The sequence below is a fragment of the Mus musculus genome, chromosome 12 (assembly GCF_000001635.26).
Source record: "Mus musculus strain C57BL/6J chromosome 12, GRCm38.p6 C57BL/6J".
In the NCBI taxonomy this organism is placed as follows: domain Eukaryota; kingdom Metazoa; phylum Chordata; class Mammalia; order Rodentia; family Muridae; genus Mus; species Mus musculus.
In genome coordinates, this window is record NC_000078.6 from 22224827 (window position 1) to 22296915 (window position 72089).

The window sequence follows — 72089 nt, forward strand, 5'->3', positions numbered from 1 at the left end:
TGCCCTGCAGCACACAACAGCTGCCCAATGAGGAAGTGATAGTATCCCCACAGGGACAGAGGTCGGCCAGCTAACAAGATGACCAACCCAAGCACACTAGGAACTGGCAATGGGGATAGCTGGAAAAACATGAAAGGCAGGGCAGATCCAGGCCTTCATGTTCCTCACATAATGTCCAGCTTCATGGAAACCTTAGGGAATTAGCAAGTCAAAAATCTCAGGACACAATCGATACTTGACTACACAGTAGAAGCTCAAAACAGATCCAGAGGGACAGACACCTGTATTATACAGTCTTCTTCCTGTGGGCTGAGTCCACACCCGGTGGTTTTGAGACAGGGTCTCATGTATCCCAGGCTGGACACTGAACTCATTATGTAAAGGACGATGACCTTGAACTCCTGATCCTCCTGCCTCGATTTCCCAAGGGCTGGGGTTAGAGCCATGCACCACCGCATGCATTTTGTGGTGCACTTAGGGATAGACTTTAGACTTGAGTGAATCTTAGGCAAGCATTCTTTTTTTTTTTCCATTTTTTATTAGGTATTTCGCTCATTTACATTTGCAATGCTATACCAAAAGTCCCCCATAGCCACCCACCCCCTCTCCCCTACCCACCCACTCCCCTTTTATGGCCCTGGCGTTCCCCTGTACTGGGGCATATAAAGTTTGCGTGTCCAATGGGCCTCTCTTTCCAGTGATGGCCGACTAGGCCATCTTTTGATGCATATGCAGCTAGAGTCAAGAGCTCCGGGGTACTGGTTAGTTCATAATGTTGTTCCACCTATAGGGTTGCAGATCCCTTTAGCTTCTTTGGTACTTTCTCTAGCTCCTTCATTGGGGGCCATGTGATCCATCCAATAGCCGACTGTGAGCATCCACTTCTATGTTTGCTAGGCCCAGGCATACTCTGACAAGAGACAGCTATATCAGGGTCCTTTCAGCATAATCTTGCTAGTGTATGCAATGGTGTCAGCATTTGGAAGCTGATTATGGGATGGATCCCCGGATATGGTAGTGTCTACATGGTCCATCCTTTTATCTCATCTCCAAACTTTGTCTCTGTAACTCCTTCCAAGGGTGTTTTGCTCCCACTTCTAAGGAGGGGCATAGTGTTCACACTTCAGTCTTCATTTTTCTTGAGTTTCATGTGTTTAGGAAATTGTATCTTATATCTTGGGTATCTTAGGTTTTGGGCTAATATCCACTTATCAGTGAGTACATATTGTGTGAGTTCCTTTGTGAATGTGTTACCTCACTCAGGATGATGCCCTCCAGGTCCATCCATTTGGCCAGGAATTTCATAAATTCATTCTTTTTAATAGCTGAGTAGTACTCCATTGTGTAGATGTACCACATCTTCTGTATCCATTCCTCTGTTGAGGGGCATCTGGGTTCCTTCCAGCTTCTGGCTATTATAAATAAGGCTGCTATGAACATAGTGGAGCATGTGTCCTTCTTACCAGTTGGGGCATCTTCTGGATATATGCCCAGGAGAGGTATTGCTGGATCCTCCGGTAGTACTATATCCAGTTTTCTGAGGAACCGCCAGACTGATCTCCAGAGTGGTTGTACAAGCCTGCAATCCCACCAACAATGGAGGAGTGTTCCTCTTTCTCCACATCCTCGCCAGCATCTGCTGTCACCTGAATTTTTGATCTTAGCCATTCTGACTGGTGTGAGGTGGAATCTCAGGGTTGTTTTGATTTGCATTTCCCTGATGATTAAGGATGTTGAGCATTTTTTCAGGTGCTTCTCTGCCATTCGGTATTCCTCAGGTGAGAATTCTTTGTTCAGTTCTGAGCCCCATTTTTTAATGGGGTTATTTGATTTTCTGAAGTCCACCTTCTTGAGTTCTTTATATATGTTGGATATTAGTCCCCTATCTGATTTAGGATAGGTAAAGATCCTTTCCCAATCTGTTGGTGGTCTTTTTGTCCTGTTGACGGTGTCTTTTGCCTTGCAGAAACTTTGGAGTTTCATTAGGTCCCATTTGTCAATTCTCGATCTTACAGAGCAAGCCATTGCTGTTCTGTTCAGGAATCTTTCCCCTGTACCCATATCTTCAAGGCTTTTCCCCACTTTCTCCTCTATAAGTTTCAGTGTCTCTGGTTTTATGTGAAGTTCCTTGATCCACTTAGATTTGACCTTAGTACAAGGAGATAAGTATGGATCGATTCGCATTCTTCTACATGATAACAACCAGTTGTGCCAGCACCAATTGTTGAAAATGCTGTCTTTCTTCCACTGGATGGTTTTAGCTCCCTTGTCGAAGATCAAGTGACCATAGGTGTGTGGGTTCATTTCTGGGTCTTCAATTCTATTCCATTGGTCTACTTGTCTGTCTCTATACCAGTACCATGCTGTTTTTATCACAATTGCCCTGTAGTAAAGCTTTAGGTCAGGCATGGTGATTCCACCAGAGGTTCTTTTATCCTTGAGAAGAGTTTTTGCTATCCTAGGTTTTTTGTTATTCCAGATGAATTTGCAAATTGCTCCTTCTAATTCGTTGAAGAATTGAGTTGGAATTTTGATGGGGATTGCATTGAATCTGTAGATTGCTTTTGGCAAGATAGCCATTTTTACAATGTTGATCCTGCCAATCCATGAGCATGGGAGATCTTTCCATCTTCTGAGATCTTCTTTAATTTCTTTCTTCAGAGACTTGAAGTTTTTATCATACAGATCTTTTACTTCCTTAGTTAGAGTCACTCCGAGATATTTTATATTATTTGTGACTATTGAGAACGGTGTTGTTTCCCTAATTTCTTTCTCAGCCTGTTTATTCTTTGTGTAGAGAAAGGCCATTGACTTGTTTGAGTTAATTTTATAACCAGCTACTTCACCAAAGCTGTTTATCAGGTTTAGGAGTTCTCTGGTGGAATTTTTAGGGTCACTTATATATACTATCATATCATCTGCAAAAAGTGATATTTTGACTTCCTCTTTTCCAATTTGTATCCCCTTGATCTCCTTTTGTTGTCGAATTGCTCTGGCTAATACTTCAAGTACTATGTTGAAAAGGTAGGGAGAAAGTGGGCAGCCTTGTCTAGTCCCTGATTTTAGTGGGATTGCTTCCAGCTTCTCTCCATTTACTTTGATGTTGGCTACTGGTTTGCTGTAGATTGCTTTTATTATGTTTAGGTATGGGCCTTGAATTCCTGATCTTTCCAAAACTTTTATCATGAATGGGTGTTGGATCTTGTCAAATGCTTTTTCTGCATCTAACGAGATGATCATGTGGTTTTTGTCTTTGAGTTTGTTTATATAATGGATTACATTGATGGATTTTCGTATATTAAACCATCCCTGCATCCCTGGAATAAAACCTACTTGGTCAGGATGGATGATTTCTTTAATGTGTTCTTGGATTCGGTTAGCGAGAATTTTATTAAGGATTTTTGCATCGATATTCATAAGAGAAATTGGTCTGAAGTTCTCTATCTTTGTTGGATCTTTCTGTGGTTTAGGTATCAGAGTAATAGTGGCTTCATAAAATGAGTTGGGTAGAGTACCTTCTACTTCTATCTTGTGAAATAGTTTGTGCAGAACTGGAATTAGATCTTCTTTGAAGGTCTGATAGAACTCTGCACTAAACCCATCTGGTCCTGGGCTTTTTTTGGTTGGGAGACTATTAATAACTGCTTCTATTTCTTTAGGGGATATGGGACTGTTTAGAAGGTCAACTTGATCCTGATTCAACTTTGGTACCTGGTATCTGTCCAGAAATTTGTCCATTTCGTCCAGGTTTTCCAGTTTTGTTGAGTATAAGCTTTTGTAGAAGGATCTGATGGTGTTTAGGATTTCTTCAGGATCTGTTGTTATGTCTCCCTTTTCATTTCTGATTTTGTTGATTAGGATTTTGTCCCTTTGCCCTCTAGTGAGTCTAGCTAAGGGTTTATCTATCTTGTTGATTTTCTCAAAGAACCAACTCCTCGTTTGGTTAATTCTTTGAATAGTTCTTCTTGTTTCCACTTGGTTAATTTCACCCCTGAGTTTGATTATTTCCTGCCGTCTACTCCTCTTGGGTGAATTTGCTTCCTTTTTTTCTAGAGCTTTTAGATGTGTTGTCAAGCTGCTAGTATGTGCTCTCTCCCGTTTCTTCTTGGAGGTACTCAGAGCTATGAGTTTCCCTCTTAGAAATGCTTTCATTGTGTCCCAAAGGTTTGGGTACGTTGTGGCTTCATTTTCATTAAACTCTAAAAAGTCTTTAATTTCTTTCTTTATTCCTTCCTTGACCAAGGTATCATTGAGAAGAGTGTTGTTCAGTTTCCACGTGAATGTTGGCTTTCCATTCTTAATGTTGTTATTGAAGATCAGTCTTAGGCCATGGTGGTCTGATAGGATACATGGGACAATTTCAATATTTTTGTATCTGTTGAGGCTTATTTTGTGACCAATTATATGGTCAATTTTGGAGCAGGTCCCGTGAGGTGCTGAGAAGAAGGTATATCCTTTTGTTTTAGGATTAAATATTCTGTAGATATCTGTCAGGTCCATTTGTTTCATAACTTCTGTTAGTTTCACTGTGTCCCTGCTTAGTTTCTGTTTCCACGATCTGTCCATTGATGAAAGTGGTGTGTTGAGGTCTCCCACTATTATTGTGTGAGGTGCAATGTGTGCTTTGAGCTTTACTAAAGTGTCTTTAATGAATGTGGCTGCCCTTGCATTTGGAGCGTAGATATTCAGAATTGAGAGTTCCTCTTGGAGGATTTTACCTTTGATGAGTATGAAGTGTCCCTCCTTGTCTTTTTTGATAACTTTGGGTTGGAAGTCGATTTTATCCGATATTAGAATGGCTACTCCAGCCTGTTTCTTCAGACCATTTGCTTGGAAAATTGTTTTCCAGCCTTTCACTCTGAGGTAGTGTCTGTCTTTTTCCCTGAGATGGGTTTCCTGTAAGCAGCAGAATGTTGGGTCCTGTTTGTGTAGCCAGTCTGTTAGTCTATGTCTTTTTATTGGGGAATTGAGTCCATTGATATTAAGAGATATTAAGGAAAGGTAATTGTTGCTTCCTGTTATTTTTGTTGTTAAAGTTGGCATTCTGTTCTTGTGGTTGTCTTCTTTTAGGTTTGTTGATGGATTATCTTCTTGTTTTTTCTAGGGCGTGGTTCCCGTCCTTGTATTGTTTTTTTTTCTGTTATTATCCTTTGAAGGGCTGGATTCGTGGAGAGATAATGGGTGAATTTAGTTTTGTCGTGGAATACTTTGGTTTCTCCATCTATGGTAATTGAGAGTTTGGCTGGGTATAGTAGCCTGGGCTGGCATTTATGTTCTCTTAGTGTCTGTATAACATCTGACCAGGCTCTTCTGGCTTTCATAGTCTCTGGTGAAAAATCTGGTGTAATTCTGATAGGCTTGCCTTTATATGTTACTTGACCTTTTTCCCTTACTGCTTTTAGTATTCTATCTTTATTTAGTGCATTTGGTGTTCTGATTATTATGTGTCGGGAGGAATTTCTTTTCTGGTCCAGTCTATTTGGAGTTCTGTAGGCTTCTTGTATGTTCATGGGCATCTCTTTCTTTAGATTTGGGAAGTTTTCTTCAATAATTTTGTTGAAGATGTTTGCTGGTCCTTTGAGTTGAAAATCTTCATTCTCATCCACTCCTATTATCCGTAGGTTTGGTCTTCTCATTGTGTCCTGGATTTCCTGGATGTTTTGAGTTAGGATCTTTTTGCATTTTCCATTTTCTTTGATTGTTGTGCCGATGTTCTCTATGGAGTCTTCTGCACCTGAGATTCTCTCTTCCATCTCTTGTATTCTGTTGCTGATGCTGGCATCTATGGTTCCAGATTTCTTTCCTAGGGTTTCTATCTCCAGCGTCGCCTCACTTTGGGTTTTCTTTATTGTGTCTACTTCCCTTTTTAGGTCTAGTATGGTTTTGTTCATTTCCATCACCTGTTTGGATGTGTTTTCCTGTTTTTCTATAAGGACTTCTACCTGTTTGGTTGTGTTTTCCTGTTTTTCTTTAAGGACTTGTAACTCTTTAGCAGTGTTTTCCTGTTTTTCTTTAAGGACTTGTAACTCTTTAGCAGTGTTCTCCTGTATTTCTTTAAGTGAGTTGTTGAATTCCTTCTTTATGTCCTCTACCATCATCATGAGATATGCTTTTAAATCCAGGTCTACCTTTTTAGGTGTGTTAGGGTGTCCTGGATTGGGCGAAGTGGGCGTTCTGGGTTCTGATGATGGTGAGTGGTCCTGGCTTCTGTTAGTAGGATTCTTACGTTTACCTTTCGCCATCTGGCAATCTCTGGAGTTAGTTGTTATAGTTGTCTTTGTTAAAAGATTGTTCCTCTGTTGATTTTGTTACCCTCTATCAGCAGGCGTGGGAGACAAGCTCTCTTCTCTGAGTTTCAGTGGTCAGAGCAGTCTCTGTAGGCAAGCTCTCCTCTCTCAGGGAAGGTGTACAGTTATCTGGTGTTTGGACCTCCTCCTGGCTGAAGGTGAAGGCCCAAAACAGGATCTTTCCCAGAAGCTGTGTTGCTTTGGCCAGGAAGGTGGCCAGTTGTCTGGAGTCGAAGATGTCGCAGCCTCAGAAGCTCTGTGGCTCTTGCCGGGAAGGTGGCTGGTTGTCTGGAGCTGAGGATGGTGCCGCCCCAGAATCTCTGCGACTCTCTCGCCCGTCCCAGAAACAGCTGGCACTCTGTATTCCACACGGTCACCCGTGCAGCCTGCCCTCCGCGGAGTCCCGGAGCCAAGAAGGCTCCCGCCGGCGCCTGTGCCACAAACCTCTCAGGCCAGGCAGACCCCCGTGCTCTCACCAGGAAGGTGGCCGGCTGTCTGGATTAGGCAAGCATTCTACCAACAGCCATAGCCAACTCCAGCCTATCCTCCCTCCTCTCCCTCCCCCTCCCGTTTTCATGTGACATAGTCTTTTTTTTTTTTGAAACAAGCTTTCTCTGTGTAGCCCTGGCTGTCCTGAACCTAGCTCTGTAGACCAGGCTGGCTTGGAACTCACACAGATCCATCTACCTCTGCCTCATGAATACTGGGATTAAAGGAGAGCCTCACCACCATCTGGCTATGATAGAGTCTTTCTATACAGCCCAGGCCAGCCTTGAACTCAAGACACTCTGCAACACTCTGCATTCTGCTGAAATTACTGGAGCACAGCATGCCTTAAGTGCTCTTTTGAGGATATGTAAGACATTGCTGTAAGCAGGAGAGGGCAGAGGCCTCCAATTCATTCCCCCAGTCCCTTTACAGATCTTGTGCAGTCAGTCCTGGTGGGATTGAGCCAGAATAGGCTTCTCTGCATTGCTGCTCAACACCCAGGCTCAGGTTGGCACTTTGGCCCCAGGCTTGATGCAGCAGGTTCTTTAGGGTCCCTGAGCCAGCTATGGAATGACTCACACATGGGCTCCTGATTGGCTGGGATGACAGGTCATATCAACTGTGCTCTGATGCTGCAGGCCAAGAAGCCAGCAATGGCCTTTCCCCAGTAGCCAGGGGAATGGCATGGGGCCTCTAGGACTGACTCTGCATGGTCAATGACTCAGGCTGCCCTGGCCAGTGGCCAGAACCCAACACTCCCGGGAGGGTCCAGCAGTAACCCAAGGGTGCTGAGCCAGGCCTAGCATAGAGTAGGGTAGAATATCTCTCATTGCTCTGACTGAGCCTATGTGTGTCCCTCTCTAAAAGGAACTGCATTTCACTGTGTCAGGCTGCAATGGGACATGCAGATTTGGTGGTCTCTGGGTCAATCCCTGCCTACAGCCTTCCCTTCTAGCCATATATTCTTGCTACCTTGATTTCTCTGAGTCCTGTCTCCTTAGCTGTAAACCAAGAGTGTAGGTCCCTGTATGTGGAGTTTACAGCCCATTTCTATGAAAGGAAGGGAAACAGAAGCTATGAGGAGACAGAGACAAACTGAACCACCAGGCAAATGCTCGGTGGGGACATTGGAGGACTTTTACTGTGAAAGACTACAGGCTTCCTCAATGAGCTCCATCTGAGTACAGCACCCTGTGAGGAGGGAAGCCAGCGACCTGAAAAGCTTCTCTTGCAGGTCACACCGAGTGCAGTGGCATTAAAAACCATGTTCTGTGCTGGTAAAGAGCCTGGGGTCACTGTGATCTGGAAGCATCCCTGGGTAGGGCCAGTGACTTCCTAACTCCTGTACTTCAAAGAGGAAATGAGGAGAGGGAAGGAAGGATGTAGCAAGGCAGACATCAAGGTAGGGACCAGAGGCTCCTGTTGCTGAGGGGCAGGTCTAGTACAGGGGCCCAAGCACCAAAGGCTTGCTAGACACAGGGATGGGGTTTCAGGAGGAAGGCCCCTTCTCTCATGGCAGCAGGTATCCTGGGAAGTCCATGCCTACTACTTGGGAATAGGAGTGTGAGGATTAGGGACCGTCAGGCAGTGGCTCACACTTCATACCATACACGCTGCAAAGTTTACAGATACACATACACCCCAACACTTCTCCCCCAACACAGAGATGTGTTACCTCACTGAGTACTCAGAGGCACCCATCCCTCCTAGCTCCAGTGATAGCCCAGAAGGAAAAGCTGTTAGGAGGAGGACTCCTCAGAGCACCACACAGGACTCCGGAAGATATCCCCCTTGGGAACTCGCTATTCTTACACACAGGAATACGAGTGCTTTGCTCATTCATTCATCCAGCCACCTTTACCAAGTATGCATGGACTTGGCCTGAAGATGTGCTGAGCGAATGACCCTAACCTCCGGCAGATGGAGAAGATGCTGACTGGTGGATGGGAAAGATGGAGGCTCAGAGGAAGCTTCAGTGTGCTCAGAGGTGAGTCACTATGACACAGAAAGAGCAGGAACATGTGGAGAAATTAGGGAGGGAGGGAGCAGGTCATTATCTACAACCGCAGAGCTGTCACTCAGTACACGTTGAGCTCTGAGCTGCAGGCTGTGATTCATTGCACCCCCATCAGCCTGACCCATCTTTCCAACCTCTCTGGCCATGAATATCTGCACTGCTTCTGTCTCCATCCCTATTGCTGCCACTGGGCCTTTGCTCCCACACCTTCTTCAGGCTCTCTCCGAGCTCACATCTCTTAGCCTTCCTGGAAAAGTTTGTCGAAAAGGGAAGCCTCTACACACAACCTTCTAAGCCTAACCTCTTTCCAGCTTTACTTTTTCCAATATTATAAAGAGTTCAAGGCCCAGGCTTTACTTTGCTTTTCTTAGCCATTAGAAGCCAGAGCCCTCAAGATCACTGTGGACAGAGTATATTCTTAATACATGCTGAGCACAGCCATACTGACTGCCAAAGTGGACAGCTGGCGCTGAGGCTGTACCACAGACTTGTACATGCTTTCATCCACAGGCAGGTGGGTGGGAATGGAGGAGGTGCCCATCATCAGAGGGATCTTTCTACTGAGAATCCTCTGACTTCTGACACCATAGCAAAGTTCTGACATAAGATTAACAAATATCTGACCCAGACTCTCCTCATTCAGTGCCGAGGTGTGTTTGGCTACAGAGGAGTCACTGGGTGTACACCAAAGCATCCAAGGGCCTCAGGATGAGAAGAGACACTATAGGCTAGAACTTGTACTCCTCTGATCTTTTTGTCTGCTCCAGCTTCCATACATCAGTTTCCAGGCTTGCCTGGACCCTACCATACACTTGTGCATGGATGGCATCTGGAGTCGAGGACCCTGGGGCCTGGAGGCATGTATGCAGGTGACATTCAGTCATATAGACTCAGGAACTGCTCTCTTTAGCCCCAGCACTGCACACGATATTCCACTATGTCTATTTTCGATTGAGGGGACCCAAAGACCCTCTCTCTGAAGACAAGGGCCTCTTACTGGGTATCTCCTTCAGACTCACTGACAACCTTGACAGAGTGTCTACGGAATGTGGGGGAGTGAAGAAAAAGGCAGCAGGAGATATCCTCTCCCTCCAGAAGATGAATGCCAGAAAGGAACTCCACCCACAGGAATTCCTGAGGACACCCTGTGCCATGAAATTCCCTCTATGAATGCTGTAGCAGCTTGGGCTTGGGGTAGGGGTGAGGGAGACCCAGCCACTCCCAGGTCTGCTGGGAAGTGCTGGTCTAAGTCTCTATGGAATTTGCTGCACTTACCAGAGCCAACGACAGAAGTACCGCTTGACATTTGCCTCTGCATCTTGCAGACCTCTTGAGGTAGCAGCCATTGGGATTAGAAAGAACCATGAAACATGCATAATCTCTGAAACAATGGTGGTGATGCTGGCCTCATGGTTAAGTAGGCCTGGCTCATCCTTGTACTTACAGGGTTCTTCTTACCTCTCAGCCTCAGTTTCCTGACCTGTCCTCTGAGATCACAGAAGAGACTGTCCCCACAGTCTCTGTAAATGGCACCCCTTTCATCCATAGCTCTAATGCTCTGCAGGCCTATTGGCCTTGGGGTGACTTATCTAGGGCCAAGTGGAGGCCAAGACAGAGCAGGGATCAGAACCACTGGGGGATGATGCACAGGCTCAACAAGCTGCTAGACCATGCCCATGGAAAAGAAGACCACAGGTCACATAGTGCACTGGCACCTGGGTGAGCTCACAACATCCCTTCACTTGTCCCAAGTACCCAAGTAAAGCTGATTGTGTGTGTGTTTACGTGAGTATGCACGTGTGTACCATATGTGCATTTGTGTATGCATGTTCTGTGTGTGTGTGTGTGTGTGTGTGTGTGTGTGTGTGTGTGTGTGTGTGTGTGCGCGTGCATATAGTTCATATGATCCTCCATTAACAGAAGCCTGGTGAGATACTGGTGATCCTCTGCTGGAATAACATTGTCACAAAGCCAGTGTGGGTGATGGTCATGGCCATGGCTCTCTGGACTCAGAATATTAATTATAACTCAAATGGTGACTGGACATTTTTCCCTTTTGGTCATTAGGATGCTTGATGGAGCATCCTGGCTGGGTTTGGGAAGGCTCAAAATAGCAACCAAGGTCCTGCTCTGGGCCATATTGGGGCTGACCCAAGCCAGGCCTTTTCCTCAAAACCCATATTGCCCAGACATGCTTCCCTGACTCAGAAAATGGCACACAGAAAATGTAAACATAGAGTAAAAATATATCCCAACTCAGACAGCACACTACCGTCACCAATCTGGTCAAAGATACACACAGTCAGCATCATGAATATAACTTATTCACCCTTGTAGAGCCAGCTCTGAAGGCCATCTCTTTCCTCCCTGTCTGCTCTCCACATGGGGACTGGAGGCCTATTCCCAGTGAACAATATTATGGGACTGTTTCTAAATAGTCTTGTACCTCACTCAAAGCTGTCATTGTCCACTAAGATCCTCAGGACACCAAGGAGGGAGGCCCAGTGTTACCTCCATTTCCTTGAGAGGGAAAATGGGGCTCATAGGGAGGCTAGTAATTGACTCAAGAGCTAAGTGGCAGTCAGAATGGGACAGGAAAGTCCTGTCACCCGAGCACATCTTCTCTTCTTAGGCTACAGCACTGTCTCAGTTTCCCCTTATGGTGCAGAGTCTTTCCATTCACAACAATGATCATACTTGCAATGTTCTTCCTGAACCAAGCAGTGGTTTGCCACAGAGTCTGTTCTAAAGAGCAGGAGGACCTAGGACTTCCCTTGCTCTGCAGACTGGGGGTAGGGGTGGGTCCGTGTGTCTGCCCTCCTCCCACCCAGCCAGGTTGACTGGACACCATGAAGTCAAGAGGGCATCACTTCATTCATTATCTTGCATCAGTGCCTAGCCAGGAGCTATAAACAAATCAGGCACTCAATACTCAGTGTTTTACAAAGGACTACCCCTGAATTTAGACTCAGACCAAAAATCCAAGATCTGGACTAGAAAAGCCATGCAGTTCCCTAACAGATATGTGCACATTAGGGTAGGAATATGCATGTTAGTGCAGGTGCCCGAGGAGGCCTGAAGAGGGCACCTGATCCCCCAGAGCTGGAGTTACCAGTGATTGTGAGCCTCTCAACATGGGAGGAACTGACTAGGGTCTGCTCAAAGAACAGTAAGAACTCTTAAGCACAGAGCCACCCCGCCATACCCATATGTATTTTTTATAAGATATTTTCATTATTTACCTTTCAAATATTATCCCCTTTCCTGTTTCCCCTTTGAAAATCACCTATCACTTCCCCCACTCCCTATGCTCCCCAACCCACACACTCCAGCTTCCTGGCCCAGGCATTCCCATATACTAGGGCATAGCACCATCACAGGACCAAGGGCCTCTCCTCCCATTGATGACTGACTAGGCCATCCTCTGTTACATATGCAGTTGGAGCCATGGGTTTCTTTTTGGTTGGTGGTTTAGTCCCAGCGAGCTCTGCGGGTACTGGTTGGTTCATATTGCTGTTTCTCCTATTGGGCTGCAAATCCCTTCAGCTCCTTGGGGCCCATATGTATTTTTTTTAAGATTTATTTATTTATTATATGTAAGTACACTGTAGTTGTCTTCAGACACACCAAAAGAGGGTATAAGATCTCGTTACAGATGGTTGTGAGCCACCATGTGATTGAACTGGGATTTGAACTTGGGACCTTTGGAAGAGCGGTCAGTGCTCTTAACCGCTGAGCCATCTCACCAGTCCACCCATATGTATTTTTAACTGACTTTATTTTAGGGCAGTTTTAGATTCATAGAAAGATTGAGAGACAGGCACAGAGACATTCCCTGAACCCATCTGGTCAACACCCTCCACCAGAATGGGGCATCTGTAGCATGGACAATTATTGTCTTCACTCAGTCTACAGCCTACACAGCATTCATGCTTTGAGCTGCATGTTCTGGGTTCACAGATACATGTCTTCCACAATGTATACAGACCAGCTTCACTGACCTCGCATACCCTGTGCTCCACCTTGTCCATATTTTCTCAAAGTGTTTCAAAGCCCCCAGATTCAATAGCTTCCAGGAGTTCTGATTTGACACTCATGGGGTCAAAGTGCAGGCAGATGGTGGAACCTGTGGAAGGTCATCAGACACACAACCTGGTGGTTGCAGCAGAAATCACCAGGCAAGTAGGTATACAAACAATGTCAGCTACTGACTTCCTCATCCTGCCTTCCCCACAACCTTGGTCAAGAGCCATGTTCCAAGGGGCTCACTGAGGGAGAAGAGACTCTGGGACATTCCATGTCACTCTTGGCTATGTGAAACACCCACAATGCAAATTCCTCAGCCCAGGACCTGCTTTTGGCTTTTATCCTTGTTAGCAAAATTGATCACACAGTACACATGACATGATTTCATGCAATCAGGAAGAAAAGTGAAATCATGATACTTACACAGAAACAGAATGAACTAGAAATCATTGTTAAGCAAAATGAACCAGAATCAAAAAGGGAGGTGTGTGTAGTGTGTGTGTGTGTATGCGTGTGAATGTATGTATATGGTGTGTGTGTGCATGTGCTGTGTGGTGTATGTGTGTAGTGTATGTGTGTGAATGTAAGTATGTGGTATGTGTGCATGTGTATGTGTGGTGTTTGTGTATATGTGTGAATGTATGTATGTGGTATGTATGTGAATGTGTGGGGGTATTGTGGTGTGTGTATGTGTGTTACTGTACATGGTGTGTGTGCATGTGTATCTGTGGTGTATGTGGGTGTATATGGGTGTGAATGTAAGTATGTGGTATATGTGCGTGTTTTGTGGGGGCATGGTTATGTGTGTGTGTTTGGTGTATGTGTGGTGCATGTATGTTTATGTGCGTGATGTGTGTGTATATGTATTAATTAATGTATTTAGTACGTGTGTGTGTGCATGTTTGTGTGGGGGTATGTGTTTGTGTGTGTGTGTGTGTGTGTGTGTGTGTGTGTGTGTGTGAGACCTTATTAGCAGAGACCCCAGAGGACTTTCTTCCTGTATCCCAAGAAAATAACTGTTGGCCATGTTTCTGCTTTGTCTGTTGGGTTCTGAGGTTACAAGTGTGTAAAACCACATCTTACTTTTAATTGCATTTTAGTCATTGGGCACAAGTTGTTTTTACAGCCAACTTGTGGTAAATATTACTTGTGGAATTCTTACCACCACATAAACTACAGAGGTATAAAATAATAATAACAATCAGAAAAGAAGAAATGATAATAAACTAATAGTAAGAATAAGAAATGATACTATGAAATAATGAAATAATAACAAAATAATAGGAAATGATAATAAAAAAGAAATAATATTAAATAATATAATAATGTAGTAAACGATAATAATGTGAAATAATAAAATAATAATAAGAAATAATAATAATAATAATTATAAGCATTAAAGCACCAGCATGGGGCAGATACCATTCCTCTATGCTAATTTCTCTACTTTTTTACTAAGAACTGTGAGATATCACTCACCATATTCTCCCCCCCCCCCAGACAGGGTTTCTCTGTATAGCCATGGCTGTCCCAGAACTCACTTTGGAGACCAGGCTGGCCTCAAACTCAGAAATCCGCCTGCCTCTGCCTCCCAAGTGCTGGGATTGAAGGCAAGTGCCACCACGCCCGGCTCACTTGCCATATTCTGCCCAGGCTGCTCATATTCTCAGGCTTGCCCTCCTGGCCATGCTCTCCCAATCCATCCACCCATGGGACCTTTGTCCTGCTTCTTCTTCCCTCTCCTTCATGGTCTCTTCCAAAGACACCGAGGCCGAGAACTGAAATGCCATCAACCTTTCTTCTTGCCAGCTGCAGGCATTAGATGTGTTTACTGATTGATCACAGGAGGTAGGAATGATGTAATCACAATCCCCAAAACTATCGTAAAATATGGGTCCAGAGTCGAGGATCTGGTATTAGATCAAATGTTACTCATACTGTTTCCTCTCAGGCTGAACATCTGAAACCTAGAACATAACAGTCCTTTTAGACAAGGCTACATCAAGCTAAACATATAGATAGACTTATAGATAGATAGATGAATAGATAGATAGAATTATATATATATTTATAGATATATAGATTTTATATAGATTTATAGATAATATATAGATAGATATCTATCTAGATTCATTGATATATGGATAGATATATAGATGTATAGATATATACAGATAGATGTATAGATATGTAGATATATAGATTTATAGGTGATATATAGATATATAGATGTATAGATTGAAGATCTATAGATGATATATAGACATAGAGATGAATAGATAGATATAGAAATATATAGATCGATATATATCTATATATTGATATATTGTTGTAGGGGGAAATGTCACATAAGGACAGGTCAGTGTACTGACTTCGGGGGGTGAAGAGGATGGCAACCAGATAGGAAGAACAAAACTGTGAGCTAACCTGGACATTTCAGATCTCCCAGCCAAAAACCAAGGAGCATCCAGGGGCTGGCTCATTGCCCCAGGCATAAGTGTAGCAGAGGACTGTCTTGTCTCTCTGTCCACAATGATGGGACACGAGCAGAATGTACTTGAATAAATAAAAAAATTAATTAAAAAAAGAAAAATTGGAACATAATGTGTGTGTGTGTGTGTATATATATATATGTATATATATATATATATGTTATCTGGCAGAAAAAGAAAAAAGATACATCAAGCTAAACATATGGATAGACTTACAGATACATAGATGGATGGATAGATTTAAAAATATACATATATGTATATATATATATTTATAGATATATAGATAATATATAGATTATATATATTTATTGATATATGGATAGATACATAGATGTATAGGTGTATAGATATATACATATAGATATATAGACATATAGATTAATAGGTGATATATAGATGAATAGATAAGATATAGAAATATGTAGATCGATATATCAATATATTGTTGTAGGTTGAAATGTTACATAAGGACAGGTCTCTGTACTGACTTAAGGGGGTGAAGAAGATGGCAACCTGATAAGAACAAAACTTTGAGCTAATCTGGACACTTCAGACCTCCCAGCCAAAAACCAAGGAGCATCCAGGGACTGGCTCATTGCCCCAGGCACATATGTACAAGAGGACTGCCTTGTCTCTCTATCCACAATGGGATAGGAAAAGGATGTACTTAAATAAATTAAAAAAATAATTAAAAAAGAAAAAATGAAACATAATTGGATAGATTTATAGATAATATATAGATATATAGAGGATATCTATCTATCTATCTATCTTGATTTTAAAAGGACTAAACATAAGAATACTTAGGAAGAGAGGAAGGAGAATCCTCGCTCAAAGTCTCAGAAAGTATTGACAACCAAATCGTAGAAGAAAAACTTCCTAACCTAAAGAAAACACAACAATCATCAAAACACCAAACAGAAGGGACCATAAAATAAAGTCTCTTCCCTGTGTAATAATCAAAACATACAATTCAAGGAAAGAATACTAAAAGCTGCAAAGGTAAAACGCCAGGAAAAACATAAAGGAAGATCTATTTAGACCACAGATGTCTTCTCCTTGGAGTCTGTAGATGCCAGAAGGGTTTGTACACATGTGCCGCAGAAACAACAGATGCCTGGATTTTAGTATGTAAAAAAAGACTACACTGTAAATAGAAAAAATTAAGATAGTCCACGATAAACTCAAATTTAAACAACCTCTCTCTAAATATACTGACCAACACAAAGAGATAGAGGTAGAATCTAACCGGAGGAAGTTAAGGATACACATGAAAACACGGGTAGTAAATAATCTCTTACTGTCTACAAAAGAAGGGAAAGCACACACACAGCCCAACACCAACACCACCCGCAGCTACAACAACAACAACAAAATACAAGGAGTTAGCAATCACCATTTATTGACTCATTCAATAAAAATAAGTTTTTATTTGGGAGAAAATGTAGCTGTAAGTTGGCCCAGGACTTTGAGGTTTTTGTGTTTGAAAGCTATACAACTTTCTGTCTCAGCTTGGGTGTGGGCGGTGGGGTTTTGAAGATAAACTTCTGAGTATGCTTTTGTGTCTCTCACTGATAAGTAGTGACTTAATTCCAATAAATTCTTTTTTTTCCCCTTTTTTGTTTTTCCCCAGACAGGGTTTCTCTGTGTAGCCCTGGCTGTCCTGGAACACACTCTAGACTTGTTGGGCCTCTAACTCAGAAATCTGCCTGCATCCGCCTCCCGAGTGCTAGGATTAAAGGAGTGCACCACCACCACCCAGCCCAATAAATTCTTATCCTTTGCATTGTCCTGGAGTGTGAGTTGTGTTGAACCTCAGTGGACCCAACAACTTAAAAGCTTTACCACACTGCTGACATTCATAGCATCTGTCCCCAGTATGAATAGTCTCATAAAAAGAAGAATATACATAAAAAGAAGTTCAGTGAAAAAGCTTCACTATACTAAATAGATTCACAATGTTTCTACCCAGTTCAAATTCTTCCATGATGAAGATGACTACAAAATTGTGCAAAGGCTTTGCCATATTAAATATACTCAGAGGGTTTCTCCCTCAGCCTTTCAATGGCTAGGAACAGATCTCATGACCAAACCAACTCTCAGAAAAGCAAACATTTAATTTGGGGTTTCTCTGCAGTGTGGTTTGTCTTGTGTATGCCTAAAGAACTCTGACATGCAAAGGTTTTACTACATTTATAACAATCACGTGGATTCTCACTTGTATGTGATCTTTTATGTCATCATAGATGACCGTGACATCAAATGCTTTACAACACCGATAACCTTCCAAAGGTTTCTGTCTTCTATGTGTTCTTTAAAAATAATGGAGACTATAGAGTTGTAAAAAGTCTTTACCACATTGATTACATTCATGAGGTTTCTTTCCAGTGTGGAATCTTTTACGTTTTGAAGACGAGTGGGATATGCACAGATTTTACCACACTGACAACATTCATGAGGTTTCTATCGAATATGGGTTCTTTTATGATTATAGAGACAATAACTTTGTGAAAAGGCTTTATCACATTGATTGTATTTCTAAGGTTTCTTTCTATTATGCGTTCTTTTATGATATTGGAGACAACTGTGACCTGCAAAGGCTTTACCACATTGATTACATTCATTGGGTTTCTCTCCAGTATGTTCAGTTTTATGACGATGGAGATGACTGTGACGTGCAAAGTCTTTACCAATTACATTCATAGGGTCTCTCTCCAGTATGTGTTCTCTTATGACATTGGAGACGACTGGGTCTTGCAAAGGCTTTACCACGTTGATTACATTCATAGGATTTTTCTCCAGTGTGTTCTTTTATGACATTGGAGTGTGATGTGCAAATGCTTTCCCACATTGATTACATTCATAGGGTTTCTCTCCAGTATGTGTTCTTTTATGATATTGGAGACCCATGTGACCTGCAAAGGCTTTAGCACATTGATTACATTCATAGGGTTTCTCTCCAGAATGTGTTCTTTTATGATATTGGAGACTACTGAGTTGTGCAAAGGCTTTACCACATTGAATACATTCATAGGGTTTCTCTCCAGTATGTGTTCTTTTATGAGATGGGTTCTTTTATAATACGGGTTCTTTTATGATTATAGAGACAACTTTGTGAAAAGTCTGTTACCACATTGATTACATTCATAGGGTTTCTCTCCAGTATGTGTTCTTTTATGATATTGGAGACCATTTTGACTTGTAAAGGCTTTACCACATTTATTACATTCATAGGGTTTCTCTCCAGTATGTGTTCTTTTATGACACTGGAGATATCTGTATTGTGCAAAGGCTTTAACACATTGATTACATTCATAGGGTTTCTCTCCAGTATGCGTTCTTTTATGACGATGGAGACTACTGAGTTGTGCAAAGGCTTTACCACATTGATTACATTCATAGGGTTTCTCTCCAGTATGTGTTCTTTTATGACATTGGAGATGACTGCATTTTTTAAAGGCTTGACCACATTGATGACATTCATAGGGTTTCTCTCCAGTATGGTTCTTTTATGATATTGGAGACCATTTTGACTTGTAAAGGCTTTACCACACTGATTACATTCATAGGGTTTCTCTCCAGTATGTGTTCTTTTATGACGATGGAGACTACTGAGTTGTGCAAAGGCTTTACCACATTGATTACATTCATAGGGTTTCTCTCCAGTATGTGTTCTTTTATGACATTGGAGATGACTGCATTTTTTAAAGGCTTGACCACATTGATGACATTCATAGGGTTTCTCTCCAGTATGGGTTCTTTCATAGTATTGAAGATGACTGGGTGTTGGAAAGGCTTTACCACATTGGTAATGTTCATGTGTTTTCTCTCCAATTTGTCTTCTTATATTACTTTGGAGATGACTGGGACAGAAAAAGGCTTTAGAACGTTCATTACATTCATAGAGTTTTTCTCCACTATGATTACTTACATACCTGCAATGAAAATTGGCACATGTGATATGTTTACTACATTAATTTCCCTGTTCAATCATTTCATTAAGATGAATAAAGTTTACAAATTGGTCTACTGATAAAGATGTGCCAGATCATCTGGTTTTATCACTTTATATGTTCATGGGGTTTTCCCTCATTATGGGTTGTTTTGCATCTTTCGAGATATCTGTGATGGTTATTACATGGCTGACATTCATAACATCCTTTTATACGGGATATTTATATGATGTATTTCATCTATATGAGGAAAATGGAACAACCCAGAGCTTTATAACACTAATTGCTTTCATAAATTTTCCTGTAGCGTGAATTGTCCCACATTTGAATGTGAACCAGGACAAACAAAAGAATTTCCAAATTCCTAGTACCCATAAAGATTTTCTACAGTGTGAGCTTGGGGAAGTTCCCAGTAAAATTAGAAAACCAATTGATTGCAACTTTTCTCATATTCAGAATGTCTACCAAAGGCAGAATCTGACAATTTTCTCACTGTTCTGGGATAGAAAGCAGTACATTGCTTCTTTCAATATCCCTATGCTCACATGGCTTTCATCCATTGTGACACATGATATATATATTGAAAGAAGAATAACAGATGAAAGGTTTCCACATTGCATCCACACTGTTTCACTTTTTGTTCCTTATGGACATGTAATATATGACTTAAGGTTTCTCCTATGACAACACTCTTGACTCTCATAAACTGTACCCTAAACAAATGATCAATTTCAGTATAAGAATATGAGTATCACCAACTTTCCCATGGATTATTTGCTTATCAGAAGGTTTTGGATATATATTTATCACTATTCGATGTTCAATATCTAAGTCTTGTAAGTCTATACACATTGTCAGATCAGTTTAGGTCTAATAGAGGTACAAATTGAATAAAGGTATCTCTTAAGGCAATGTTTCCTTGTCTCGAGGAATGCTTTGATAGATAAATCAGATAACTACATCGAGGCAGAACATTTTTTTAAGAATATTATGATTAGGGCTGGCGAGATGGCTCAGTGGTTAAGAGCACAGACTGCTCTTCCAAAGGTCCTGAGTTCAAATCCTGGTAACCACATGTTGGCTCAAAACCATCAGTAACGAAATCTGATGCCCTCTTCTGGAGTATCTGAGGACAGCTACAGTGTACTTACATATAATAAATAAATAAATAACACCCAAAAAAAGAATATTGTAATTATAGTTACACTTGAAGTATTGACATTTTACACTCCTGATTTTCTTTAGAGATTCCATAAAATAGTAAAATTTCCTCAGAGGCATAATTGCATCAGCTTGCACATGAAAATTACCTTTCATTTCTTCTTGAACTTTGACAATGTCTTTCAATATGATGGTTTTCCCAAGTGTAGCCTAAAAGACAGTATCAGAAAAATGAATGATATAGTATTGGAAATAAGGCAAAATTCAAGGTACTGTGAATTTTCACATCACTGGACACTATTTATTCAGCTCAGTCTTCCTTGTTCTCAATTGAAATAACAGAGCACCATCACTAACCAAGAGACATGTCTTCCCACTATTTTGAAAAGCAAAAGAAAATTCACAGTCATACCTATAACAGCGAGGTTCCAGTAGGTCTCCAGCATCACATCTTTGTAGAGACTCTTCTGGGAAGGATCCAGCAAATTCCATTCTTCCCCAGTGAAGTTCACGTGCACATCATCATAAGTCACTGCATCCTAAAATATCCCATACATGTGTACATCACAAAGCATGGTACTGACATCACTGTAAAGTAAATGTACGCTTCCTTGACCATATATTCATGTAATTCTGGTGCTTCCTCCACTGACTTCCTGACACAGGAGTTATAATGTAAGTACCATAACATTTTAAAGGAAATTGAGTTGAAGGTTCACCTGTGTTGCTTATGAACATTTTAAATAAATAGGGTAAAGACTTTCGAGAGGAATTCCAATTGAGAGGGAGATGTAGGGTGAAACAGATCAACAGTACTGAGGACACATCCCAGAAATTGTAAGAAGAATCACTAACAAGAAAAATCATGGACAAGCAGGGTGTATTTGTTTATGTCTTTAATCCCAGAGTCACGGGCAGGTATATGTGATTGAGCTGGATCTCTGTCTGTTCTATGTAACACATTCCAGGACAGCAGAGGTTACATACTAATACCCTTACTCCACTGCAAAAATCAACCACGGAGACAAAAATGATAAAAAGAACTCAGTTGTTTACTACAGTTCCTACAAAGAAGTATACATTCCCTGCACTTCTGTACTCATCTAGCAGAAACAGGAAGTGTTATGCTTTAAACTGCAACATTACTAAAACTTTACTAGCAATCAAGGCACATTTAATGGACCAATGGACAGATGAAAATATTAGTAATATAAGTGTTGAACATGAAAAGTAACATGAGGCAGGAGAGAGCGATAACTCAGCCATGGAACGCTCTTGCTGGTCTTCCAGATAACGGTGGTCAATTACTAGCATTTACGTGACCCATAGCTTTATGAACAGGAGTCTGAGTCCACCTTCCAACAACACCAAGGATGAGGCACACATGATATTCATATTCACGCACACAGGCAAAACACTCCTATTTATTTAAAAATTTCAAAACAAACACAAGAGTTTGGGGAAATATCAACACTCAGAATCCAATGACTCTGAAGCCTCAGGCAGTATTGATGTCACAAGCATATGCCATGCTAAAAAACAGAGTATAATCTATGTGCTCATGGGGTACACAGGGGGACCCAACCCCGCTCAAAGGAGAAACAGAGGAGATTGGGAAGAGGGAGTCTGTGAGGGCAGGGACCTAGAGTAGGAACAGTGATCAGGGTGATAATGAATATCTAAACTATAGGGTAAACAAAAAAAAAAAGAAAGAAAGAAATGGGAAATTTTTGAGTGTGTATACACTTTCATCTTCCCCAAGATGAATCTAGAAAGGCTCCTGCACAGTTCAAATGTCTAAAATCGCTGCTGATACTCAAGACAAATATCTTGACAGCCACATCTTGCAAAATCAGAAAGTAAGTTATATCTTTCCAACATAAAATGGTACAGAATACCCCTTCCCATTCAAATCGATAGGAATGTGCACATAGGGAGACAAGATTGGACAAAGGCAAGAAAAACAGCAGGGCAAACACCAAATCCTATAGATTTGTCTCAAACACATTGGACTTCAATTCCTAAAGGCATAGATGGTGCTCTTCCTGTAACTTCTCATACATCTCTCAGTTTGGGTACTTCATCTCCCTGTAAGCATCTCTCCATGGCATATTTCTCAATGCGTTAGTTTTCTCCACAACCTGTGGTCACAAAATGCAACTCAAGCATCAACCTCACCACTTAAATGCAAGGAACTCTCACAGAGTCTTTCCTGGGATGTTGACTCTGTCAAAAGATGGCTGGAATGATGCTAAACTGAAACCATAGAGAAAGAATCTATGACCATGCTATTTTCATCTTTCATTTTTCAGAAGTGGCGCAATATAGATGATCCTGTGAAGTTTGGCTTCTAAATTAATGGACCCTGCCTCCCTTGGATCACATTTGCAGCAGGTTTTGTTTAAGGTTCCATCCTGGGATGAGGAAACACTGTGAATACTCCTTCCATTAATTTAAAACATAGCAAGCCGGAGGAAGTGCTACACTTAGGGTACCTTCATAGGCGCATACCCACAAGGGCATTTGCTACACTAAGTTCATAGCCAATTTATTTATAACAGTTAGAAACAGGAAAGACTGCAGATGTTCCTCAACTGAAATGTGGACACAAAAACCATGTTTCATTTACAAAAAGGGATGCTATTCAGGTATAAAAAACAAGGACATCATGAATTTTGCAGAGAAATGGGTACAATTAGAAACTAATATCTGGAATGAGGTAAATCAGGCACAAAAGGACATGCATGTACATACTCACTTACAAGTGAATAATAACCATAAGTACAGGATACCCACACTGCACTTCATAGAACAAAAGACACTAAACAAGACAAGGCACAAATGAGCATGGTTGAATCTCACTCAGAACGGGGTATGAAAGAGACAGAAGAGGCAGATGGAAGGGAGAGAACTGGATGGGACAGTAGTTAAGAAAGTAGAAGGGGAGTGTTAGGAGCAGGTGTGGTAAGAGACAAGGGAAGGCCAGAGAGCCAAGAAAATGAAATGAAATCAGCAGATGCTGGGAGGGAGCGGGGTTATGACATCTTGCAGTCAGGCAGAACCACCTGTGAAGTGTTCAGTACACCAAAAAAACCAAAAACCTTTTTTCCCAAAATTTGTTCTGTCTGCAAGTAAGGCAGGCACAAAGTTGAAACAGAGACTGAGGGAATGGCCAAACTATACCCTGCCCAACTGGTAACCCATTTTTGGGCAAGCACCAAGGCTGGCATTACTGAGGATAATTTGTTATACTTGCAGATAGTAGCTTAGCATCATTGCCCTCTGAGCGTCTCCATCCAGCATCTGACTGAAACATATGCAGAGCCCCACAGCCTAACATTGAACAGGGCTCAGGGAGTATTTTAAAAGAGTTGGGGAAAGAATTGACAGCCTCTGAAGGAATAGGAAGTCCATGAGAAGACCCACAGAGTCAACTAACCCAAAACCTAGGAGACTCTCAGAGATGGAGCCACCTACCAAAGAGCACACACAGGCTGGGATGGAGGCCCCCACCATATATGTAGTGGATATGATGCTCAGTCTTCATGGGGTCCCCAACATCCAGAGCGGGGCATGTCCCTTAAGCTGTTCCTGTCTGTGCAAACTGTTTCCATAACTGGGTTGCTTTGTCTGACCTCAGTGGGAAAGGATATGTCTAATCCTGCAGAGACTTGACATGCCATAGTTAGGGGATACTCAAGTGGTTCCCACCCTCCCTAGCTAGATAAAAGGGAGTCAGTGATGAGGGACTGTGGAAGGTGGAATAGGGTGGGTGTACCGATTGGAATGTAACTTGAATAAAGAAATAGGAAGATTGAACAAATACTTATCAATAGAATAAAAATATACAAATCAGGCAATAATTTTTACTCAATGCTCAATATCTCAGGGCATAAGCCAAGTACGAAATTTTTTGGTGTTTTTTTTTTTTTTTTTTTTTTTTTGCCAAAATATCACAAAATGATCTCTTCCTAAAGTTTTCAGTCTATTTTCCACTGAAATAGTATGATCTCAACTTCGTGTGGCTGCATTACTGTCAACACTCCAGACCATACAGGAAGAACCGATTAAGCTCCATGTACAGCTTTCTATGACTTTTGTCATCTCAATTTCTGATAGTTTCCATATTCCTTCAAAAGAGACCAGAGATTCTGTCTAGCAGCAAAATCAGCTTTTGAAACAATTGCTGTTGTTGCTGTTGTTGTTCTACCTTGCAACTCTGCTGCTGTGATGGTTTCCTCTGAGCAGAAGCATCTCAGGTAACGTTTGTTTTACATGGTTCTGTCAGATCACAGCCCACCACACTGGGAGCTCAGACTAGAAACTAAAGCTAGAAAATGAAAGCAAAAACATTTGACAAACACTACTTCCTGCCTTGCTTTCTTGCTTGGTCACGCTCTCATGCTCTGTAGCCTCCCTCAGCCTTGTAGCAGGCTGATCCAGACTTTGACCTTGCTGCCACTAAGAAGGAGATAACCTAGTGTCTTAGTCAGGGTTTCTATTCCTAAACAAACACCATGACCAAGAAGCAAGTGGGGGAGGAAAGGGTTTATTCGGCTTACATGACCATACTGCTGTTCATCACCAAGGAAGTCAGGACTGGAACTCAAGCAGGTTAGAAGGCAGGAGCTGATGCAGAGGCCATGGAGAGCTGTTCATTACTGGCTTGCCTCCCTGGCTTGCTCAGCCTGCTCTCTTATAGAACCAAGACTACCAGCCCAGAGATGGTCCCACCCACAAGGGGCCTTTCCCCTTGATCACTAATTGAGTAAATGCCTTACAGTTCGATCTCATGGAAGCATTTCCTCAACTGAATCTTCTTTCTCTGTGATAACTCCAGCTCTGTCAAGTTGACGCACCTTGCAACTCTTCTCCAGAATTTTTACTTCCCTAGAGTTCCACATTCACTTTGTTCATCTCCCTCCACAAGTACTCAAGAAAAATCAAAAAACCAAAGTACAAAGACACAGTTCCGAAAGACAGGTCACTGACACAAAGAACATAATGACACATCCTAATAACGGTCTTTCACTCTTCCGATGGGAGTCCTGAGGGTCTTGGGGTTCCAGTCAAAGCATCAAAGTTTTATGCCCAACTCACAGAAACTGCAATGACCAGCACAGAGCCTATTGCAATGCAAACACACAGAGGTCTTTTTATGAGCTCAGTAACAAGGACTCTCAGCAGTCACACTCCCATTAGGTACAAACTGAGAGACCATGTCTAGAGGTTTTGAGTATTTATTGTAGTTACAACAAGATTGGGGAGTTTGCATACAAATCAGCATTGTTAATATTTTAAAAAGTGTATGTCTGGCATAATGTGCAGGAACCAAGCAAGGTGCGGACAAAAAAAAAATCTGTCAACCATGATGGGAGAGCTGTTTCTGTTTTTGTTTTCTATAGGAGGTCTTAGTTATCTCTATGTAGCTTGACCCTGCTGATGTACCTTAACTGGCTGCTGATAAGGGGATTTTGTCATGGGATTTTTGCTGGAATGTACAAATGTACATTCTCAAAAAGCAAACTGTTTGGGATTTACAAACTCATCTCTGTTCCTAACCCCCTGATTATAGACAGAAACTCCTGGTTAACCACAACCATGCCTGTCTGTAGACTAGACTTTGTCCAAAGACCTTCCTCACTATCTGTTACTACAGACCCTAATATCAGCTGCCCTTAACACTGGAAAAGAGTAGCAGTGGAAATTTCCTCTCCTCCTATGCAAGCCTACTATAGATACCATAGACAATCCCCACCTGCTCATCCATTCCTGCCTCATCCCTGTGTCTCAGCCCCCACTTGGGCAGATACTCCCTGTTCAACCTCATTCCATGCCTGAAAGGACACAAGGTAAGCTTCCATACATCAACTTCATGATTGATTTCTTAACCCAGATTCAATTTTCCCAGTTGTTCCAACATTGTATTAAACACCATGGGCTGCTTGATCTCTCTCCTGACTATGTCTCCTTGTGGATTACTAAGATCTTCTGTTCCTGCCTGTCACTTCTCCCAGCTTTTAATATCACAAAGCATCCCCTGTTGACCATACCCACAAAATAGGTCAGTAAGATAGGAAACTGTCAGTGAACACACTCTTCAAATCCATGCATCAAAGAGTAACCCAGGAACAAAACTCCTACCCAAAAAGACAAACCCAGAGGCTAGTACCTAAGTCAATAATCACCCAAACAGAGATGGCTACACACCAGCATAGCAACATAGAGAGTAACAGCCAGGAACAATTGCAACCAAGAAATCCAAGCTATGCCATCACAGCAGGTCTGAGAAATTAAAGCATGCAACAGATAAAGTGCAAAAGAGGTTGCTTGGGGGAAGGGAGAGGAGTGAGAACCTGGGGAAGGGATAGAAATGCACAAGAGGACCTGCAGACAGGCACACAGACAGGGAGGAGAAAGAGAGCCACGAGGAGAGAGATGACAGAGAGTGTGCATGTGCAGAGAACAGAGACAGGGAACAAAAATAGAGAGCTGCTATAGCTGGTGGTCCATGTATATAAAGCACACCTGACAACAGACACAGGGGATGGAGGCAGGAAATGACATAAGCAGTTGCTAAGTCCCTAAGAGCAGGACATGAGATTACCTGTACACTGACAACTACAGAGGCAAGGTTCACCCACAGAACAGGAAAGAAAGACAGAATCTCAGGGATTCAAGACGAAGAGAAAAAATTGATATCTCAGTCAAAAAACGTGGATTCTAAAAGTTTCATGGCAATAAACAACTGGGACTTCTGCAAAATATGTGATGGCGAAAATTACAAACGATTGGAATAGAAGAATATCAGCTCAGAGGTCTATCATTTTTCAATAAAACCACAAAAAATTCTGAAATTATTAAAGTCCTTTTGCCAAATAATAATCAACTCACTAAACATATGATGCAAAAAAATATGAAAAAACTGCAACAGAAAAAAAATTAACAAAACCTAAACAAAACAAAAACAAGTATAATGTATGAAATCAGACCTATTAGATTTTTACCTGTCTTCTTAATGTATACTAAAGGACAAAGGGGTTTAAACATGTGTGCTACAGACTCAAAGAAACCACCCTTGTTTTCACAAGCCAGCCTAACTAAGATCCAAAGGATTTGGGCAATGATAGGGAAGTTATTCAGAGGTCACCCCCTGATGGAGCAAGTGAGGAGCAATAAGAGAGACCTCACTGGTGCTCACATATGGCTTATACTTCCCATCCAGAGGACTCACCACCCCAGCTTCCACTGCTCAGCACCCTGCCCCTACCCTCTGTCGGCAGTAACCCTGTGCTCACCATGTCTCGAATTCAGAGCTTCCCTGAGGTCCTCTCACAGCACCCAACAGCAGAGCTCAGAGCAGGACACAGAGAACCATTCAAGCCTGCACAGCCACAGTGAACTTGGGGAAAGGCACCCGGAAGATGCCGCCTCCTTGTCTGACTGGCAGGTCTGCCTGTGGAGATCTTGATTGGCCAGTGGGCCTCACCCTTCCTCAAGGTTAAGTGTGCTTCATGTCCAGAGCCACACCTTTTCCATATCTCAGGTGTGGTTTGCACTACATTAGCATTTGAGCCAGTCCCCAAAGAGGACTCTCACCCCTCCCAGCCCTGGGGGAGACTCTCACCCCTCCCAGCCCTGGGGGAGAACTCAACATTCATGTGCGGCATTGGGCTATGCACAGATAGGTTGGTCTCCAGTTGAGCTGAGGTCTGAACCCCGGGAGCGTGATAATTCACTTACTTGACAAGGAAGGCATCAATTCCCTCATGCTTCTGGAACTCAGGCTCCTGCCTAAGTTACAGCCTCCCACCCCCACCCCAGCCACCACAAGAGAAGCCTAGCTAAAAGTCAGGTAGGCAATGTCCCAAGCTTCTGTCCTTCAGGCTAAACTCCTCCCCAGTTACCTAGCAACAGTAAAGACCATAAAAAGGGCTGTTCAGCCCCGCCTATCTCTCTTGCTCTCACTTCTTGCACTCCTCTCTCCTCTTTCCTTTCTCTTTGACTTCTCCTCTCCTCTCCTCTCCTCTCCTCTCCTCTCCTCTCCTCTCCTCTCCTCTCCTCTCCTCTCCTCTCCTCTCCTCTCCTCTCCTCTCCTCTCCTCTCCTCTCCTCTCCTCTCCTCTCCTCTCCTCTCCTCTCCTCTCCTCTTCTCTCTCCTCTCTCCCTCTTACTCTTTCTATCTAGCCTTCCCCCTTCTAGCCTTCTAGGGGGGCCTCTCTCTCTTCTACCTTCTCTCTTTCTCCCTGCCTTTCTATAGTAAAGCTCTAAAACCATAGGATGTCTCTGCTCATCAAGGCCCACTGCGCTTGGAGGATGGGATAGGCTTTCTCCTAATGAGCCATTTCTACTCTCCAGATGGAAGGCCTTCAGGTGCTCCAGTCCAGATCCACTGTGCTCACTCTCACAGGTGTGGGAACCTCTCATCCCTCATCCCTCTCTCCCATAACCCCAGGGCTTTAGGAAAGTAGCCCCGGAGCTCCCAGGTTGGGCTGCCCCTTTTTCAGACCCAAAGAGTGGGTCAAAGGCTTAGATGCCCACCCGGGGCTGAGTTGAGAGTGAATGGCAGCTCTCCCACATCTCTGTCCAGAGCATAGGTGGAACTCTGGCAGGATGTGGGCCTTCTGCCCGTTTCCTTTCTTCCCCAGGGCCACCTTTTAGTTCCCAACACATTCCAGCTCAGGCTAGTCAGCTGCCTGCTCTTGTTTTCTGTGAACAATGATCCTGCATTACCAGGACCTGACTTCAGACCTTGCCTGAGCTTGCCTCACAGCACTTGCCTCCTTCTTCCTGAAATCCAGGGGAAGAGCATGCATAGCCCATTACCCAAGGTGCAGTGGGGTTATCAATCTGAGTGGGAGGGTGCCCAGGCAATGAACATTAAAGAGGGATTTTAGGAAACAAGAGTTTTGTTTGTAGCTAAGTGCTGGGCTCAGGGAGACTGCAGCTCCATTTCCCAGATGATAGTAGGTACCAACCAACCCTGGGAGGAAAGCCAGAAACGTAAGGGAAACACTGCTCAGCCCTCCTGTTAGCCAGCACTTCTGAATCAGCGGCAAAGTAGAGAAAAGCCACAGTTGTATTAGGACAGGTTCTCTAGATAAACATATCTCAAATCAGAATGAATTTCTCTGTGGATACAGAAAGGAAATTTAATAGAATGTCTCTCTAATGTCTATAATAGAAAGGTTCTTGGCCAAGGGAAATTAGAAAAATCAAGGATGGGTTATCTCATGTAGCAGGATATTACAGCTGATATGCACTATGTACCAGAATTCTGAAGAAATAAGTACTTTCCAATGCCAGTTTTAAAAATCAAACAAGCAAATCACCTTTTCTAAAATACAAAAATAGGGCAAGTATAAAAAATGAAAGAAAACCCTGTTCATTGTCTTTTATGTATGTAGGATGCCAAAGGAATCTATTGCCTAGATTGAAGATGGATCTGACGATCTCAAAAGATCAAGACTAAGAAACGGTTTCTCACCTCAAAAGGTATACTGAAGACATTTCCCTCCTAGTAAGCAGGGTTAGACTTAGGGTTAGGCTATTAGAGGGTTACAGTGAGGATTAGGGTTCTTAGTGTTGGGGTTGTTAGAGGCAAGGCAATAGTCAGGAAGCAGGGGTGAGCTAAACTGGAAGGTTTATTATTTATTTGTTATTTATTCTTTGACAATTTCACATGTGCACACAGTATATCTTGATTGTTTCTATCTCTCATTCCTACCTCTACCTACATCCTCTCTGACACTTGCACCTTCATGTCTCCATTGTGTCTTCTTTTTCCTCTTAGTTCCCCTATTTCTCCTCCCTCTCCATCCCCTCCTCCTCTCCCTCTTCTTCTTCTTCTCTTCTTCCTCCTGCTTCTCCTTCTTCATCACCATCATCATCATTACTAAGGTCACTTAGTACTGCCTGATGGAATATTACTCAATATCTCTTAGGCTGGATCTTGTGCATATAAACGGAATGGCACTGCCCAGGGTGCAATGGTCACATTATATCCAGAAAACAAGTGTTTTACCAAATGTGTCCTCTGATGCTCTTTTTAGCCCCTCTTCTGCCATGTTCCTGTGGGTATTAGTTTTGGAGACTTTTTCTTTGATCTGAGAAGAATGGATCCTGATGATTAGGACAGCCCTAGGTGGAAGGTCTGTCCCTAACAGTTACCTTAATTGGCATGGTTTAGCTTGTGCCCCTCTAAGAAGCAGCAGCCACCACACACAGATCTCCTGGCCTGGAAGACCCAGCCTGAGTCCATTCACTATGAGGCCTTTATGTACACAACCCAGATGGTTTTCTGGAACCCACAGCCCTAAGGGACCAGGTATATTATTAGACAACTCACACCGTGGCAGTGACGGCCTCTCAGTAAACGCCTCTAGATGCTACAGAGGCAGCTCAGTTGGTAGAATGTTTGCCTGGCATTCAAGAAGCTCAGGGTTTGATCCCTGGCACCACATAAAACAAACATGATAACACATGCTGTAATTGTAGCCTTCCAAAATGGAGGCAGAGGCAGGAGGATCTGAAATCCAAAGTTATATTTGGTACATAGAGTTCAAGGTCACCCTGAAGCCCTGAATAAAAAGTAAAACAAGAAAAGAAAAGCCTCTAAAAAAGGGCCTCTAATGCCTCCCCAGGGGTTAGCACTTGATATCTCTGGAGTTGTCAGTCTTGGCTCCTCTAAGTTGACAACAATGGAAGCTGGCCTGCAGAGACTCAATGGACACCAGCTTGTACTAAGTAAACCGACCCACCTCTTTACAGTGAAAGGACATTGAAGAACCAACCAGAGTGGTCAGAACTCCTGTTTTGTCAACTGCTGAAACTCAGAGTCACATGACTCCATAGTGCCTATATGATCTCTCCCAAAAAGAAATAATCTTAAATGAGCCCATTTAATGCTTTCTTACTTTATAAATACTTTTCTTTATTTTTTGAAATTGTAATATAATCTCATCGTTTCTATCGTCCAAACCAACCCACATACCCCTGCTTGCTCTCTTTCAAATTCATAACCTCTCTTTTCCTTTGTTATTTTATACATATATGTATATTCCCTAAACATATAAACAGAGCCTGCACAATCTGCATAATATTATTTATATGTCTGGCTTCGGTGCTGACCATTTGGTATTAGGCAACCAACTGGCAAAATCACATTTTCTTTACATAGAATTAGAGCTCATAAAAATGCTAGTTATAGCCAGGTGTGGTGGTGCACGTCTTTAATACCAGCACTCAGTAGGCAGAGGCAGGTTGATTCCTGGGTTCGAGGCCAGACTGGTCTACTAAGTGAGTTCCAGGACACCCAGGGCTATACAGAGAAACCCCCGTCTCGAAAAAAACCCACCCCACAAAAAAAAACAAAAACAAACCAAAACCAACCAAACAAAAAACAAAAACAGAAAAAGACTGCTTTCAATACAAGTCCTCCAGCCAGCCAATCTTCACAGTAGACCTGGTCTCTACAACTAAGGCATGCTGGACAGTGCCACTTTTACCTTGGAGATGATAGTAGACCCATGCTTCAAGTATCAGGGAATGACACCCAGTTCAAAGGACACTTCTGTACTGCCACCACCGCAACACCCAAATGAACCCCTACTCCTTTGCTGGTCTCCCCACTTTTCTCCTAGGCCTAGGAACAAGCACTGAAATGTCTTTAAACTGTGATGCAGTGACTGGAGAAATGGCTTATTGTAAGAGAACTTCCTGCTCTTCTGGAGGTTCCAAGTTTCATTCCCAGCACCTACAACCAAGCAATTCACAGGTGGCTACAACTCTGGCTGCATGAGCTCTGAGGGCATCTGCACTCCGAGTGTCACACACAGATACAAATTAATAAAAAGTACATCCTAAAGAGGAAATCAGACCATGGGAGTCTGAGCCCCAAACCCTCTAACAACTTCGCACCACTCCACAGCCAAAGTGCAAACTCTCTCCCCAAGGTAAAGAAAGCCCAGTGCTATCTGTACCTAAGCCACCCCTCTACACAGGCCCCTCTGCTCTCCCTCACCCCTGATCGCAGGCCTTCTGTCTGCTCTGATACTCACATCTCAGCCCTTTTCCAGGACTCCTCTATGCCCAGGTCTTTGCAAGCAGGCAGCCTCTACATTCCAGACTGCTCAAAGGTCACCTCTGCAGAGAGGCCTGTCTTGACTTCAGTTTCCTCCCCTCCAAAACCACATCCTATCCCCAAGTTATGCATAACCTTGATTCATCACTACCTAGTACACAACATGGCATAATCACCTGTCTATCAGTGATGATCAACTAGGGAGGAGCCTTTTACAAATATAAAAGCTCCAGGCCTCACCCAAATCATATGAAATCAGAATTCAGGAGAGCAGAACCAGGTTCTTCCAGTCCACAGACACCACCTCCCCCACCAGGCAACTCTGAACACAGCCAGGACTCAGGGCAGGCTACAACAGTACTTTCAAACCCTGGTGCACACACTGCTCCTGAGAGTGCTGTTAAAATGCACACTCTATTTCCACAGCTCTGCCATGGAATGTAAGGCTCTGCAAGTTCCACACCACACTGACTGGTGCTGTCAGGTGAAGCATTTTGCAGTTGCAAGGGCCTAAAACTGTGCTCATCAACAAGACTTCCTACAAGTATGGAGAACAAAGTCCTGAATCTACATCATGCAACAGAGTGGCCACCAACCAATGTGGCCACCAAGTATCTGAGACCAAGTAATGTAAACAAAGAGCTGACTTCATTCTTGGGCTACAATGCTGACCAAAAGCCAAAAGCGCAGTCCCCCACCAGGAAAGGCCTCTGTAAATTCTTGGCCTAAGGAGCCTTCTGCAGTCTGGATGGATAGGAAAATTCCACCAAAGGCCTAGTTGATCACCAGTCCAAGAGTGGATAAATATTTCCCTAAGGTAGGGACACAGATTTGGAAGACTGGATTAAACCACCTTGGAGCCTCTTACACCAGGCTTCCATTCAAGGCCCTTTCATCCACATCCCTGATCACATGTAAGCAGTCCAGTCTTCCTGTTCTCTATATCATCACCACAGATGCTCTCGCAACATGGCCTCACATCACTGATCTGCCTGGAGAATCGGTTTCTCACCATGGAACCACAGATTCTTTCAAAGAGAAGAGATGTCTACTCCCTTCACCTAACACACAGCAGCAGGTCCCAAATGAACCACAGAAATAGCTGGGATGGACAAGGAGTGGTATCATAGTTACTGCACTACTAATCATAAAAGAGAAATTGAATTCAGCTGGAGGGAAACCAATTCCACCCTAAGTGATTCAAGACGTTCCAGAGACACCAATTCAGATTTCAGGGCAGCATAAAATGATCGCCTGTTAACCTACTCCCTTCCAAGGATACACTGAGAAAAAGGGGGCATCCTTCTGACCATAGATTCAAAATCTGCTAGCCTGGGATTCTGAAGGAGCTGGTTTAGAAACAAGTCGTCACAAAAGACTACAACTCAGAATCAAATGCAAGGCCAGTTCTCACTGGAACTGCTGGGCAGAGCCTGGCCCCATGAACAGCATCCCCCCTGAGAGTCTGTACAGTCCAGACATTCATTCTTCTTTTGCAGTTAGAACAGCAAAGAGATTTCTAAGGTAACCAAGGACAACAGAATAAGAGACTCATGGCCATGGAAGGAAAAAGTTAAATTTTAATACTTAAGAGTCAATATCAAATTTATTTTTAAAACTACATCAATGCCAAATAAGAAGGGTAGGAATGAATGGAGCTATGAAGAAGCCCTAACAAACAACAGGAGTGTCCCAAGAATGCACACAATGTTTCTCTATTTCCAGAGTATTTTGAAGTAACCAGAGGCTTAAAAAACTAAGATACAAAAATCAAAGCTGGGAAGAGGGTGGGGGGTGGCGCAGCTCAGGGGGGTGGCGCAGCTCAGTTTTCAGATTTATGCCACAACTACTTATTTTCTCCCTTATTTCCAAAGCACAAAGCTGACACCAGTTGCGCTCTGCACTTTGCAAACTGTGCAAAGTAAGTCACCCAGAGAAAGTCATCAGGAAGTGAAAAGTTTCAAACCACCTACACTCTCACCTGTTACCAAGACAATAAGCTCCTTAGAGAGAATGCATGGGGGCTGGGAAGGCAGCTTAGGGGGTCAGGTGCTTGCTGCACAAGCTTGTGAACCTGCATGGGGATCCCCAGGATTCAGGGGAAGCAGAGACAGGCAGTGGGGAACTGATTCAGGAAAGCTTTGCAAGTTCAGCCTCTGGCCTTGGTCAGCACAGGAGCCATCACACACACACACACACACACACACACACACACACACACACACACACACCCTTCCACACACAGGCACACCTAGGGGGAGGGACAACAATTTCCATTTATATGCACGCCTTCATCCATTCATCCATTTTCTTCTCCCGTGCTCCATTCTCATTCCAGGTTCTATACAGTAAATACAGTGAAATCTGGTAAAGCAGCTACCATTTACTAAGTCTACTGGGTACTGTACCAGAACCTTCAAAAATAGACATGATTATCTAGACTGTGAACTGGACTGAAAATGGTAAAAGTATATATGGGCAGTTATGGTCTCATCCCAATTCATACAACTGGAAAGTGATGGAGCCTGACTTGGAGGTGGCTGATTTAGCTATGGGCAGTTTTGAGAAAGCACCATAACTAAGCATTAGATAACATGCAGCCATTAGAAAATGCAGTTTGAGAAAGCAGCATCCAGCCAAGTTTAAACTCCACTTGCTGTATCTATAACCTGAACTAATCTCCTAGCCTCAAATTCGTCATCTGCAGAGCAGGGATAGAGATTAAACACAACAGTTTGATACCTGTAATACAGGCCACGCACTGGCAACTACTGACATTCTAGCTACAGGTGTGCAAGTCAAGAAAGCCTATTTCAGTCAGAAAATGACAACAGCTAGACATATTCTCCATTGGAAGCAATCAGGTTTGCCAAAGTTAATCAGATAAGTTTACTAATTCCATAACTCATTTAAGTAGAAGACCAGAGACTTATTATTTTAGTTGTATTTCTATGAAATGTGTAACTTTTTGTATATCACAAAACCTACCCTAATGTCTCATCTGACCATAAAAAGACATTTGCTTAAAGTCTAAGTATTGTAAACATGGTGTGTTATTACACTAGACAGAGAACAACTTTTTGTTTTGGAAGTAAACATTAAATAATGTATGAGGAGAAAGAAAGCATTATTTTAAGTAATCCACACTGAGTCCTTTCACCCTTCAAATCAGTTCATACACACTACTATCTTAGAGTGGATGCTGGCCCCACTTAAAATGAGATAAGCCTGCAAAGAGTTCAGGTTTTCCCTGTTTCCAACTCAAATCCATTTTCTGCTTTGGAGGCTTGTTGCGCACGCCCAATTGGCCAGGAAGAATGACACTGCAACAGGATCCTTCTGCACACGTTTATTCAGTCCTGTTTCTTCTTGTTTATATCTCCCTGTTTATATCTCCCTTGTTTATATCTCCCCCGAACCCTGGGCCTCTCACTCTTATATACTCTCAGTTCCCATCCACACACAGCAGGCCACGCCACCTCACCAGGTACGCAGCTTCAGCTAATCAGTGCAGCAGGGGCATATCTCCATCAAAATGGATTCACCGGTATCCTGGTACACCTGCGCAACTCTCAAGATGTTTGTGGTTTATATGAGGAAGTCAGGTGCAAATCATATGACTTAGCTGCAGTCCCTGGCGCCTTTGTGACTGCCGCCACACCCGCTCCTCACATCTCCCCCTTTTTTCTTTTTTGGCAGAGAGAATGTCTGTAGATAGCCCCCCGCAGCCATGCCCCTTACCCGTCCTTTGGAGACAAACAGCATTGGTTTGATCCCTGTCTTAGGTTGGTGACATGCCAAGGGAGTCTTATCACTGACTACCTCTCTATCATGCCAAGCCACACCTGGGGAGATTGTGTTTTGCTTGCAGCAGGTGCATCAAAATGCCAGGATGTTGATTAATCTATGGCCAGATCTTAATTGCTGCAAGCAAGCCTCATGGGTGAAGGTAGAGGTCTGATCCCCAGTGTGCAAGCATAGGGGCACTACACAAAACCATCCCTTGGACTCATCACCCAGAGAGGTCTTGGCCAGCTCCCGTGTCGTTTTTCCTGGGGGAAGGGAACTAGGACACTGAACCTTCATGCAATCAGACATGCCTTCCACAAGATGCCAACAGCAAGCTATCCTCTGTGCAGTGCTTAGCCTCGCACCCCATGACATAACGCAGCATATCTTTTAGAGCAGCAAACTGAATCTGAGGAGATTGTCCTGCCTCCACTGCAGCAAAAGCCTATGCTACCATGGCGAAAGTGCGGGCCCACACACGCTGCACCTAACACATGTGCCAAACACACAAAACACACACACTATAATATCCCGAGCTTATCCCTGTCCCGCAGGAAATAAACACAGGTCACGCCAGGTTCTTCCGTGGTTAGCTTTACTTCTATATCATATTGAAGTAGACAAGGAAGGCTCAGAAAGTGTGTGGCTTAAATACTTTTGGTGACGTGTCTAAACTAGGACTGGTAGCAACACCCATGATCCTCATGCACCCTGGGGATAGGTTAAAGCCCCCAGGGGTTGGGCAAAAGTCCCGGGAGACGGACTGGTGACTTTGGCAGGCTGTGCTCTTGCAGCTGTGCACAAAGAGGTTTAGCACCATCTAGTGGCGGCACATATATTGCAGCCCTTTACATCTCCCTCTCTATAATTTATTAAAATGAGGCTGGTCTAGGCCTCTGTAGTTACGTCCATCTGCTGTGGCCCCTGTTTTAGGTCGTTCCTCCAATGTCACAGCCTGACCCATTATTGGGTAACCCTATCACCACCGGGCCCCATTGTCTTAGGTTGGTCTGTGCATGAGGAAAGTTGCCTTTGGATACCACAGTGCTGTGTGACTATAACTGCTAAATGGCCTAGGGTGAACTCTACAAAAGAGGCCAGCCAAAAATGAATTAGTGGGGAAATCATGATCACCTTATCACATGCAATGAGGAAACCTCAGCAATGCGCGCGGGCTGATCAATGATCGTTGAGTTTCTCTCATCTCAATGCAATGTATCCACAATTTTGTGGGATGCAAAGACAGAGAACTCAGATGCCAACTAATTTTTGAGAATAGATAGCCAAATTTCAGGGGAGGTGCCTTGCTCTATGGCAGCAAGTGCTTGAGCAATTACCACCTTGTCACGTTTCTGTTGAGATCTGAGTTTGCATACCAGCCATAGAAGAAACACTAGTCCACAACACAGGGTTGCGCCAAACAGGCCCACTCCCACCCACTCTTTAAAATGTGAGAATGCAGAGGACATCCAGGAAGAAATTCCTTTAATTCCATCGATCAATGATGGGTCCACGCGCGTAGAATTAATCGTCATCACTGCTGCACGTAGCGCCTCAAGCTTTTCATCAAATCCTTCAGACCAGTTTCCTGTAAGAAACAAAGACAATTCTTTAGATAGATTAGGTGCATGTGTCCAATTTTCATATTGGACACTAGTAATACATAAGGCTCCTGATTTCTTATCACAGCCAAGCTGAGCCAATTGGAGCAGAATTTCCAGCCTTTCCTCCACCAGGTCAATGCGCTGGTTCACTATCATTAGCCCACCTTTTAATTGGGCACTGAGCACTGAATGTTGATCGATCGCCTCTGCCACAGAGGAGGACAACTGCTCGACAGTTGTACTTGACTGGACTGATGTTGCCATAGCAAATCCAGCAGCTGTAGCTGCCGCCGCACTGGCAGCCATTGCCACCATGACGGCTGCAGTGATACCAAAGTCTCGCTTTTGCCTGTGTAAGGTTATGGTGGAAGGGATCTCCACAGGGACAGGAACCCATCGTGTAATCTTGGCAAGCATTGCACGGCTGGCCCACTTAAGGCTCCAGCATTGTGACATCCAGCAGGTTTCATTAGTACAGGATTCAAAGGAACCATTAGAAAGAATAAACAAGAAAGGGGTGTACACACAAACTGGAGTAGGTAAATAATTAGTCTGCTTTATCAGTGTCTTATTAAATCCAGTGATTTCAGTAGTAGAATTTTGATAAATGGTTCTATCAGGTAACAGAACTTGATGAAACTGTGCAAATTTTGAAATACCACTAAAAATCGTTTTTCCAGCAGCTCCTCCTTGGAGGAAAACCAAGGGATTAAGATCTGTACAGCTACCATTAATCCCACAAAGTACCCATTTATGAAAAGGATGCATTCTAAAGTCCTGTATGAAAAGTCCCTTTTTCATAACATATTTCTGCTCTGGGTCATCTATCATGTTGGGAGAAAAGGAAAAGGTTTTACTCTGATCTGCCCAACGAGTGACAGAGGATTGACAATCAGACCAAGGCATGATCAGCCCTTCATCTTCCAAGCTACAATGAGGAGCCATTTTTGATTGATTGGGACGTTCTTTGCCTGAAAAGTTAGGTGGTAGAAATATACCATTAACCCAAGTTGCCTCATGCCAGAAGGTCCGATTTGTAAGGGTTATATGTCTGTTGGAAGTGTCTTGGGTTATTTTCACCCAACCTCCTCGATGCTTAAAAAACATACCCAAAGCTCGGCTGGTGAGTCTGATACAATTTCCTAATTCATAAATTTGGAAACAGAAAGAACCTTGTTCCCTTAAAGAGCGTTTTTCTCCCAGTGGTGCCCAGATAGGGTCAAATGGTAGGTATGGCAGGCCTGAAGTTTTATTGGTCGTAAAAAACTTGGGAAAAACATCTGTATTATGATGGACAGGCATGGGCTTAGGGAAAGCAGACAGAATTGCCCATCTATACTCTCCAAATATACTAGGAACCCAAATCCACAGAGGTAGCACGAGGACTAGAGGTAGTTTCCAAGGGATCCATCCGGGAGTCATCTTCAGGTGTCAGAATACTCCGTGTCAGTCGTTCCGGCAGCCAGAATGGGTTGTCTTCTTCCTGTGGGAAAACACAAACAGCTCCCCTGGATCTTATTAATATAGGATCCGGGCCTTTCCAGAGACCAGTCAAAACATCTTTCCATTTTACCATCTCTTTTGGCCTGTCAGGCTCTGAACAGTGACGTTCAGCCGCAGTATGGCCTTGAGCATCAAGATTTAAAAAATTAAGAGTGAAGAGTGCCATAGAAACAGCTACTCTTGGAACTGTGGGTAGAACTTCCTGGACTCCTCCCTTTTGTTTAATGAGGTAGGACTTGAGGGTGCGATGGGCACGTTCTACAATGCCCTGCCCTTGAGGATTATACGAAAGACCAGTCAGATGAGTCACTTCCATCTGGCAACAGAACTGTTGAAATTTTTGAGAGGTGTAAGCTGGTCCATTGTCTGTCTTAAGGAGTTTGGGTTTTCCCCAAGCACTCCATGCCTCGAGACCATGTTGTACAACATGAGAGGCTTTTCCACCTGTTAAAGGTGTGGCAAACATTACACCAGAGCAGGTGTCAATAGAAACATGTAAATATTGATTTCTCCCAAAGGAGGAAATATGCGTGACATCCATTTGCCAGACCTGTAATGACCTGACGCCACAAGGGTTTATCCCCACATGAGGGACAGGTAAAAATTCACAACAATTGTGACATTGAGTAACAATCTCTCTAGCTTCTTTTCTAGTTAATGCAAAGCAGCGACGTAAAGTCTCAACTGTCACATGAAAGTGCTTGTGAAATTCTTTTGCTGCTTTTACCTGGGAAGACAGAGCAACAGCTATAACCTTAGTGGCTTTGTCTGCTAAATCATTTCCCAGAGACATAGGACCAGGGAGGCCTGAGTGTGCCCTAACATGAGTAATATAAACAGGGAATTTTCTATTTAATAAAACAAACTGTATTTGTCCAAAAATATTGGCAACTCTGCTGGAGGGTTTTATTACCCCAGCTGTTTCAAGAATGTTAACTGCATTTACTACATAGGAGGAATCTGATACGATGTTAAGTGGTCCAGGGAATGCCTTAAGAACCTCTAGTACCACTAAACATTCCACAACTTGAGGTGAGGTCTCATTATATTGCTTAGTTACTATCTCATTATTAACCACATAAGCACCTATACCAGTTTTTGATCCATCAGTGTACACCACAATCCCATCTGTAAGTGGGTCCTTAGCTGTTACTTGTGGGAACACCATAGCCTGATTCAGGGCAAACTGTAAAATTGGATGTTTAGGATAATGGTTGTCAATCCGTCCTGAAAAGGAGTTGACTAAAACTGCCCAATCATCAGATGTAGCTGCCAAGGTTTGAACCTGTGCAGCAGTATAAGGTACAATTAGGATTTTAGGATCTTGTCCAAAATAAGTAATAGCTGCTTTTATTCCTTGAAGTGCAAGTTGTGCAACTGCATTAGGATACCAATCTATTATTTTAGCAGGAGATGCATTTGGATGAATCCATAATAAAGGTCCATTTTGCCACAAGACTGCGGTTGGCAACTGGGCTGTCTTAAAGACACACAAATCAAAAGGTTGTGACTCATCAATGCGTTGTAATTGAGCCTTTTGCAAAGCTTTTTCTACTGTCTGCAAGGCCTGATTTGCAGCACGAGTAAGGACTCTAGGGGAGGAGATATGAGACTCTCCTTCCAAAATGTCAAATAAAGGTTTTAACTCAGCAGAGGAAATCTTCAAAAATGGTCTCAGCCAATTTATATCTCCTAATAATTTTTGAAAATCATTTAAGGTGTGTAAATGATCTCTGCGAATCTCTAATCTTTGAGGAACAATTTTGTCAGGATAAATGAGTGACCCTAAGAAGGCTCCTATTTGAGCAACTTGCACCTTTTCAGTGGCTACCTGCAGTCCCCATTTCCCTAACGTTTTTATTAATATAGGATATGCTTCTTGTAATAACTGTAAATCTCTGTGACATATCAGTATGTCATCTATATAATTTATCGAAGAATCGATGGAAAATGATTTTTAACTGACTTAAGTGCCAATTGCACATACAGCTGACACATAGTGGGGCTATTTGCCATCCCCTGAGGCAAGACCTTCCATTGGTACCTGTGATCAGGCTCTAAGTGATTAATGGCTGGGATGGTAAATGCAAATCTTTGTCTATCTTGAGGACATAAAGGTATAGAGAAAAAACAATCCTTAATATCTATAATTATAATTTCCCAATTTTTAGGTAGGGTGGAGAGCAATGGGAGCCCTCGCTGAACTGATCCAAACAGGCGCATCTGTGCATTAATTGCTCTAAGATCATGTAATAAACGCCATTTGCCAGATTTTTTCTTAATTACAAAAATAGGTGTATTCCAGGGTGAGGTAGAGGGCTCTAAATGTCCTAAGCGTAGCTGTCCAGAGACCAGTTTTGTGGCTGCTTCTGATTTTTCAGAGGATAGAGGCCATTGAGGAACCCATACAATCTCCTCTGTAATCCATGGTATGGGCATGGAACCCTCAACAGCTGATTTTAGAAAAAAATTTAAGCCTTGTCTTCCTTTATTACCCTCTTGAGGAATAGGTTCAAGTCTACCCTGCTCTCTTTTCCCTAATCCCTTTCCCTCTTTATAGCCCATTTTCTTCATCATTTGAACAGCTTGTGGTGAGCACTCATTAGTCAAGGTTATTCCTAGTGCCTGTAAAATGTCTCTCCCCCAAAGATTAACTGGGAGTGGTAAGACATAGGGAGTAAACCTTCCCGTTTGACCTTCAGGTGCTTGCCAGCTCAGAGTGTGAGAGCTGATAGTGGGGCAGGACTGATAGCCTAACCCTTGCAAAGGATGTGATGACTGAGTAATGGGCCAAGCTTTTGGCCACCAGTGGGAAGAGATGATACTTTTATCTGCTCCTGTATCTAGAATCCCTTTGAAGTGTTTCCCTTCTATAACTAACTCTAAAGCTGGCCTGGAATCAAGAGGCATTATTAACTAAGCAGAATCATTTTCAGCAGAGCCAATTTCTCTAGCAGCTTGAAGGACACCAGGGGAGGGGGAGTAGCCATGTAGGCTTAGCAAGATTATTAGCTGAGCTATTTTATCTCCTTGTGCTATAGAAAAAACACCTTGAGGACAGGAACAAAGAACTTGAAGTTCCCCCTCATAGTCTTGATTTACGACTCCAGGGTGGATAATGAGGCCTTGTAAAGCCAAGGAGGCCTGGCCCAGTATTAGGCCAACACTTCTGGATGGCAGAGGCCCTTTGAAGTCAGTGGGAATGGGCTGCATCCCCATTGAGGGTGTCAGCATGAATCGAGTGATGGCACAGAGATCCACTCTTGCTGAGACTTCTGCAGCTCTGTGGACTGTAGTGTCCGCCTGTTGTGAGCTGGGATCCCATATGTTTTGGGGCCCTGAGACCTGGGGCCCAGAAACTCGTTTTTTGAATTGTCTTCACTTCTTTCTGCCTGAGGTCCAGACTGAATAAATCTGCCTCTGACGTCTTTAATTGAACGACACTCACTGGCTCGATGATAGCCTTTTCCACACCTGGTACATAGCCCTAGCACTTTCCCTTTTACGAGTGCCTGGCAGTCCCTTCTCATGTGCCCTGGTTTGCCACAGTTATAGCAGACCCTGTTATTATTATTTGTATCTGAACGCCTTTGTCCCTGCAGGATGGCAGCTGCTAACCCTGCATTAGATAAGGGGCCTCCAAGCTCACGGCATACCCTTAACCAGTCCTGAAGTCCTTTGCTCTTTCTGGGTGTAATTGCTGCTCTGCATTCTTGAGTGGCTTGCTCATAAATCAACTGTTCCACTAAAGGCATTGCCTGTTCAGAGTCTCCAAAAATTCTGCCTGCTGCCTCTGTCATTCTAGCTACAAAGTCTGAGAACGACTCCTGAGGATTTTGTATAATTTTTGTCAAGTATCTTCCAGACTCTCCCTTTTTGGAAAGTGCCTTCCACGCCTTAATGGCAGCAGTGGAGATTTGATTGTATGCTCCCCAATCATAATTCTTCTGATTATTAGCATATTGCCCTTGTCCTGTTAATAATTCAAATGTCCAATTTCTCTGATTGCCTTCAGCAGTGGCATTGACTTTGGCCTGTGTCTGAGAATCGTCATGCCACAACGCTTTCCACTCCATGTATTGCCCCATATTAGGGAGTGCAGCCTTCACTGTTGTCTGCCAGTCTCCTGGGGTCATGGCTAAAGTAGCAAATCTTTCAATTTGGGAGATAGTGAAGTTGGCACTAACTCCATAATTGCGAACCGACTCAGCAAGTTCTTTTATCTGAGTATACTCCACGGGGGCGTGTACTCACCCTCCATCTGCAGCTTCAAAGACAGGAAATGCCTGATATAATTTTTTCTTTTCCTCCTTTGAAAGAAAAGAATCAGAATAAAATTTCTCCACATAAGGTGGAGGTGTATTGAGACTAGAAGGCCCAGAGGTGGCCTGCTCTGTGTCTCAAGTAACTTTTAATTTTTTCTCTGATTTCTTCACTCGCCTTTCCTCTGGATGGTATCTTTCTTTTTTATAATGAGCTGCCTCATAATGTGACTCCTCTTCCTCAGAGGAGCTAAGCTCATCTGCTTTTAAACTATCAAGCTTCAAAGCCTCTAGTTCCTTTACCGGATAAAGGCTTTTCCTTTTCTGAACTTTCTCCTTTTCCTTTTTCTCTCCCTGAGGATTTATCCTCAAATTTTTCACTTCCTCTGACTCAAGGTCTCTGGAAGGTTTTTTTTTCTTGTGCACATTTTCCTTTTTTAGAGCTCTTAACCTTTCATACCACTCCGTTTCTGCCATACTGTCCTGTGCTTCTTCTAATATTGCCTGCCCTGTTATTATTGCTGGATGGCATCTCTCATCCTCCAGGCACGATCTCACCAGTTTCCATAATGGCATGGTCCCTGCCTTTAATTTCCTATTCTGTTGTTCCTTAGCTAAGTCTTCCCTTAATTTCTCCCAAGAGAAAAGAGTTAACGACCCTGAACACGCGTACCAAGGTGATATACGTTCTATTTCCCTAATGAACGTTTCTAAGGTTCTTGTAGAAACTTTTATCTCTCGCTGTTTTAAAACAGAGTGTAGAGCTGTAGTTACAGAATGTGAATTTCCCATACTGCTCCCTTATCTACGAGAGGTTTAAATATGAGACAAGCACTGCGGCTTATATACGTCCGTCTGACCGTGCTTAACAGCATTCAAAACTTTTTCTTTCAGCGCCACTTCTGGTGAGTGCAGGATCAAACCAGGAGAAATAGGGTTAACACAGTCAGCATGAGAACAAAACGCTTTTAGTGCCGCCTTCCAGTTAAGGGGAGGGATCAGAGTTACTTACAAGGATCCAGTATGCCCTCGGAGTTTTAGATCCACCGCGGTTCTGAACCTGCTTCGATTAGAAGGGTCTCCTCTGGTGTGCGTGTTGTTAAGGCGTTTTTTCCCCGGGTTTCGAGCACCAAGTATCCCGAGCTTATCCCTGTCCCGCAGGAAATAAACACAGGACACGCCAGGTTCTCCCGTGGTTAGCTTTACTTCTATATCATATTGAGGTAGACAAAGAAGGCTCAGAAAGTGTGTGGCTTAAATACTTTTGGTGACGTGTCTAAACTAGGACTGGTAGCAACACCCATGATCCTCATGCACCCTGGGGATAGGTTAAAGCCCCCAGGGGTTGGGCAAAAGCCCCAGGAGACGGACTGGTGACTTTGGCGGGCTGTGCTCTCGCAGCTGTGCACAAAGAGGTTTAGCACCATCTAGTTGTGGCACATATATTGCAGCCCTTTACACTATAACAAGCATACATCCCAGGGCTCTCATCCCCACTCATCTTCCCTGAAGCAAGGGATAGATAGCCAGAGGGGCTATCTCTTTAAGGGGAATTCAGGGATCAAAAAGGCATGTAAAAATTTGAACGGCATGTCGAGCTGGTATCAGCTTCTGGAACACCAAAAGGATTTCCCATCTCGGCTCCATCGTTTGTGCTTGTGGGACCATCCACCACATCCACAGGGGCAACTGGATCAGGAGCCTCATTCTTTTTTTTTTTTTTTTTTTTTTTTTTTTGGTTTTTCGAGACAGGGTTTCTCTGTATAGCCCTGGCTGTCCTGGAACTCACTTTGTAGACCAGGCTGGCCTCGAACTCAGAAATCCGCCTGCCTCTGCCTCCCGAGTGCTGGGATTAAAGGCGTGTGCCACCACGCCCGGCAAGAAGCCTCATTCTTGCAGCATTTCACCAATCTCTCTCGCACCCAAAGAGGTTCCCTCTGGTCCTGTGGAGACACACAAACAGACCCTCTCGCCCACATCAACACCAGATCTGGTCGATCCCCAGGGGGGATGGACACAATACCTCATGGTAATGAGACCATAACCTCAATCACCTGTGTGTCCATCTGGGGAGTCAATATGAGAGTCAAGTTTTCACTAGCTTCCCCTCTGTTGGGCAATGATTTTCACGCCCTTATAGCAATCTGATTCACCTGCTCAAACACCTGCAGTGGATATCCTGTTTGTTGTTGTGCAAATCGACCTTGACCAAGCAGCATATCCCTATCCCATGCTGGATTTCCTGCAGCAGTGTTAGCAGCTGCCTGCTCATTTGCAAATTCAATAAGGAAGGCTTTCCAATCTAAATACTGTCCAGGTGAAAGGCATGCCTTCACCAAGCCTGCCCAATAGGACGGCATCATGCAGTGTATATTCAAGGCCTCTACTTGAGCCACAGTATAGGAAGCAGTTAAGCTGTACGTCTGCACGGACTCAGCCAAATTCCTGAATACTTTGAAATCTAGAGGCTCATGATAGAGGCCCTGCTTGGTCGGTGAAAATAGGACACCCCAGCAAGGAGAATCTAACCTCTCTCCAAACCTCCGGACAGAAGGTCCCCCTATAGGTGGCTGCTGAGGAGGCATAAGGAGGAGGCACAGGAGCTAATTCGCCTTCCTCCTCCACCTCGGCTCTTTTGATTCGTCTTTTCTGTCCACCTGATAACACTGTGTCTCCTTTCTTTTTCCTTTTTCTTTTTAAGCCCTTCTCCTCTTCCGACATACTTTCTTGTTGCTCTATAAGGATTTTCTGACCTGTCTTGACTGCCTCTTGATTCAAACAGTAACAGAGTCCATATATCAGAACAAACAAGACCAAAACTATCAGACCTACCCACAAAGGGTCAATGGGAATAAAAAGCATAACTACACAGTGAGGATCTATTGATCACTACACTGAGGTTATCATAATTCCTTAACTTGTCCCAAAACCAGGAACCTTAACTTGTCCCAAAGCCAGGAACCTTTTGTTACCTTGTGCCTGCTTCCTGGCAACTTTATATTCGCCTCTATTTTATCCGAGGTCCTTCCCAAACTCCTGGGGTCGCAAGTTTCACTCACCGTGAACTTACCCTGCCTGCAACCACTGACTGCTGAAAGTTCTGAACGTGGTGGGGGAGTCAGTTCCCCGTACGGGCCACCAATTTTCACGTCTGCTCTCGACCAGAAAGAACGACACGACCACCAGTCCTTCTAACGGCAGTTTATTCAGCAAACTTCAGTCTTCATCTCTCTCACTTCATCTTTTTCCTCATCTTTCTCTCTTTTTTTTTCCTTTTTCCTTTCCTTTTTTTTTTTTTAATCACTGGTTCCTTTTATTTTTCCTCCCTTTTCTTTTTCTTAAAAATATCCCCCTTTAACCCAGGGATCAATTTGGGAGACTTACCAGTACCGTTCCCCAGCTGAAGAGTTCTGAATCCACGCCGGATCCTACTCAACAGTCTATTTTGCAGGAACACTTCATTACCACCATTCCCCAGCTGAAGAGTTCTGAATCCACTCTGAATCCTTCTCAACAGTCTGTTTTATGGGAACTTTTATTAACCGCTTCTTCCCCATGATGCAGTTCTGATAACACTGTGCAGGGGGTCTTTGCTCGTGCCTGAAGATGTTTCTTGTTCCGGGTTTCGGCACCACTTGTTGTGCGCGCCCAACTGGCCAGGAAGAACGACACTGCAACAGAATCCTTCTGCACACGTTTATTCAGTCCTGTTTCTTCTGGTTTATATCTCCCTTGTTTGTATCTCTCTTGTTTATTATCTCCCTTGTTTATATCTCCCCCGAACCCTGGGCCTCTCACTCTTATATATTCTCAGTTCCCATCCACGCACAGCAGGCCACGCCACCTCACCAGGTACGCAGCTTCAGCTAATCAGGGCAACAGGGGCATATCTCCATCAAAATGGATTCACCGGTATCCTGGTACACCTGCACAACTCTCAAGATGTTTGTGGTTTATATGAGGAAGTCAGGTGCAAATCATACGACTTAGCTGCAGTCCCTGGTGCCTTTGGGACTGCTGCCACACCCACTCCTCACAGAGGCTGAGTGAAGCCAGCCTGCAATTTGACAGAATGACCAAATCCAGTCTCTCTTTAATCTACTCAGTAACTGAGCTCTTGGGTAATCTCCTACACTGCATGGAAAAGCAGCTTTGGGTTCAACCACTATAAACTAAAATTAATCAGAGAGAGGCCATGCCAACTTTAATTGCAACTCCTATTTGCCAGGCTTTCCAACATCTGCCAGTATTACTGATACCTAACTGATTCAATACAATGAGAGAAGCGTCCTAACTTTATAAACATGGGCTGTCTTTTAAGGACATCACACACAAGTGTCCTTTCCACAGAGGGAATCCTACCTTTTTGGATGTAATCATTTTCATAAGCATTAATGATGTATTTTCAAAACACTGTTACTATCTTCCTAGTGCTTTTCAAGGGCCCTCATGGGGGAGGGGCTCTCATCCCCCTCATCCCCCACCTGCCTCATTAAAGGCATCAGTGCCACCTAAAGGCCAGGTTGAGAAAAGTGGACTAAAGCAATCTGCTCTCACTGAATTTGCTACAAAAGATTTACAAGCAGATCTTTGGGAAGACAGGAGAGAGGAAAGAAAGGGGACTAGGGTGAAGGAGAAGAACGGATACCCTAGCTCACTTCCAAGAGCAGGATGCTGAACCTAGTATTTTTCATTGAGTCTAGTCCTGACTGTGTAGGTCTACAAAGACAAATATTTTACAAGAAAGAATAATAGTCTAGTCCCCGACCCCACCCCACCCAGGCAAAGCCTAATAGTGAATGCTTTGTTCAAGCAAGGGGAAAGGATGTAATGACATAGCTTAATTTAAAAGCTCTCCGAACACCAATCTCTGGCACAAGTATTTTAAAATGTCTCCCTTGATCTTAAAATTCTGAGCAAAAGAAATGTAGTCATCATGCTACACATGTGTGTCTCGTTCTCCAGCTACCTTTTGTGAGTCCAGCTGGACGCACAAAGCCTACAGAGCTGAAAACACGAAACTCTGAATTCTGTTGCGGAGGTAAAGAAAATGATGTAAGTGAGGCTTTCTCAAGCTGTGGACAGCCGTGGTCTCTGGACTCACACAGCCTCTTCCAAGCCTGCTTCAATTTTCAACCCAAACTGCTTCCTTCTCGCAGTCCCTCTTCCCCAGGATCTGGAGAGCTCTCTGCTTAGTCACTCAATACAATGACTATGCAGGCCCTTTCCAGTTAAGAGCACAGGAGCTGATCATACTGTCAACAGGCACCACACAGGTAGCCCAGAATTGGCCAACAAAGACCTTTTGAACCTCAAAGAGACCATTCTCCACATCCCTCTACAGCTCTGCTCTTTGGCAAGTAGTGGGCACTGCCAGGCCTCCCAAGATGGCATGGGCACCCATGCCTAAGCAGCCTGGGGTCCCTGGATCTGCTCTACATGTTGGCTCAGAAGCCACAGCTGCCCCGTCGGGCTACTTCCGGAATAAGTTGGAGAGGTCCGCGCAGGGAGACCCATCACTCCGGGGCCGCAGAGCTCGCAGGGGTCGAAGCCGCCACAGACTCTGCAGCAGAAGTTGACCTCTCCGAGGATGGGAGCAAAGGACCTGAAACCCTGCGAGGGAAATGGGAACAGACAGGACTGTTCCCCAAAAAGGCCCAAGGTGGCCAAGCAGCATCTCCCTAGAGCAGGGAACAAAGGGCTTCTGTGTCGGGCACTGCTGGTCCGGCTGCGTCCGGCTTTGGGGGACCAGAATCTTTTCCCTGGTGTGGGCGCAGGCGGAGGGCACTGGGTATCGGGCACCAGGCGCGGAAGCCTACCGGGTGCCCAGGGTGCAGCGCGATCCCCGCGACTCTAGCCTCCCTCCCGGTGCGGGCGACGCTACCGCTCACCTCCTCGACGGCCGCCACGGTGTTGCGGCACTGGGCCGTGCGCGTGTGGTGAAGCTAGAGGCCATGGGCGCCTTGTAGTCCTCAAGGGTCTCGGCCACGAATTCCGACACAGAGATCTGGTCCGGCATCGCCAGGGCGCCGGGGCGCGGACTGCGGCCGCCTCAGTCGCCCAGGGCGCGGGCTTCGACCCCGCCGCCGCTCCGGGACTTGAACAAAGGGAAGCGCGGGCTCGGAAGTCGCCGCGGGGCGCGGGAGCCACCGCGGGACGCCCGGTGGCAGCAAGGGCGCGCGCAGCCCGCAGCTCTGCCCGCTGTGCTCCGGGAGCTGCAGCTATCAAGTCCTCTGCAAAGGAGCCCAGACGCGGGCGCGCACAGGCAGTGGGAACTGCGCGCCACCAAGCCGCTGTCCGGGACGCCTCCCGCGGAAAGGGGAGGGTCCGGCTGGGGAGGCGCAGAGGACCGCCCGGCGGGGCGGGGCGCAGTCCTAGCCACCAATCGGGTCGCCCGCCGCTAAGCGCCGCCAGGTAGCAGAGGCCTCAGGAAGGAGGGCTACGTGCGCTCAGGGCCTGTCAGTGGCTGTGGTCTTCTACGTTGCTTCTGCTTTCAGGACATGCTGGGGTTCCAGGGCGCGCCCTCTCCTGGGCTGCGGTGCCCGGCTCCCACCCTGCACCCGCCAAGACCTCTACCAACATTGCTCAGAGGGCATGGAGTGGAACCGGGGATACTGGCTTCCCGGCTGGAAGGGAGCCCACCCTTTTGCTCCCCAATCCCACCGTTAGCCTCAGAAACCCCTGAATCCCCCACCAGAACCTCAGGAAAGGGCCAGTGAGACAGTGTGGGTAGCTCGCCCCCTACAAGACAGTGAAATCCTCCAGGGCACTTTAGAGGGACAAGATGTAGGGACAGTTAGTTGGGGATGCAATGATAGGGACCATGTTCTGTCTGTGCTCCTTCTCACAGCCTTAAGAAGCCAGGGGTAAAGGCAGGTATTTTGTATAGGGAGTTGACCATGGTACAAGCCGAATGGGAATTCAAACCCATGACCTTCGACTTGGAAGAATACTCCAACCCCTATTAAGCATCCTGTTCCCTAAGCTTGTACAATTAGGGACACTCCCAGTTACCTGAAGACAGTTTTACAGTGCTAGGCCAGGCTTCACCCTGAGAAAATCATAGAATGCAGTGATGTTCTGTGGGAAGTGGGGGATACCCAAGAGAACCAGAGGTACAGATGGTTCTCAGAGAGTACTCCAACCCACAGCTGACTGAACACAGACACAATTGGGCCAATAAATCATCTGAATTAGGACATTTTCGTCTATATCTCATTCAGAAATTCTCAGCTGTATTTTATTTTATTTTTTTAAACATTTTGTGTTCATTTTAATGATAAAAAAGGGCACAGGATAAAAAAAAACCTTATATTTCACTTATATTGCATAACGAGCTAACCAAACTGGACATGGGGGATGAATTATAAAACAAATCATTTTATGTATCCTCCTAGGACTATTCTTCAATTAGACTTCTGTATTTCAAATAAGGGTGAGGTATAGTACACTAAGAGGCAAAAAAGAATAGTGCCAAAGTAACAGATCCCCAAAACCAGACCCCATGTCAGAACACATCATAGAGCAAACATTTATCAGATCAGAGCCTCAATGTATTTTAAAAACCCAGAGTTTCTGAAGACACTAGTCAAAAATCACACCCTCTAACTCCCCGAGGCAAGAGGTATGGTTACTGCTGCTGCCAACAATACAGCCTAGAGAAACTTTACAAAAACCTTTTGTGGGTCTGAAAAGAAGGGAATGTGAGGGACATTATAAGCCCAACATGGGAAATAAAAGTGGTCTCCTGCTGCCATAGGACAGTAGACCACTCCATCTTTTTAAGGCTCCCATGTACAAATATGCTGTATGAGGTAGCAGCTGAGGTCAGACATTATGTATGGCTTCTGGTATTTTACCAGCACTGCCTGTGAATAAGTTCAGCCTTCAAAAATAGCTGTGCCAGTGGGTAGCTTTTATTCCTGCGCAAGGCAATAAACTGCAATCCCAAAATTCTGCAACTCTCTGCCACTTTCCACCATTGTGAACATCCTTCCATTTAGTGTCTCAGGGACACACCTATCTCAGCATGTATAACTCAAGGGTATTGTGTTATAGTACAGGCTCTCCTTCACAAGGCAATTTTCTGATCCCTCTGCCTCTCTTCCCACCTATAAGTCCTTTTGTTCTTCTCTGAAATTGTAGACTATTCCCTGCGACTTTTCAAGGTTTTATTTTTGGAGACATGGTCTCTGTGATGCCTTGGGAAGTTAAAAGAAAGTAGTGTTTTTCCTTGACATAATATAGTACCAGTCAAACTAATCAATGTGTCTAACACACACAGACACATAGACACACAGACACACAGATACACTCACACAGAGACACACACAGAGGCACACATAGACACACACACACAGACATACACATAGACATATACACACACATACAAACACAAGGACACACACATACACACACAGACACAGAGAAACACACACATGAGACACACACACACAGAGACACACACAAAGGGATACACACACAAACGGAGACACACACACACAGACATGAACATAATTTAAGGTTTAAATGTTGAACAGGAATCAAGAGAACACAAACACAGGGGGACACACATACACACACAGACACAGAGAGACAAACACACAGACACAGACACACACATACACAGAGACACACACACACACAGAGAGACACACACACACAGAGAGAGACACACACAAAGGAATACACACACAAACACATACACACAGAGACACACACTCACACACAAACATGAACATAATTTAAGGTTTACATGTTGAACAGGAATCAAGAGAACACTACCCACTCTTTTGTATGTGGTGCTGAGGATTGAATCCAAGGCCTTGAACCTATAGGCAAGTGCTCGAACACAGTTACTACCCCAGCCCTCATTTACATATTTTAATGCATTGAGAAAAGAAGATGCTGATATTACCATTAGAGACACAGACACCACTAAGTTTATTTTAAAAAATACCTGAAAATCTATTTTTAAAAATAATTCTTGTTGGGCAAGGTGTCACATCCCTTTAACCCCAGCACTCAGGAGTCAGAGACAGGTGGATCTCTATGAGTTTAAGGACAGCCAAGTCTACAAAGTGAGTTCCAGGATAGCCAGTGCTCTATACAGAGAAACCCTGACTCAAAAACAGATAGAATAATTCTCAAGAATAAAATTGTCCTAAAACTGATTTGAGGCAATATACAATTTCACTTATCCCATACCATACAAACATTTATGTTTTGCTGTAAAATATAAATGCCTTTGATCATACAGTATTCTTGTAGACCTCACTAGGGGCTTGGTTTAAAATACATACCTATGTTAATTTTAAAGCCTGAGAAATTATGAATCCATATATATTTGAGCCTATATTTTTCATATAAAAGACTGTAGTCCTATTATTTTTCCCCTTGGGTGTACTCGTCTGTTTTTGTTGCTATAATATACCTGAGGTTGAAATTTTTGAAGAAGAGGAGGTTGGCTAGGATGTTGCCCAAATGGTACATTGTTAGTGCTTGTCTGGAGTATATGGAGCCTGTGGGTTCATCTCTACACCGGGAGATAATAAGAACAGCAAGGGGAGGGGAGAGGGGAGGAAGTTAGCTAGTGGTTTTTGAAGCTGCCCTGGTGACTTTTGTCAACTGGACACAAACCTAGATATAACTGGAAGGAGAATCTCAGTCACGGAATTGTTTCCATCAGATTGGGATTCAGACATGTCTGTATGACATTTTCATGATTATTAATTGGTGTAGATGGCCCAGTCCACTGTGGGTGGCACAATTCCTAGGCAGGTGAGCCTGGCCTGTGTAAGAAAGGCTAAGTAGATCAAGGAAGGCAAGGCAGTAAGCACCATTCCTCCACGGTCTCTGCTTCTGCCTCCAGTTCCTGCCTTGGCTTTCCTGAATGATGGTCTATAACCTGTAGCCCAGTTAAACCCTTTCCTTCCTCGAGTTCCTTTTAATCAGTGTTTTATCACAGCACAGAAAACAAACTAGGACAGAGGTGTACAGTGTAAGATCAAGCAGCCCATTCTATGTAGCTTCACGTAGGTGGTAGCATAATATTGACATTATTTACTTGTAAGATTGTTCACAGGCTGGAAGCCAGAAAAACAGACATCAACTCCCTACTTTAGAACTCACTTTAATAAGAACTAATGGAGGTTCCCAAAAAAATTCCCTTAATTGCTTCCAAGGATAGTACCCTCATTGCCCTAACTCCTCCTAGTCCCCACCTGAGCCCCACCATGACACCAAGGCCTAGGCTGCAATACGAGGACCATTAGGGGACAAACCACATCAGAGCAGTAGCAGAGAGAGAAAGGGTTTGTTATCCCAGAAGTTGGGATAAGCAAGAACTATGCATAAATTCATACAAGTTCATTTCAGATCAGTTTTTTGTTTTGTTTTGTTTTGTAGATAGGGTTTCTCTGTGTACCCTGACTGTCCTGAAACTCACTTTGTAGACCAGACTGGCCTTGAACTCAGAAATCCGCCTGCCCCTGACCTCCTGAGTGCTGGGATTAAAGGCGTGCGCCACCACACCCCGCACTTCAGATCAGTTTTACCACAGAGTGTTATTTTTAAAAACTAGGCCTTTGCCAAGTGTGGTGGCCATACCTTTAATCCCAGCACTCTAATGAGAAGAAACAGGCAGATCTCTCTTAGGCTGTGGCTAACCTGGGCTGCACAGTGAGACCCTCTCTCAGACAAGTGGATTATTTTGAGACTTTGAAGAGCTAAAAAGGTCTGGATAACGACTTGTAGACCTCTCATGACATCATCAGCATCCTCTCAACAGTGCTTCTGGGAGGTAATGGAAGCTAGCAGACAGGCCTTTGTTGGGCAAGTGTTACTAGATCCTTTCAGGGAAGAGAATACTGGAAGTCTGGCTTCTCTCCTCTCTCTGATTCCCCTCTGTCATGCCGTGAGCATCTCCCCTCCCCTGCATTCTTCCACCAAGATGTCTTGCCTCACCTACAGTCCCCAAACCAGCAAGACCAAAAGACAGAAACCTCTAATCCTGTAGGCAACATAAGCTTCATCCTTTACTCAATTCAGCTAAGGCAACCAAAGGAAGAAGGATAGAAAAGCCCATGCCTGGTGCCCAGTAAAATTGACTAACAGCCCATTTTCCAGAGGAATGTTCTGCCTCTAGTAATTCCCAAGAACCTGAGATTTCTCACTTTCCAGCCAAGGGAAAAGGTAATGTTCTCAGCTTCGGAATTTTCTGGAGGCTTGGCTGGTTTAACACAGACATTTCCAGTTTGCTTGCAGTTAACTTGTAAATGATTACTCTTGGAATGAAAGGTCTGGGTCTTAAAGGAACTTTGTGGTAAACAATGCAATAAAATAGGGACACCCACAAGTACCCGTGATGTGAACAGGGAAATGTCACTGGGACTTTCTCCTCCACCTCATAGAGTACTTACCCCCAGATAATGTTGTGAAAGCAAGCCATTTACACCCCAAGGTGAGAGAAGCCACATGTATGGGTCACTCAACTCACAGTTTGTGCTTTGGGGACAGAGGCAGGGAAGGATTTGGCAGCACACAATTATAACACAGATGGAAACTTAGATCTGGGGGTCAGTTTTTTGCTGGTGTGCCCAAAGACTAGAGAGGGTGTCAATTCCCTTGAACTGGGGTTAGAGATAGTTGTTCTGTTTTGGTTTTTTTTTGAGACAGGGTTTCTCTGTATAGCCCTGGCTGTCCTGGAACTCACTCTATAGACCAGGCTGGCCTCGATCTCAGAAGTGTCCCAGTGGTGGCATGTGCCACCACTGCCTGGCCAGATAGTTGTAAGCAACCATGTGTGTGCTAGGAGGAGCAACAAGTACTTTTAACTGCCAAGTCATCTATTTCCACCCTACCCCTATCTTTAAAACACACTCACAGGCATGCACACACATGTACAAGTGTACACATATACATGCACACATACACACACTTTTTAAAGTTCTTGTGATTATTGTATGTGGCTGTTTTGCTTTCATGTATGTCTGTGTACCACATGCATGCAGTGCTCTCAGAGACCAGAGAGGGCATCACATCCCCTGGAACTGGAATGACACAGGATTGTAAACTTCTGTGCTGGAAGTTGAACCTGCTCTCAACCTCTGAATCTTCCCCCCTTTAAAAGGTATTCTTCCACTGAGATATGCCCTAGATGTGCTCATGTCTACACCACGAGTCTCTGCTCTAGTGTTCACGATCCCATTATCCATGTTTTGTGTTTGTTTCTGCAAAGAAAGAAAATACCTTAGGAAGCTCATCCTTGGGCCCAGACACTTGTATTTGTTCTTATTTTTTGAGACAGGATCTACTTTGTAGCCTGGATAGCCTGGAATTTTCTTTTAGACCAGGCCGGCTTCAAACTCACAAATATTTGCCTGCCTCTACATTCCCGAGTTCTGGGATTAAAAGTAAGTGCCACCATGCCCAGTTTAGGCCTCAACATTTGAAAATGTGTGTTTTCTGGGTCACCTTTAGGACTGACTTTAGAAAATGAATGACAAGCAGATCTATCCTCAGCTTATTTTACAGAACAGTACACAAAGACTGTTCATTTTGTCATTTTAATAAAGTCTGTAGACTCTCCGTGCGGAAATAAAGTAGACAGTCCTAGATAAAGGAGCCTTAAACTGGAGTCTGTGGGGGCTACTCAGGTGAGCCGTGCCACACAATCAGGAAAGCTGGGTTTGGGAACTTGTGTATGTGGTAGAAATACTACATGGTGGTATGTCACTGTGCATCTCTTCCCATTTCCATAGTCTGGCAGCTTGAAATTGCTTTGTAGGAGTATTTACACCAGAGAAATGGGCAGCCGCTGATCATGACTGGACTTCTTGCTTAACTGATTGTCTAAGCCAAACAAGGCAGCAGAGTGTTGTGACTTTGTTGAGGATTGTATTCACAGGCAGGCACATCTGAGCCACTACATTGTGAGTAGCAAAGATGTTTGTGCAAAAACGCTGCCAATCCTCTATGTTATAGCAGGGAGGCCACAGGTGTCATGGGCAGAGGAAGTTACACCAGACATCTTTACCAGCCTTGCTTGCTCATTAACATAAACAAATGCCAAATGACATTGATGTCAGAAAGAGACTCATCTGTCAATGACAGCAGCTACTTCTTTGCTGATTGAGCTGGATAATAAGCATTTCTTCTACGTCTTATTTTGTCCAGGCATGGTTAAACTGCAGACTGGGTATTTTGTAAGCACTTGGCAAAAATCAATGGAAGCATGTATGAGAATCAATAAGCTACATGGGCTCACTATAGAGTAGCAGATATCTCTGAATCCTTTGCAGGATGTGTGCTGTCCAGTCTGTAAGTTAGCAAACATAAAATAAGTGTATTTATGGATATACACACACATCTATTTTCAGAGATTAGCCTTTCAGTATTTAACAGCCCACTTTGAATACAATTCTATCTTTCCTGCCAATGGGCTGAGCAGTGGCCCTCCCAACTCTGATTCATGCTCCTGGAATTAAATACATATGGGATTAAAGCCCTGATATGCTGAAATGCAAGCAAATGCAACTAGTGTTAAAAATATTATTTGTCTTTCAGTAATTAAGGGAATGCCATTTGTTGTTTTCAAGCACTCAGAATAATACAAACAAGTGCCAGCAAAGGGCGGGGTTTGTTTTCATGGGAAAACAAAACAAACCAAAGAAATAAGAGTTTAATTAAAACTCCATATGCAGATAGCTTTTGCTAAAGCTTTTAAAGAGTGCTTGCAGTACTTTATTTTTTTCTTAGATCACAGCAGTCTCTTCATAGCTGGGTGCAGTGGTGCATGCCTGTGATCCCAGCACCTGTGAGGGTGAGTGGGAAGCTAAGGAATTTGAAGCTACAAATTCCGGGCAGCAGAGCTGATTTGAAGCCAGACATAGTAAGATCCTATTTCTAGAAAACAAAACAAACAAAGAAAAAAATCCCTCTTCCTTCAGCGTGTGGATGCATTCATAGGTTTCTCTCCCTCTTTTTTAAATGGGGCAGCCATTTCTCCAGTGTTTTCCTATTGTCTATGAAATAAAAGTGAAGCTCTTGATTCTACTCTAGCCCATCCCCAATCCTTCTCCCAGCTACCCTCTGACCTCTAAGCACCTCCAAACCCTGCCTGCATGTGTAGGGGCCTTCCACTAAGAATAACTTTGACAGGTTCTGTGGGACTCAGACTTGAATGACTGGGAAACTGTTTTCATTACACATTTCATAACATGTGCATAGTATATAATATGCTGCATAGCCTCCTAACAGGAACAGATGACCATAGCTGAGTGATTTTTCTCATCAGCCAGGAAAACACTTCCTTATTCAATGTTCTCCAGGCCCTTGGGACTGAACTTGAGCACCTGTTTCCTTGCCCCTGTTGGTGAAATTGTGGATGTATGCAGTGGACAACCCAGCGATGATCAAGCACACCCCCATAATGGCGAGGCCAGGGAGAATCTAGAACCACAACTCCACACCATTACTCACACTCCAACATGTCACTGGCTCCTCAGAGGTGACCCGGCTTTACCTCTCTTCCATTGAGAAACTTACTTACCTTTTCTTTCTTTCTTTCTTTCTTTCTTTCTTTCTTTCTTTCTTTCTTTCTTTCTTTCTTTCTTTCTTTCTTTCTTTCTTTCTTTCTTTCTTTCTTTCTTTCTTTCTTTCTTCCTTCCTTCCTTCCTTCCTTCCTTCCTCCTTCCTTCCTTTCTTTCTTTCTTTCGGTTTTTTTTTTTTTGAGAGAGGGTTTTTGTGTATAGCCCTGGCTGTCCTGGAACTCACTGTGTAGACCAGGCTGGCCTTGAACACAGAAATCCATCTGCCTCTGCCTCCCAAGTGCTGGGATTAAAGGCGTGTGCCACCATGCCCAGTCTGAGAAACTTTCTTGACCACACCATTCATTCACCTGTAGAGAGTTGAGAAGTTGCAGCACTCACCCAAGAGCCCCACACTAAAGCATCTGCAGTACACTAGACCTGCTCAGCAGAGAGTGTCAGCCACATCCTTGAGACTTCAAGCTGCCCTTCCCTGCAGCTCAGAGCGCCCCTCTGTGTTTCCCCACTGAGAGCAGCTCTGCTCCTCATTGGCTTCCTGTAGGACAGGCTAGCTAGCTTCTGACCCTGGAACATTGTTGTGAGCTTCCTCATCGTCACACACCTTCATACCCTCGCACCAAATCCTTGGCCTGGAACACTTTCTTTTTCTTGACTGCTTGGGAAGTGTCTTGGTCATCTTTCAGAATCAACCCCAAACCTGAGCCTGAGGGTCCAGCTCTTTTCAATTCTTTCTCAGCCTGTCTGTGCAAAATTGGTGGTCTTGGCTACTCTCCTTCCTTGAAGCATTAGACAGAGAATCTGTAAGGCAGCAGAAAAGAAACAGAGCACAGCACAGCACTAAGGTCTTGGTGCATGGGGGCAGCGGGGAGGGACATCGTCTTGGAGACTGGGAAGAGGAAAGGGATGAGAAACTGTTGGAGGTTAGACCAGGAGGGGGATAATGACTGGACTGTAGAAAAAAGAACTATTATTAATAAGAATAAGAATAATAGATCTTGGTGCACAGTGAGACGCCTACCACCCTTTTCTCTGCCTGTCTCCTTCCTCACTGACATGTGAAGTGATTGGTTTTTGGCCAAATATTGAGTCCGACAAGGTGAGAACACTCATTTCACTGAACTTACAATACATCTCAACCCCAATCTGTTCTAGAAGCTTCCATTATAGAACAATTTGCACTTATCGCCAAAGCATCTGCTTCTTAATATTTATTTATTTATTTATTTATTTATTTATTTATTTATTACATGTAAGTACACTGTAGTTGTCTTCAGACACTCCAGAAGAGAGCATCAGATTTTGTTACCGATGGTTGTGAGCCACCATGTGGTTGCTGGGATTTGAATTCAGGACCTTTGGAAGAGCTGTCAGCACTCTTAACCACTGAGCCAGCTCACCAGCTCCAGAATCTGCTGCTTGATGCTCACCTCTTTTACTCAGCTTCAGGGAAGCTCTAAAATGGGGCAGACACAGAGTAGGACCTCCATAAATTTCATTTGCCTTTTTGAGACTGGGTCTTTCTATGGACTCCATAACCATTACTAGAAAACTAATTGCATGGCACCACTTAGCTTTTGGAAGGCAGAATGAGAGGCGACATGAAATCCTTACTGAGAAAGCCATTGGTCTGCCATCTGCCAAGACAGAATGGGGTCTTCACCCATGATAAGTTAGGCCAGCTGCTCAAGTAGTCTGGGAAACTTATTTACAGAGGAATGAACATGCTGGATGGGAGGGTGGTGATTGGACCACCTTGCACTTCCCCACACTGCCCCCAATCAGACACAGTAACTTTCCAGCCTCCTCCTCCTCCATGTTGGAAGCCTAAGGCTCAAGATGACAGCCATGAACACAGTTCCATATGAATAAAGGAACTCCTGCCTCAATCTGTGGTGTGCCAACTGTGGTCTGGAGAGCAGCAGCTGCCTGGGAGCCTGGTAGAAATGCAGAACTCACTCCTACCAAGACTAAGGGAGACGTCGAGCTAACTCGTTTGCACGTAACCTTTGAGAGATGTTTTTCTAGCTTACACAGGGATACACCAAAAACAAGGACTTTGTTTTCTCATCTTGTCAGACGGCTACAATTTCAAAGCGTGCGAACTCTATTGTACTATTAGGATTTAATCTAAGAAAAATCAGAGGTTTGGGTCTCTATCATATGAATGTGTCATTTTGAAGTTGTGTGCATGTGTGTGTTTAGGCTCATGTGTCTTCCAGGCAAACCTGGAAGGGGATGAGAGGAAGGGAAAGAAAGCAGGAGACCAAGCAAATTTGTCCAGGTCTTGTTTATTATGCTGAGGTGCCTTATTTTTAAAGCATACATCTCGGGGAGTAGGGGAGGGGTTGAGGGGGAATTTTACAAAGAACAAAGAAGCGGGCATCTGCTGACATGGGGGGCGAAGTCAGGCACCAGGCAGCGGGCACTCTGCATCTTATCTTCAGAACATAGATCCTCCTTGACAGCCTTGGGTCTCAGGATGGGCTCAGGCGTAACTCCTGTCCTTGGATGGCATGGGAGTTCAGGAAGAGATAGGGAAGAGGGGACTATAATTCAGCTTTTACAGCCTCAGGTGCCAGGAAGGGAATAGGGAGGAGGGGGTGATAACCAGCTCCTAGCAAAGGCCATTTCACCTAGGGAGATTGTGAAGGGCTCACTTTCTCATGGGATGGTCTCTGACAAAAGCTGGTGCTGCAGACATTGGCAGGCACTGACTGCACAGGGCCCTAGAACCTTCTAGAGTGTGGTTTTTCATATCTGCAACTAACACAACTGTCCTTTCACTTTAAAAACAAAGAAAACTTGACTCTGGGGAGATGGCTCAGCAGGTAAAGTGGTCACTGCTTCAGCATGGGGACCCCTAACACTCGGGTACAAACTGGGTGTGGCAGCTTTTCATCCCCTTGTTGATAGACAAAGGCAGGAGAATCCCAGGGACCCACTGCCCAGCACTGTAGCCAATTGGTGAGCGTCAGATTGAGCAAGAGACCCTGTCTAAGATTAACAAGACAAGAGGGCAGGGGAGCAATGAAAGGGGATATCCAACAATCTAATGTTGACAGTACTCCAAAAACTCACACACATGCATACACCACACACTACACACACACACACACACACACACACACACAAATATTCCTTTGGCTGCTTGAAGAGAAATGATTTCATGGGTTAAGGGTGGAGCCAAAACAGATGGTAAAGCAGTTATTAGTAATAGAAAGTCGGATTACATCCACCTTTTAAATTAATTAGCATCTTGCTGCCTGGTTGTCCCCACAGAGACATCCTCTATGTGACCCTGGCAAGTCTCTAACTCTTTCTGAGCCCTGGTTCTTCCTTTGAGAGGCTAGGAAACTTGGTTGTACAACACACAGAACTGTGTTGTACATATAGTAAATGTTCCATAAGGGGGCTCAGGATTATCTATTATACTGCTACAGAAAGTGATTCGCCTAGAAGCACAGCAGACTGTAGACACAGCATCTTTTCTAAACAGCCCTGGGAAAGCTGTTTCCCTTTGCCACCAGGTCCAGGCTCTTTACCCCCCACCCCCACTCTGGGCCCAGGACCAGGACACAAGATCCTCATGGGGAAGGTCAACTGGGATCTTTGGGTGCGTTTTGGGTGCGTAGATGGGCTGATGGCTGTTTGGGAAAAAGCAGCTGCATTCTTCATGTGTTTTCCCCATCAGAACATGTCTGCTTCATTCTCTTTTAAAGGGCACCCATGAGTCACTTAACAGGAACAAAAACGTCTCAGTCTGTGACTTCCCAGGTGATTCACCTTCAACTGTGTGTGTGCATAGAATCTTTAAGATCTGAAAACATGCCCCAGAGATTCCCACAGGCACCTGAAAGCAGGGCCTGTCCTGACAGAGCATTTCAGAGGTGACATCAGAATATTCAGCATCCTTTACTCACAGATGCCATCTGGCAGGGAAGCAGTCATAGGCAGCCTGCTTGTTCTGTCAGGGAAGAAAGACAGACATAATGTGTTTCCCCAGGCTAGCTCGCTGGGTAAGACACAATGTGTTAAGACGGGCAGTGGTGGCACATGCCTTTAATCACAGCACTTGGGAGGCAGAGGTAGAGGCAGGCTGATTTCTGAGTTCAAAGAAAGCCTGGTCTACAAAGTGAGTTCCAGGACAGCCAGGACTATACAGAGAAACCCTGTCTCAAAAAAAAAAAAAAAAAAGACACAATGTATTTCCCCAGGCTAGCTCACTGTTGGAGAATCATGCTCTCAGATGGTCTCCACTCTTTTGGGGGACAACACTCCACTCACTCCCCAGGATTAATAAAGATACCTAAGGCAGATGGGATGAGAGGAGATAGAATAAACTCCAGACTGTTCCCTGGGCCTCTGATACCTTCACCCTATGTATCTCAAACAGGCTTCCAGTTGAGGGTTCCCTGGTCACCTGTTCCATACTCCACTCGATTGTGTATTGGCTGGGAGAGCCCAGAGGTCAAGAGCACAAGTTGGATGCCGGCTTTCCTCACTGACCATGTGATCAGACCCTGTTTCAGGGTTTCATGAAAAGCATGGTCCCTTATCTGATACAGAAGAAGCCCAGAACAGACGTTACATGCTGTTCTCAAGAGCATGTTGTCCTGGCTGCCTCTACCACCACCACGAACAACAATTTCTTCCTCCTGTTCTCAGAAATTGGACCTCATTCTCTGCTCCCTAAGGTCATGTGGATGCTGGTTACCTTATGTCAACTTGACACGAGGTAGAGTCATCTCGGGGACAGGGTCATACCTCCATTGAGAAAATGCCTCCTTCTGTAAGGCAGTTTTTTAATTAATGCTTGATAGAGAAGGCCCCAGCCCATTGTGAGTGGTAGCTTTCCAGGAGCTGGTGGTCTAGGGATTTATAAGAAAGCAGGCTGAGCAAGCCATGAGAAACAAGCAAGAAAGCAGCATTCTTTCATGGCCTCTGCATCAGGCTCTGCCTCCAAGGTCCAGCTCGGTTTGAGTTCCTGTCCTGACTTCCTCTGATGATGAACTAACTACAGTGCAAGTGTAAGCCAAACAAACCCTTTCCTCTCCAAGTTGCTTTTAGTCATGGTGTCCTAACCAGGACAACCTGTGATCTCATCTCCCTAAAACCATCAGGACAATAACACAAGCGTCTGTGCACGGCTTACTGCACCTTCCATTCTCTGACCCACTTGCTCATTCTTTCACTTACTTACACATTTGTTCACAACACTGCAGAACACACTGAGGCCATTGCCTTCCAGGTACTGTGTTCATCCAAGGCAACAGAGCTATGGAATGTCCCTATCTCTGTCCCTTAGAGCTGAGGGGACACATTCAAAGGACAAACTGTTATCAGTAGGATGGGCGATGGAGGGAGCAGGGCAGTAACCAGCAAAAGTGACCTGGATGGAGGCTGAGCCAGGATCCCAGGAATCTCCTAGAGAGTGCCCTGAAGTTCTGGGGATGCCCATTGACTCCCTCAGTCTTCCATATCTCATCCAAGGACCAAAGAACTATAATCTGTGCTCTCTATTTGGCACAAGCATCTTCCCTATTGAATCTTGCTGGCTCTTCCAGCCTTCCTGCCTTTGCTCCCTCATCCTCACAATGGTCCATGCCCTCTGAGACTCACCCAGCCTAGTATAGAATCTTTCATTGCTTGCTTCCTTATGTTTCCTTGGTCCTTTGTCTGTCTCCACCAGAGTGTGAAATCCCTGGGGGAAGGGACTGTGTCACTGGTGTCTGGATCCTGGGAGCTATGCAGCCATTGTAAGGAGAGTTCTATTCTCAGGAATTACTGACCCAATGGCTAAGTGGTCTGGGGGCAACAAGATTACTCACTGCAGGTTACCCAGTTTGTTCTGGCTAAATCAAATCTTAAAGAGCAAATAATCCAGCCTTGGACTCAGTTTTTGTTAATGTCCCTGAATCCCTCTTGAGAAATGCAGTTTGCTGGGAATTTGTTGTTAGTCAAACCAGTGTGATTTTCACACTATTGTTTTTTTTTATTTGTTTTTATTTTATTTATTATTTTATTTATTTTTTATTTATTATTTATTTATTTATTATTTATTATTTATTATTTATTATTTATTATTTATTTTATTATTATTATTTTTATTATTGTTTTTATTTGTGCCAGGAAGCCTAGGCACAAATATCTCAATGAACAAGTCCTGATGAAAAAGGGACTCCTGGAATCACCTCTATTTGAAGATATATCTGCAGTCCATCCTAGTATGGTGGATTGAAGGAGAGTGGCCCCTATAGTCTCATATATTTAAATCCTGGTTTAAATAGTTGATGTAACTGCTTGGGAAGGAATAGAAGGTGTGGATTTGTTGGATGAGGTGTGTTATGGGGGTGGGCTTTAAGCTTCAGAAGTCTCCTGCCATTCCCAGTGTTTCTTCTCTGCCTCTTACTTGCAAAATCAAGACGTGATCTTCCAGCAGCTGCTCAGTGTCCTGTTGCCATCCCTTCACACTACCAGCATAGCTTCCAACCCTCTATAAGTTGTCTTGGTCATGGTATTTAGCACAGTAAGAGAAAGGTAACTAAGGCCCTCTAACAGCCAGCAGTGACATGGCTGCCAGGCCCAGTGACTTGCACCTGCAGACTCAACACTTGGGAACCTGAAGCAGAAACATTGTCACAAGTTCAAGGCCAACCTAAGCTACATGAGGAAGTCCTCACAAGCCTAGCCTGGCTGCAGAGTGTGACTATCTCAAGCAAAAAAAAAAAAAAAAAAAGATGAAGCCTGGAGAATCTATTGCTATAGGTGAGACACTGCACAAATTCTGGGGCCTGTCTGCTTTCATCTCTGCAGAGTAGGAGAGCCCAGGGAAAGGATAAAATCTAAAATTAACCAAAGATCCTAGGAATCCCTGCCCACCACATATCCCTGTGCTCTGGAGCAAAACACTTCACATTCTGGCATTTCTCCAGCCTAGGATATGCTTGTTAAGCCAACTACACGGGATGCTGATGGAGGAGGATTGCAAGTTCAAGGCCTCTCTAGGCAACATAATGAGCCTTATTTGTCTTATTTAACTCAAGATAAATAAAAATGAGCACGAGGGTATAGCTCGGGGGTTGTGTACTTGCATAGTGCACATGAGGCCATGCTTTCATTTCCTGATATCACAAAAAGACAAAAGTGCTTGGATTTCAATTTCCTTTTCTGTAGCATGGATCGAGAGTCCTGTGAAGTAAGAGAAAACATCCATGCAAAGTGCATGTAATGACAACAGCTTGCTGTTCCCCTGGGCTACTGTGGCAGACAGGGCCTCGTTCCTCTAGCAAATGGCCTGTTCCCCAGGCTATGATCACTCAGCTCCTGAGAGCCAAGCATGGTGCTCACCAAGGGCCTCTGCTTACTCTGAGCCTCTTTACATCCTCGTGCTTGTGACTCTAAGTTCATGATATTATTATGCATCTGTAGGCAGTAAACCCGTGGTGTAAATAGAGTTATATAGAAGCAGCAACTTCATCTTAGAGCTGTGGTTCTCAATGCTGCGACCCTTTAATGCAGCTCCTCACATTGTGGTGACCTCCCACCCACAATCAAATTACTTTGTTGGTGCTTCTTAACTATGATTTTGCTATGTTATGAATTTATTTTTTTTTTTTTTTGGTTTTTAGAGACAGGGTTTCTTTGTATAGCCCTGGCTGTCCTGGAACTAACTTTGTAGACCAGGGTGGCCTTGAACTAAGAAATCTGCCTGCCTCTGCCTCCTGAGTGCTGGGATTAAACGTGTGTCACCACGCCTGGCTTATATTATGAATCTTGATGCAAGTATCTGATATGCAGGATATCTGATTAGGGGTTATGACCCAGAGTTTGAGAACCACCACCTTACATGAAAGAACGTGGACAGCTGTCTTTGAGCACTGATCATCCCTGCCACCTCTCCATTCATCTCTCCATCCATCTCTCCATTCATCTCTCTAATCATCTCTCCATTCATCTCTTCAGCCATCTCCGCCAGTTCTTAGACATTTATTTTAACTGTAAATATACATTTACTCATCTGGTCAGTGTATTACCATGGCAATAGCAAAGTAACTATGGCACTGTCTTCTTTCCACAAGCGGTCATGGCCCTGGTTCCCCATTTGACACTCCAGAGTGCTCACAGCGAGGAACACTTCCTTTTTGTCCCTGCAAGGAATTCTCCCATACTGAAAACATTCAGATGACTCAGATGAGAGTGTACTTTTGAAGTGAAAGATAATGTTGAAGAACAGGAGAGAGGACTGGAGCTATGGCTTAGCAGTGAGGAGACACTTTTTTTTTTCTTTTTTTCTTTTTTTTTTTTGCTCTAGTGGAGGAACCAGGTCCAGTTCCCACATCCATATGGCAGCTCACAACTGTTGCCATTCCAGATTCGATGAGCAAATGTGCTCTTCTGGCCTCCACAGGCACCAAGCACACACATGGTGCACATACATACATGCAGGCAAAACACACAGACACATAAAGGGTTTTTTTCCTTTAAAAGAGAGAGAAGGAAAGAAAATTAGCAGCTTTAGTCTCATATTTTTGTCTCTGTCTTCCAATGAGGAAACAGACTAGGGAACAAAGCGTGGCTCCACCAGTATCCAGATGCTAACTAGATGCTAACTAGCTGTCATGGCTGGCCTAATGCAGTGGATGCACTTGGCTACTGATGAGTCATATGTCTCTTGGGGCATCTGCATGGCTGTAGCTTTGAAACCCATCTTCCCCAATGCTGAATTAAGAGCTCCAAGATGGATCTAGGTCCTATTTATCCATGGCAGGTTTTCAATTAGTTTCCTTTTTTGAAAACTCATCATAGCAGCTTGGGCCATTATCTTGACATGAATCTTCAGAGCACTTTCTTTCTAAAAGGAAGACTTGTCAAATGAAAGTATCTGTGAAGACGGTTCTGGATGTTGTCAGCATAGGAGAGTCCTTTGTGGGGAGGAAAAGGAAGTGGTCTTCAACTGACGTGTCAAATGACAGAAAGGTGTCATGACCTAAGAAGACAATGTATTAGTTACGTTTCCATTGCTGTGATAAAACATGGAACAAAAACAACTTAGGGAGGAAAGGGTTCATCCAGTCTACAGTTTATTCTCCATCTTTTTTTTTAAACAGATTTATTTATTTTTATATTTATTTATTTATTTATTTATTTATTTATTTATCTCTCATATGTAAGTACACTGTAGTTGTCTTCAGACACTCCAGAAGAGGGCATCAGATTTTGTTAAGGATGGTTGTGAGCCACCATGTGTTTGCTGGGATTTGAACTCAGGGCCTTCAGAAGAGCAGTCTTAACCACTGAGCCATCTCACCAGCTCCCTTATTCGCCATCTTGAAGGTCAGTCAGGGCAAGAACTCGAGGCAGGAACTTGGGGGAAGAACTGAAGTGGAGACCATGGAGGAATGATGCTTACTGACATTCTCCCTTTGGTGGTAGTTTGCCTTCTTATACACCCCAGGACCCTCCATCTAGGGATGGGACTGTCGGGCCTTTCAATCAATCACCAATCAAGAAAATGCCCTACAGACTTGCCACAGTTAAGTCTGATGTGGGCATCATCTCAACTGCGGTGCTGCTTCCCAGATAACTCTAGCTTATGTCAATCAGGACATTTGGCCCCTGTCAACTTGTTACACCAACACTACTATTAAGCCAGAACTCTTCCTTCCTTGTTTATCCTCAATATTTCATATATTAATGTCAATATTACAGCATGAATAACTTTAAAAGTCCAACCATCTTTACATTTTCTGAGACTTTTAGTCCAAAGTCTTTTTAAAAATACAGAATTTTTAAAAGTTCAATGTCTTTAAACTGTGGACTCCTGTGAAATAAAAAAAAATTATAATATTTTCTCATTTCATGAGGGAAGACCCAGGGTGTAGCCATAGTCTGAACAAAACAAAGCTAAACTCCAACCATGCAAATAACTCAGTCCCCAGTGCCTGGCACTCATGATCTTCTGGGCTCCAGAGATTCTATGCAACTCCACTTCTTGAGTTCTGACATTTCTAACACACACAGTTCAACTCAACTCATAGGCTCAGGCCAGCTCCACTCTACAGCCTCTGCTCTCATGTGCAGTGACCTCACCCTCCTGACATCTGCATCTGCTGGGGGCTCTAAAAGCTGGACCTTCACATAGCCTCCTGGTCTCTCTTCAGGGACCCTGACACTGACATATGGTGCCAAGCCTCAGACTCCCTCCATGGCTCCTTCAGTGTTTGGGTTCCCACCACAGCTGAGGCTGCACTTTCACTGATGACCTCTGCTGGCCTCTCAGAGTGCCAAGCTTCAGCTGTTCTCCATGACCCCACTATGTCTTCAAAACCAGTTAGATGTGAGAGACTCTGACACATTACTGAGTTTGGCTACCAGCATGGCTACGGGCTTGGCTCCCTCTGAACAACAGCTTTAGTGTGCTTACTCTAAGGAAACACTCCCAAACCTCACCTCAACGATGATGGTCTCTTCTTAATCACCACTAATTTCTCAGTTCCAGCTACTTTTGATCAGTTCTCTATTTTCACAGTAAAGCAAAAGTTTCAGTTTAGTGGTACTGGTTTCTTATTAATCACACCAGATTTTTCAACTCAAATTGACAAGACCCACAGATTCATAATTCAAATATACCATACACACTGCCCTGATAGAATCTTCAAGGGATTCTCAAATATCCCTCTGAAACCCCACAGGCCAGGCCTCCATTGTCTGCATTGCTCTCAATATTCCCTTCCAAGCTCCCACAAGACAGCTCACTAAGTCCCTACTACTCGATGGCTCTATAAAAATACATTTTATACATTTATTATTATTGCAAGATGTGTGACAGAATCCCTGTCTGCTGTGTTTGTTTTTTGTCTACTTGACACAAGCTAGAGCCATCTTGAGAAGAGGGAACTTCAGCTGAAATAATGCCTCTATCAGACTGCCTATAAGCAAGACCATCGAGCATGTTCTTGGTTTCAATTGATGTGATGCTGGGGGATATAAAAAAGCAAACTGAGCAACCCAGGGGGATCAAGCCAGGATGCAGTTCACAAACTCCCAGGTTCCTGCATTGGGTTGGTGGCCTGACTTCCCTTCCAGATGGCTCATAAACTGTAAGCTGAAATAAACATCGTGTCCTCACATTGTTTTTTTTTCCCCAGTGTTTTATCACACTAACAGAAAAGTAACTAAGACAGAAACTGAAATTGGTACCAGAAGTAGGGTAGTGTTAAGATTTGGTCCCGTGTTTTGGGAAGGATTGTGGAAGGAGTTTGAAACACTGGGATAGAAAAGCTACTGGGTACATAATGGGGCTTACTGAGCTGTTATGTGGGACCTGTTATGTGAGGTAGAGAATGGTCCTGGGCTGGGACCATTCACTGATTGAGCTTGGATAACATGTACTGCTGCTTCTCATGGCTGTCACACCAGAACTCTGAGGTTGAGTCTCCTCTCCCTGCTTAATGTTTCTATGTTTTGCCTTAAAAAAATAAATGGCCCTGTAGAGCCTGTGAGACTCCCCAGAGATAAAGATACTTGCTGCACAGACCTGACACCTGAGTTCCATCTCAGAACTCACATGGTAGAAGGAGGGAACCTATTCCTGAAAGTTGTCCTCTTACTTCAATGTAGCATAGTACATGCATACACACATGTGCACATGCATGCACAAAGAAAACAAGCAAACAAACACACAAATAGTAATAAAACAAATTTTTAAATGGCCTTGAAAACTCAGAGGTAGGGAAAGGATGCTCATTTGATACTTTTTTTTTTCCGAGACAGGTTTCTCTTCCCAAGATAGGCTTCTCTGTGTAGCCCTGGCTGTCCTGGAGCTCACTGTGAAGTCCAGGCTGGCTTCGAACTCACAAATCTGGCTGCCTTTGCCTCCCAAGTGCTGTTATTAAAGGCATGCACCACCAGTGCCCGGCTCATTTTGTAGTAATAGAAACAGCACTTGAGAAGCAGAGACAGGCAGATCTCTGTGAGCTCCAGGCCAGCCTGGCCTACATAGTAAGTTCCAGACTAGTCAAGGTTCTATAGAGAGAACCTGTCTCAGAAAGAAATAAAATAAATTATTGAAAGGGAGTCAGGATGTAGTTCAATGGAGTGAATGCTAAGCATACCTGAGGCCCTGACCTCTACCCTCAGCACTGCATCTACAGGGTATAGTGGCCAGACTGGGTTACATAGACCCTGTCTCACTATAGATAGATAGGTAGATAGATAGATAGATAGATAGATAGATAGATAGATAGATAGTTGGATAGATAGACAGACATAGATAGATAGAGAGATAGATATATAGACAGATAGATAGATAGATAGATAGATAGATAGATAGATAGATAGATAGATAGATAGATAAACAGACAGTCAGACAGAGAGAAAGGAAGGAAGGAAGGAAGGAAGGAAGGAAGGAAGGAAGGAAGGAAGGAAGGAAGAAAGAAAGAAAGAAAGAAAGAAAGAAAGAAAGAAAGAAAGAAAGAAAGAAAGAAAGAAAGAAAGAAGGAAAGAAAGAGAAAGTTACAAATTACTTCTTATACACCCTTGGCCCAGTGAAGACGAACTGAGAAATCACGCAAATCAGGGATGGCAAACCCTTGCCATCTTATGCCTGCCACCTGCGCCTCTTGCCCAAACTCTAGGAAACCTTCAACTCAGAAGACAATGACCAACAACCAGTGAGTACAGGTCCCAGTTCCCCTTGTCAGCAGCTTGTTCAAACAGTACAGAGCTGAAACTTAGAATCTAGGCTTGTCACTGTAATCCCGGGCTCCCTGCATGCACTCTGTGCTTACACTCGGAAATCATTTAACATCCTGTATTCCCCAGAGAAGAGCTATGAAGAAGTTGGCCCCTGTGTGAGCGCCTGATTTGCCAGCAAGAAAGACCCCAAAACCGGATCCTTCTGCACACTTTTATTGGGAGAGCTTGGTTGCAGAGGCAGACAGACCCTGAGCCCCAGAACTGGCGCTGCTTATATAGGCCTAGGAGAGGTGTGTCTACAACTAATTGGTTATGCTTTCAGTACCTCATTTGCATGCCTCGGGCCAGGTAGTGACTTGGCAAAACACTCTACTGCACATGCGCACATTGGTTGTTACCCAAACTTATGGGTGGTAGCCAGTGCCACTTTGTAATGGCGTATGTGGCTTCCCACACCCCAGTGCCTCAGTGTGTGGCCTTATTTAGAAATAAGATCTTGGCTGAAGTGAACACAGTGTGTCTGTCCTAATAACATCGTGTCTTTCTGAGAGGAAAAATTTGCCTTTCTTCTTTTTCATTTTCAGTTTGGTTTAAAAGCCATTACAATCAAGGACTTCTAAAAAGTACTTTTTAAATGTATGAGGTGGGGGTTATCTCACTGAAGTTGGTGCTAGACAGGTGACCAGTGCTCCCAGTGATCCTCCTGTCTCCACCCACCACAGTGCTGGGCTCACAGGGCCACTGCTGGCTTCTTATGCTGGTACTGGGAAAAGGATCCCAGACCTCAAGCTCACACAGCAAGCACTCTGTCCACCTTGTCATCATTTCAGCCTACAAAGACTTTTGCTCCATTTGTTTCATAGGAAAGGCAATTTGGACACAGAAGCAAATACAGATAGAAGAAGGAAGACACAGGAAGATGGCTAAACACAAGTCAAAGAGAGACTTGGGCAAAGTTCGCCTCCAGACTTGTATTAGTTAAAGTTTCTATTCCTGCGCAAAAACATCATGACCAAGAAGCAAGTTGGGGAGGAAAGGGTTTATTCAGCTTACACTTCCACATTGCTGTTCATTTCCAAGGAAGTGAGGACTGGAACTCAAGCAGGTCAGGAAGCAGGAGTTGATGCAGAGGCCATGGAGGGATGGTACTTACTGGCTTGCTTCCATAGTTTGTTCA

General features: G+C 43.9%; 1 long non-coding RNA gene across 1 annotated transcript; it reads right to left on the bottom strand.

Moving 5' to 3' along the window:
- Positions 1-19189: 19189 nt before the first annotated feature.
- Positions 19190-27907, bottom strand: Gm4101. Its single transcript, XR_872566.2, has 4 exons — positions 27727-27907; positions 20841-20967; positions 20578-20638; positions 19190-19249 (listed from the first exon to the last, which is right to left on the bottom strand). It is a non-coding gene; the product is annotated as a predicted gene 4101 (long non-coding RNA).
- Between the last annotated feature and the right edge of the window lie 44182 nt (positions 27908-72089).